This window comes from Mya arenaria, chromosome 10, assembly GCF_026914265.1.
Source record: "Mya arenaria isolate MELC-2E11 chromosome 10, ASM2691426v1".
In the NCBI taxonomy this organism is placed as follows: domain Eukaryota; kingdom Metazoa; phylum Mollusca; class Bivalvia; order Myida; family Myidae; genus Mya; species Mya arenaria.
The window spans coordinates 41,078,385-41,150,473 of NC_069131.1; the positions used below are offsets into that span (position 1 = coordinate 41,078,385).

The following is a 72,089-nucleotide window of genomic DNA, read 5'->3' on the forward strand; positions in this document are numbered from 1 at the left end:
CTTTTTTAGATAATTAAATATTTTCATACTTTCTGCATACATTGTTATATTCAATGATGAAATGGTGCTAACAACGTCAGCTACAGGGAATTTATATTCATTTCAAACTGCTGAGAGGGTCAAACCATTTTTTCGGGGTTATTTGCAGAACCTTGACATCTAAAATATTCACAATGCTGTTTGACATATTAAAATAGTAAAGTACAGGTTGATTGTCAGGTAACTGTGATCATTAATTTTTAAGTTAAGGTTTGTTTACCTTGTTATGTTTAAAGTTGGAATCATTATTTTGTTCTGTAACTGCTTGTATGATATTCAGTATTTAAGGTAAATAAGTATATTTATTGTGTTTGTAATTATGTGTTTTCTCAAACATCAAAATATTAAATTTGCATTGCATTGCCTTAAGCTTACTTGTGATGCACCTTAATGATCTAATTGATCGTAGTCATAGTAATTCATATAGAATCAATGTTGCCTTTTACACTTGTTTATTTAAGAACCAAGAGGGCCCTGAAGGCCCTGTATCCAATTCAAGATTTTCTCTGATTTGACCTTGTCCCCTGGTTTTTGACCTCTAATTACCCAGTTTCAAACTCTACCTAAAGATCATCAAGAATAACATTCTGATTAAGTTCCATGATCATATGGTCATAAATCGTCCAAGATTTTATTGAGAGTAACATTCTGACAAGGTTTCATTAAAATTATGACCAAGTTGTGACCTCTAGAGTGTTAACAGTCAAATTATGGACGACGGACGACGACGGACACAGGGCGATCACAATAGCTCACCTTGAGCACTTCGTGCTCAGTTGAGCTAAAAATGTACTGCATTAGCTGTTTCTGTAGTTGATAACATACTTAGAGCCCGTTTAAGGCAGTGCCTTATTTCATATTATCATACTGTGTGAAAACTTGCCCCCTTAACGATTTTTGTATCAAGCTGTGGGGCAGCTGTTTCAGCTGAACTAATTCTACTGAATTATGAGCGAATATTCAACTACTTCACGTTAAAAAGTTAGCAACGAAGTAGTTTATCATATTAAAAAACTCAAACCAAGTCCTGAACAATCGACCCATTGTTCAATCATTTCTTTCATATACAAAGCTAACCTTAATTATCCACCATTGTGCCACCAATGATGTGTTTCTGGTTGCGTCTCTTCAGCCAACTCTATTGGAAAGGTTTCACTTTCGGTTGATGGAGCGACACTTCCGGTACCGTTTGCGCTGAAACATTGAACCTATATGTATATTATGTATATTACCTTGAGCACTTCGTGCTCTGGTGAGCTAAACATAGAGAAGAAATAGAAAATAAGACTTCTTCTCATCTCCCCCATTGGCGAAAGAGATTGTTTGCGCACACACACACAAAAACTCTTGATCTTATGATAAAGGTAACACACTTGTGGACATTTTGCTTTTTGCCGTTTGACAACAATTGAAAGCAAAAAATAGCATAAAACCAGTAGAAACAGTTCGGGATATTCGTACAAATCATTAAAATTACCAGCAAGCGAAGTGCAAGGAAAACACACAACATACCTGCAATCCTGAATACAACCATTACGAAACGTCCATCTTGTCCCGGTTCCCACCTTCACCTGACCAATTTAAATGCAAGGCTGAATTTATCGCTCCATGCATTCACACCTATTCGACACATGTCCAGGAGCTAGAATGCATATAATTATTACCTAGTGTCTATTTTGCTTCAAAACTTCCACTAAGAGTGTGGACGCGCTGGTCATGCACGGATTTCATGAATTATATATAGGGCCCGTGACCCCCCCCCCCCCCAGCGGGCCGGCTAGTAATGGTTTTTTGGGGCACATCTTTATTGATTTAACTGTACAAATACGTTGTTTTGTCACAATTTAAATTGTATGTAATCATTTGAGCAAATAAACAACCTGGTTATCAAGAATAATATAGTATACGAAACGAAAAAGTATTTTGAAAAATGGCATCGGGCCCCAAACATTCGATAAAAAAAGAACCGGCGCCATATTTTACACAGACAGCTGATCAAAAGTAGACAAATACGGCTGGAGTTAAACGCGTCAGTTTAATGTTTTCAGAATATCTCAAATACCCCAGAAACTTTCCATTTCGGCCTTTATTATCGTGTATAGTTCTCTGAATTATGCTAGAGCCTTTGTAAATTAATACATAATAATTTATTTGAAACCCTTTTGGGGATTTGTTGTCAAGTTGTTTTTATTTCAGTTAACTTATGCTACGTTTACACTATGTTCCCGGTGGCCACGGCAGCCCCGTTTCAGACCACCGTGGAGAAAACGGGATAAACTGTCAAAACATTTGCCACGGCAGCCACGGTGAGGATGATACACGTAGTAGGTCGTAGTAAAACGGGGTAAACGTAATGACACGTGGCAGTACGTGACAGTACGTAATAGGCCGTTACACAACTTATAAATCGTCCGTAGGGGGGCGGGAATCATATGTAACCCCCGGCATCTGAAGTTCCTTTCCAGTTTTGTCACGTTGTGCTTCGTTTTGTCACGGTTTTCACGGCAAGCTAGGGTGAACGATAGCCGTTTCGCTACGTTTCATTTGCGGTGAAAACACAAAATCTTCTTCATCTTGGGAATTCATGTTTACTTGTCGAAGTATTCTTATACAGTGATACAGTGATTGCTGTTGTTTGCGGGATTTTATTTATACCGTGGACACAAACGTAATCCAAAGTTCTGCGGTGTTCGCGTTCGATAGGAAGCCTTGACAAAACGTGGAAAACGCATCAGACCTGGATGAAGACGTGAACAACGTGAGGGATCCCATCAGAACGTATCGGCCCGGGACGCAACGTACATGCATCCCTGGTAGACCGCGCCCGGACCTTAGTGCGCCTTGGACGAACCACTTTTTCGCCCCTACGGCTTGTCACGGTTACCTTGATAAAACGTGAGGAAACATAGCACAACCTGGGCAAACGGGGCTGCCGTGGCCACCGGGAACATAGTGTAAACGTTTAATTTATAACAATGCCATCCGAAGTATCTACAGTATCGTTGAGTGCAATCAATATGCTGTAGTGTAGGTTTATATAGCACTAATTTTTAAGCTTAACTACGTGTGTCTCAGGTGGACCAGTGATAAACGACTTAACCTGTTAATCCGTCGATCCTGGTTCGATTCCCCAAAACGGCTAGATATCTTTATTGTATTTTGAAAGGTTTATCTCAGTTAATGATATCTTTTAAATTCAGTTTATCTGCCTAAAAATTATTGACAGTGAAGACAAATGTTAAATTACATGTCATTATATGATTAAGATAATGCATTCTAAAAAGTTCGATATGTTTATAATTAGTTGTGCCCCCCCCCCCATTTAGAAAGTCCTGGATCCGCCGCTGGCCTGTTTCATATTTTAATACACCATACCCTTTTTGTGTGCAATAACTTCATATTAATTAGTTGAATCCGTTTAGTTGCAGCGTGTAATGTGGACCATTGGCAGAATGTAATGTGGACCATTGGCAGAAACATGTATAGTCTCGGTACCGCATCAATTGTAACTTTCTCGATACCAAATTTAGATAGTTCTCAAGTTACCGCTACCAGAGTCTTGTATACCCGACCTCCTCCAGGGGGATTGACTTCGAAGCAAGAGATTAAGATTGCGTTTAAACATATCTGTTCTACTTCTTTGGAGACCAAATGTCCCTCCTCCAAGTCACTTAAAGGGGCTGTACTCCGTATGATAAAATTGCGAAAAAAAAAGAAAATTGTCTAAAACTGTCATAAACTTGGAATTAATGTGTACAATGCATTGAAACTTACTAACTGAAGTACCACAAAGTTACAATTTATTTTACGTTTAGCAGTTATTCAGGAGAACCGATATTTAGGCTGGAGGATAATTTGGTTTTGTTTACAAACAGTGTATTATTATCTTTTATTACTCATCTGAAATGATTCTGGTCATGTATTTTTAATAGAAATTGAGATCATCCTATAGAAATAAAGCGTTTTCGCAAATAGAATCATTCTAAAAACATTTAACACCAATCATAGTGAGATTTTATGAAATTTCCGATTTACAACACTGACTTATATCATTATTTTTACCTTGTCAAGAGCATCCGAATGTTGTTTTTGAAATTATTGCAGAAAAAATAAGCCATTTTGACTACATATACTTTAATTTTTCATTAATTGTACAATTAATTAGCCCTTTGCTAAACAAAAAAAAGGAATTATATAAAAGATCTGGCACCAATATCATGAATATACTTAAGTCAAATCTCAGTCTAAACTCATTTTCCAAATTACAGTATGGCATTATAAAAAAATACTAAAGTTTTACTACTTTTAAAAGCACATATGCACATGCATTGTGTCTATTAACATTATTGTTCAATATTAAAAAAAATATTTCTACAGCACAAAATGTACTTGAGTAAAACTCAAAAATAATAAATTTGACTCAAGTACAATTTTTTCTCTCAAATACTTTTTTTCATTTAAAATATTGACCAAATTCTTTTATAAACATAATAAATGAGAGAATGCAAATTTTAAAAGAGTAAAACATTTGCAATTTTGAATCGTATGATGCTGTAATTTGATAAAAAAAGAGTTGAGACTGAGATAGATTAACTGGAGTTTTTTCGTGATATTGGGGCCTGAATCGTACAAAATATGTTATCTTTACTTTTCGCCCATTATTACGTCGACCGACTTAAAAGAAGACTGGCAAGCCAACTTAATGACACTATTCATCGAATTGCGGTAGCATAACAACGCATAAAAAACAGGCCGGTGATGGTGTTGTTGTTGTTGTTGTTACTGCTGTTGTTGTTGTTGTTACTTTCCAGTAGTATGACCCTCCCGCCTCTTTACGAGGACATCAGGTGTGGACATACCAGCTTTACATGGTGAAGGAAGACCTCAGGTGCCTCTCCGGGCAATATTCAGGCTCGAGCTGCTCCTTGGTAGAACCACCGACGTTCCGCAAGCTAGCTGGTTAGCTTCCTCACATGAAAGGTCTTGACCGTGAGCCTCGTTGGCGCAATGAAACTCAATGCTTAATAAAACGGATAAGTCTCACCAAAGGGATATTGTTTCGCCGTATCAAACCTTTGCCAATAGAAACAGATGACCGAATGGAATCGGGATACATAGAGAAATCCTTTTGCAATTTTCAAGGTACACGGTAGAACATACTTCACATACATTACATCATTATTCAATCTCACCAGTTGGACAGTCTACATATGAATTATATCATACAAAATAGTGCAACTTACCATACATTGCTGCAACTAATTCACTATATATCCACGGTTGGAATGTCATTCACAAATGTATAATACTTTTCATTCATAGAAAGGTGGTTGTAGTACCAAATAGCACGTGGGTGTCAAGTCATTGAGTACATACAAAAACACGAGTTAGCTCATGATATTCACGACTGGATAAATTTCACTTCATCTAACTTCCGTTATACAAACACTCGGACTGTTGCGAACTACTTGTTAAATTTTATAACAAAATGTTTTATATAAACCTTCTAGATTGACCATTAATTGCAAAATAGTTCACTACTACTGACTAACAATCATTTATTTTTTGTTCACATTTTATTTTGATGCTTCTCGTTAAATTTTACCTGTTTGCTAGAAAACTGTTTGTATGCTTTAGGCATTATTGCCTGAATGCATTAAAAGTTGTTGATGTTGTTGTTGTTGTTGTTGTTGTTGTTGTTGTTATAATTTTATGATTCGTCGTTGATAAAAACGGAACCTCAAAACTAAATTAAAGTCGATTTTGACTTTTTGCATCGCAGCCGACCCTTAAGTCTTATTCACTTAAAATCACAGATGGCAGGTTGAACATTTTGAATAGACAATTTGCTACAAACAAGAGTTTGTATAATGTGTTGAAGGTTCCATTAAGCTGACCTTATTCGATCAGTGTTTGATAGTGTTTAATTTCCAAAGAAGGGTGAACTTGACGCTTATGTAATAAAAACGAATTTCGATCTCGTGTTGGTTGAAAGTGATCTGATGTTTCATCAAAATTAAAAGGGTTTTTTATAGTACGATACATATGGTACATATATGTCGGTACCATTCATGTGTCTACCTTTCACATTTCTTTCAAAATTCTTATTTGTTCATAAGGGGTTATAACTCTGTTTATTTAATTAAGGTCCACTTAACCACAGTTAAAGATGCACTCTTACTCCCAAATAAGATTTACCACAATTAATACAATTGTTTTAATCGACCAAAAAGAATGAATAAATTAAATAAAAATGCTTATGAAAAATAAGATTGATTGATTTGAAAGAACGGTACAGAGAACAAGGTATTTCTACCTTATGAAACAATAGTAGATCACAGTAAATCTTTTACCACTCACCAGTCATTTAATATTCTTCGCGTTTTCTGCTATTGAATACACGTTTACAATCTTGTTATCAGTAATTGATAGTTTCCATTAATGCAATATTAAGCATGTAGTTAAAGGTATATCGCTCAAAATTAATGTTTGTTAAACATGTATATGTAGTGATTTTGAATAAGAGTGTCACTTTAAATATGTATGTTCGTTGTTTTACAATAATAGAGGGTTTTTATGATTCACTTGTACATTCGTTGAAGTTCACATACATTCAAAGAAAACGCTACACAGATTGGTCCCACGCCATTTCGTGGTAATTTTGTTTTGAAGTTGCATAACCAATTAATTTTGATAGCGCACCATACATAAATTGTTTTTACTCAACACCTTATGTCTTACACTTTAGTGAAGGTTTAAATTGTAAGAACCCGGATACCTTAAGGAAAACAGCAATTTTTGTTAAAATCTTAGTTAATTACTGTAAACGAATTTGATCATGTATTTCATAGTTTTTCATTTGATATCTCATAACTCTATCGATTATATTGTATCCTAAGTAAAATAAATGAATTTGTTTTGTCATAAAAAATAAATAATACTATTTAAACTCAACACATTCCCCTTACTAATTACATTTGTTTTGTTTGAAGATAAACTCTAAACCTGTTGTGAAGCCGCCATTAACCCACATCTTTATACCTGTGTTAACATATATATATATGGCGTTTTCACATGCTTTTACTTAAATGTAAACTGTGATATAATAAAAGAATATTGAATTGAATTGAATTGAATTACAACACACGTTCAGGGACACGTGTGCATTATGGTGACCACGTCACGTCCACTAATTCAGACTATAAACAATATACTTAACGTCATCAAGACATCAGCCTTACAAATTTGCCTTCGTATAGAGACTAACATTTACAATGTGATAGTATGAAAACTAAGGGCGTTTCGGTTTTAAACTGGTTTCGGTTTTATATCGGTTTCACGAACTGCGTATTTGTTGTAACAGTTTCAAATAAAACCAAAACCAGTTTCAATCGTTTTTTAACGAAAACCGAAACCGGTTTTTGAAACTATCGAAAAACCTGCCGGGGGCGGTTTCATCGGTTCGTTCCATCTGAAAACTAGTTTAATTCGAAAACAACATGGCGGATAGTGATCAACTTCGTTTGTTGAAACTCAATATTTTTTTTAAAACAATGCCTTACAATGGGCAAATGAGCTAACTGAAAAGGGTTACATTAGTAATTGTGTAGCTCAGTAGCTACAGTGGCTCAGCCATATTGTTGAAAATGTACACAAAACCATGCATATCAAAACCGGTTTCGAAACTGCTGAAACCATTGAAACCAAAACTGAAACTGGTTTGGTGTCAACAAAAACACCTTAAATGTTTTGATTATTCCCGACACGGAAGGATACATGTTGGCGGAGCAAGCAGTGCATTTTATCAACGCTAGCCACGTGTTTGGGAGACTTATTGTTCGACTGTGTTTGATTTTAAGGCTCTCAATACTTTTTTACGACATAATTATTTTTTGATAAGTGATACATTTTCGATGACTGTCGGTATATATGAAAACATCGAAGTTGCTCGCTCGAGAATCTTTCAAACAACACGCACATTATTTCTACAGTCGACGCAAAATACTTATAAACATAGCTTTAATAATGTAAGTGCCTCTTGCGCACATAATGTGTTACTTTTAAGCTTTACGGTGATTGTTGTTAGAACTGGGTTATTTAACTAAATAGTTTGATTAACAAAGGCCGGAAAGTCAATGAACACTTTTTTTAAAAATCCAAGCATTAACTTAAACAATTTTTTACTTTTTTACTTACACTATTCTGTCGCATTTTTGAAGTAATGATTAACAATAAAACACTTGTATAGATTTTGATGGTGTTTTATCATTCTTACAAACATTTTTTTTTTATATTTCTGACCCTACATACGATGTAAAAGTCCCTTTAATATCTGATTGACTTTTAAAGCTGCACTCTCACAGATATACCATTTTTACAACTTTTTATTTTTTTGTTTTGGACAGAACAAATTTTTGCGTAAATATCTGCAAACCAATTATATAAGACTGCTGACAAAAAATAAGATCGTAGATTTTTATATTTCCGTTCGAAAATTAATGTTTTATGGCTTAAACCGTTACTAACGGTTTAAGAAAAATGCATAAAACATCAATTTTTGAACTTAAATATAAAAATCTGCGATCTATTTTTTGTCAGCAGTCTTATATAACTGGTTTCCATGGATTTTCGCAAATATTGGCTCCTTCCAAGACAAAAAATAAAAAAAAGTTGTCAAAACGTTCAATCTATGAGAGTGCAGCTTTAAACTACATCGTTTGCCGTTGGCTAATATCTTTTTCACATAGATAAGACTATAGGGAATGCAATATTGATAATCGTGTTTATGTAAAAGTGCATCGATTTTAAAGGCGCACAATGTAGTTTGATGCCAAAAAATGATTTAATGCATTATCGTGTTTAACTCACTTCATTGTAATAATCAAAACAAAAGCATACGTTCAGATACAAAAATATCAGCGATATTTTCGCGCGTGTTTTATATTTATTTATGGCTTCTGAGCTATTAATCATTCATTTAAGTAAGAATATATTTTATATGTACCTTAATTGTGTTGTTTTTTGTGTGTTTGTTTTTTTAACATCATTATTTCTATTATTTCTATGAACTTTTATTTGTAAGACGTGTGAATGTAGAATAATGACAATCAGAAATTTAAATTTCTAACTTGCAAACTGTCAGATCTTTTTGTGGAAGACATTTCGACTGATAACGTTTACGCATTTGATGTCGGCAGAAAGTGAATACTGTCACGCAAATGCATTGAAACAAATAATTCTGATATAAAACCGGATCGTGATAATCAAGTCCAAATCAAGTCAAGAAGTAATGCCATGGTTTATGGGAAATGTCAAATTTTGACATGTATTTTCATGTGCTAATACTATTCCAATAAAAGTACACACAATGTATACATCATGGAATAGTGCATGAATGAATATGTTTCTTCGCGTAAATCATCTGCAAACAAAAACGGATGTTAAAGATTGTTTAGACTTTATATCGTTCATGCCTAGAAAAACATTTGGCGGTCGAATTTTCCATATGTGACCTTTAAAACCATATAAATAGACATAATCTGAATCCCCAACTACTGACTGGTTAGCAGTTGAATATTTCCGAATAATGGACTGGAAATGGTCGAATATCCGACTGGCGAATATACGAATAAAAGTGATTAAAACAGCGTTTGTCGCAAAGATACATATGTGTACATGGATAAACAAACATTTGGCGGTCGAATATTCCACATGTGACCTTTAAACCCGTATATATAGACATAATCTGAATCCCCAACTACTGACTCGTAAGTAGTTGAATATTCACGAATAATCGACTGGAAATGGTCGAATATCCGACTGGCGACTTTACGAATAAAAGTGATTTAAAACAGTGTTTATCGCAAAGAAAAATAGGTGTACATGCATTAACAAACATTTGGCGGTCGAATATTCCACATGTGACCTTTAAACCCGTATATATAGACATAATCTGAATCCCCAACTACTGACTCGTAAGTAGTTGAATATTCACGAATAATCGACTGGAAATGGTCGAATATCCGACTGGCGACTTTACGAATAAAAGTGATTTAAAACAGTGTTTATCGCAAAGAAAAATAGGTGTACATGCATTAACAAACATTTGGCGGTCGAATTTTCCATATATGGACATAATCTGAATCCCCAACTACTGACTATTTAGTAGTAGAATATTCGCGAATAATCGACTGGAAATGGTCGAATATCCGACTGGCGAATATACGAATAAAAGTGTTTTAAAACAGCGTTTGTCGCAAAGATACATATGTGTAGATGCATAAACAAAGTGCCGGGTGAATGCGGTGGTTTTGTCTTCGCTTTAAATATAGCGCTGAATGTGCATTACCTAGGGTCCCTGGGGTGCGGGGGCATTTTGCGGAGATTTTACCAGCTGTTCGTCCCCGCAGGGCAGGGATTTTAGCCGGGGTTGGCTGGACCGAAAGTCAAAGTCCCCGCTCTTCCCCGGACCTGGGGGGGGGGTTACAATTGACTGGTGCATAAAGTGCAACTAATAAAATACAGGTAACCGATGTAAATACATGAATACCAAACAGTAACAGCAACAATTATCTTAAAGATATATTTATATTACTTGTAAACCAAAATATTATATTAAATACCTGATACATGTGTATATATAAGCACGTTCTACAACCTCAATCTAATTTTTTATGCAGTTAAATGCAATTATAAAATGTATCAGTTTTTATTAAATTTTACTAAAGCTCAGCTTTCAAAAGCATGAATAATATCGTTGATTATGTGCGTGAATGCTTATTTCGACCGTGCAAGGCATTTGATCTGATGATAAATTCAACTTAGCTACAATCTATGTGAAACAGCACTCAACACTTGACATGTAGATCAACTCTGCAAGCTTACAATTTATGAAATACTAGTGTTTTAAGTCATTAAAATATATTAAGTTAGTAAAGTTGGTCCGTAATTAATAAACTAGTATTTGTAAAGATGGTCGCACTATTAACTATTACTAATTAGCAATTTAAATAATAGGTTTTCTACCTGTTACTTATTACTAATGCAATTTTTATAATGAATTCATGGTCACGTTCTTGTACCAAGTTTGAATAATGTTATAAATGAATTATTAGATTATACATTAGCATTAAACGGTGTATACTTCAATATAACAACATGAAACCAGGACACAGCGCAGTGCCATACAAGGAATTAGATACTAAGGAAATCGAAAATGGCGACAAAAAATCGTGAGTATCCCTTTATATAATATAACGTGATTGGGATGATAATGATTAACACACAGTGTTACACACAATCCATGGTACGGTTAACACTTCGTATTGATTGTTTGTAGATTGCATACGCTCGAAGAGATTGTTATTATGCTTAGGCCTAAAAAACATATGTCAGTTTCGGGTAACCCGACACTACCTATAAAAATGCGCCGACCCCTCACTATTTTTTTCCGTTTCTGAGCAAAAAAATAATCGTTAGCGAATAGAGAGTTACAAAGGGCGGATAAATGCGAAATGGGCGATCAGAATTATTGTTTATATAATAAAACAAAGTCAGGCAATGACAGTAATGTAGGAAAGACTGCCATGTGCAAGGAAACACTCTGAACTTACGACAGATTTTGAAGAAAAAAAAATCCCTACCTACCCTACCTAAAAAATTTAGGAAGGTTACCCTAAACAAACAAATAATTTTGTTTGGCCTTATACATAACATTACAACAGTGGTTATTCGTTCTAAACATCCGCCATACAGCAACAAGCAGAAGGCAGAGAAGGAATGATCCGATTTTAACATTGAACGCATGAAGGCTTGTCTGTCCTCGCACATTTTAAGGCAAAAAATAAAATCGCATTTTGACATCAAAAATGCCTTTTATTCAAATCGCTTACAAATGTTAAGCTGTTCTATGCCACAAAACATAAATAAACTTATACCATAATAGGTCATCAGATTTTTTATCTTTAGCTAGGTTTTCTTAGAAATTTTATCTGAACGTGCATTCCTATTTCAATTCCGTTTAACAATCGTAAAACCTCGGCCATTTTCCATAGAAAACATACTCGGGTGTATATGGACGATTTACAATGTTAGACTTTTTTACAGTTAACTTTGCTGCAAGTAGATCGCGTAGTAATTTCAAATTAGCAGTAAGCCCATGGATGTTACTGTTAGGAATCATAAATTTATATGCAATGTTACACGAATTATTTACTAAAGAAAACAATGAACTTTGTTTACAAATCACACGGTAAATCAATTCATTATTTATACTATCATCATGAGCTTCACAGATGACAAAATTTGCGTTAAATTTATGTTCAAATATGATACCAGTATTTTTAACGCAAATACATAAAATCATTACGATAATATGATCTGACTTAAATTGATACTATCTTAACGACTTATATATAATCAAACCACTTCTTGGTTGAAACATTACCAAAAAGGTATAGAAACTGAATCAAAACATTGTTCATCTTGTAGTTTGACTGTCTAGTTTACGGCGTCTTTTTCTAGACATGGTTGAATTAAGAGAACACTCTTGTCGAATGTCTTATAAAAAATATCTCCAACGCCTTACCTTATATTTTTCAGCCTACATGACCCGCCTATTGTCAACACACAGCAGTTAAAAGACCCAACTTTGCGTATTTTTCATAGACTTGAATTTGGTGTCTGTATCATAGAATTTCTTACTATAAACTTTTCTTAAATGTTTTGAATATTTAACAAGAATATTTAAAACACACACACACACCTTCTCTTGCCCTTTTGATTGTTTTGGTGACATATGATTTGAGTTTTCTTCAAGAAAGATTGGAAAGAAAATTGCTCTACAAAGATGCTTTATGAAAACCGACCAATGCCTTATTTCCGCGGTCATTGTCGATTGCATGGCGCTGCAGTTTATTGCTGCTTGTTAAAGATACGGCCTGCGTGTTACGTACAAGGAGACTATACGAGAGGACGTTTGTAATAATGATTTTAATAATGTATTCAGCCTGCAGGCCTCATTTGTACGGCGATCCGCAATCATGGTCGCCTGCCTTGCGCTGCAGTTTATCGCGGTCGGATATGGATACGGGCTGAGTGTCATGTACGTGGAGATTATCCGGGTGTTTGACGCTCCAAGATCGGAGGCAGCCTTAACACAGAGTCTGTACTTTGGGATTATGACGGGCGGAGGTAAGACTAGCTTCTGTTCAGTGTTAATATGTGAAAGAGCATTCAGATTATGACTGGAGGAGGTAAGACTCGCTTCTGTTCAGTGTTATAAAGTGAAAAAGCATTCATACATGTAAATGTTTCGCCAATTTTTTTATATATACATGTAGTGTAATTGATAACACAACAGATTGCTTATGATTTTGGTGACAAAATATTAGTCAATAGAACCAATAACCGCCCGAAATCTACTTCGACTTGTGTAACCCTTTTCATGCTATGGTTAAACAGGCTCCACATACTACAAACATGTATGCCTATCACATGAGTTCCAATGGCTAATATGTATGTGTTTTATATCGAACTTTTTCCTAAATTGAGTTTGTTTATTATTTGGTTTATCAATAACTTGTTTTGGGGTATGATGTATCCGGAAGCTTTATACAAATTCACAGTTTGGGATTAGTGCATTTCACATTACCATAACATTCCCGTACATTGTATAAGTGCGAGAAAAAACCGGGAAACTGTATGAATGCGACTCAGCATGCAGATATAACTGCTATTGCAAATATATCTACTTTTTGTTCAAAGTGAGAAAATTTTGTATCTTCAGGCTGGTCTTGAGTGTGATCAATAATGATGATAGATCCAGGACCTTGCGTGATTGAAGCATTTTGCGGGTGTTAGGTTATTTTGTCTGCGAATTTGAAAGTGTGTTCTTAAACATTGCAGGCGTATTTTGGGCGTGGCTTGTTAACATGATAGGCCCGGGACCTTGTATTATTGGTGGTGCAGTGTGTGGATGTATCGGCTTTATTATCAGCGGGCTGGCTGTCAACGTTCCCATGGTGGTTTTGTTCACTGGTGGTCTTGCAAGTATTCGTTCACTTTTTTGTTATTAATTAGAGAATAAAGATAGCTGAAACATATTTTATTGAATTGGGGACTTTTCCTTTCTTGTTTGAAACATTATTTTGTTAGATAACTTGCGGCAAATACAAATGTTTAATGCGCTGAGTAATGTTAATACATGAATACAACTACTGCTATCTGCTACTGCTATTACAACTGCGACAACTGCTGCTGCTACTGCTTCTGCTACTGCTACCGCTTTTCCACCTGCTACTACTACTGCTAATACTACTGTGGCTGCTGTTGGCTGCTGCTACCGCTTCTGCTGCTTCTATTGCTACCGTTACTGCTGTTGCTACTGCTGTAGCTACTGCTGCTTCTACTACTGCGGCGGCGGCTGCAGTTGCTTTTGCTACCGCTAATGCTATCGCTTCCGCTACTGCTGCTGCTTCCGCTACCGCTAATGAAACGCGCGAATTCTTGATTTGTGTGACAAAATAAAAATTCAGCACTACCTTTGTAGCGTATAATCCGTTAATATAAACTACTTATTTTCTTTAAACACTAGTGTTTGCAAACACTTTCTCCCACCTCAGTTAAGCTAGAAATTCTTATCTTGCCCACGGGCGAGGATAAAATGCCCGTATGGAACTTCTTTTAATGGTCACCACATTGTAATTACCTCCCTTGTTGAAGACTGTCGTCTGTAGCGCATCATGGAAACCTTGTCTGGTGGCAATATTAAGAACGCGTGTTAATTATTTATCGCTTCAAATGTCACCAGAAAACAGTTTTCACGCACCTTTTAAGAAATAATGCTTCACTCTTCTTAGAACTATTTAAAGACCGATCAGACCATTTACATACTCTGAATCACTGCGCGAATATCCATGACAACCACGAATTATTGCATATCCGTACGCAATTATTTTCACTAAGCCCAAAAGAGTCCCGGCAAAAAAATACATTTTTACTTAATTTTGTTTAACTGAGGTGGGAGAAAAAGCATCTACCATAGCCGCTCGTGTAAGATAGGTTCATCCCGACCCTCGCGCAGGGTGTTTTGCGGAAACTCGGTAAACCTCGTTTCCGCAAAACACCCTACGCTCGGGTCGGAATGAACCTATCTTACACTCTCGGCCATGGAAGATACTTATAATCTTGTCTTGGCTGGACTGAATGACATAAGTATAATCGTTAGTAGAAAATATTTATTCATTATAATACAGTTAAATAAACGTAAATACTTTTGTATCATCTATATGAATACCAAGTGTTTATTCAACTGTTTTACTGACATAGTATTATTCCTCATGTTCCACGTATATGTTTCACGTTTTGTAATTATTTTTCTTCCTAGGTGCAGGTATGAGTCTGTGTTACCTGTGTTCGTTCATCACCATCAGCTGGATATTCCATGAAAACCCTGGTGTATCTCTTGTCCTTCTTACCACTGGGTCAAGCCTTGGCCAAATTGTAATGCCCTATCTAAATGAGGTAGGCCAAGTCATTCAGATGTTATAGAGGTACAGACTTAGAACGTAGTTATGCATTATATGAAAACATGTTTATACTTGTAATATATCTTTTAAAATAATGTATCAACGTTTGGTTTTATTGAAACAATCAAAATGCGATAATGAATGATATTTAGGCATCCAAACCATGAGACAACAACTTATAATTAAGAATAAATATGATTTACAACATTTCTTCAGATTGTTATCACGGAATATGGATGGCGGGGAGCATATTACATCCTGGGAGCTCTGGCCTTAAATTGCTGTGCCTGCGGACTCTTTATCTATTTTAACAGACCCTATTTCCACAAAGGCGTAACGTCAAATATAAAAGGAAACGTTTGTGACAGACTGTTTGAAAGATCACTTCTGACAGACCCTTTGTTGCTCATGACATTACTGAACGTCCTACTCTTGGCAACAACAGGTATGCAGTGGGGTGGGGGTACCAGACAGTACATCAATACTTGCTCATATGAATCACCCTTGAGACGGTGTCCTCAGCAGTAACCAGTACTGGTTTTAAAGGTCGGTCACCATAACAGAGCCTGCCCCCGGATTTTTCTCATGACCTCAAGGTTATAGAATTGTGATTAAATCAATCAGAAACCAACACATGTTATTTGTTCTTATAATTTGCCTGCAGGATAAAATACTGTTACTTTTTGTGTTTTTGTATCAAATATAACATAAAGTCATGTATTTTTAAAGGTCCTATCGAGGCCTGGTTTCTTGTCGATCTGATGGTGATTCGAGGATTTGAAAGAGAGCAAGGTTCCTTGTTCGTATCCATAAACGGGTTCGCAAACTTCTTAGGACGTGGCTTGGGTGGTATTCTGCGAATGTTTTGTCAGTACGTAAGCCAGCTTATAGTTTATTTATAAGAAGATCAAAAAGTGGCAAGATTCAGTTTGCCATCTGCATAGATATTCGTATATACAATGGACTTTTGACCACTTACTACGCATTTCAATTTTCAAAGACGCAATTTATCTCACGAACTCAATCGACACTTTCAATGCACTGATATGATCCCTCACAGTTTCTATTTAATGTATATAAGTGTATGTAATTATGAATCATGTATATTTCATGCGCTGGAACAAAGTAGGTTTCTTTATTAGCTTGTCGGTCTGATTATTCAGATATTCATGTAAAACTTTGTGTACCAAAGGCAAGAACCACATTTATGTCAAGGCCCGTTACTTTTTGTTCAATAAATGTTAAATTATTCCGCTTGTTCGCTCCGCGGCGCTCTTGATTCCATTTATTTCATATGAAATATTGTGTAGCGTTGAACTCCATGTTTAATAGTGTTACTTGTCATATATATTTATAACTCAGATAGTGAGATTGTTACAATCTTTAAACAAATTATTAGGATGCACGAACGTGTACGCAATGGACTCATATTCATGAGCTTGAAGGCCGTATTCCTCAATGCATTTTATAAGACCTTTAAATACTCCATAATAAAAAAATACCCATTTAGGAGAAATGTTGAACAGCGCATGTTTATAAACAGATGAAAAGAAACCCCTTTTCTTCTCTTTTTTTCTTTTCAGAATAATTTATTCCTAATCGGATATAAAGATACCTGTTTAATACACAATAATTATAAGTCATTAATGTTGTAATTTTGCAGTGTACCAACAATATACCATTGGGTATATCTAGCACCAGTAGTTGCTGTAGGACATCTGCTGATTGTAAACTTCTACGATTACTGGCCTTTATTTTGGGCCAACATGCTTTATGGAACCTTCTTCGGGGTGACAGTTGCGCAAGAACCAGCTATTATGTTTGAGGCTTCGGGATTGGAACGATATCCGAAAGGAATCGCTCTGATGAACTTAATGTATGGTATCGGGAATTTTGTTGGAGGTTTAATAGGAGGTTTGTGAAAAATAGCTCATCTCATTTAAAGAAGGCAAAAAAGTGTTGACAGAAATACAGATTAAGTTTAATATATTCTTAGAGCGAGTGCAACACTTACATGTTTGTTGAAAAGCAATGCGTACAAAACAGAGCGCTTAAAACTGAACTCATTGGTCCTAATAGAATTCTGTCAACATTTTATATGGTAACTGATGTTAAGACGTTTCTTTCTTGTTTTTTAGTGACACTATTTATAAGTAATCAGTCAACATACGGGGTTTTTAAACGCATTTAGACATACACCTTATAAGTTGATACATTGTAATAATAGACTAGTTCAGTCTTTTAACTTGTTTGAACCTGGTTGTAATGTGACACACCCTGCTTCTGTAGTAAATGAACGATGATTTGATTAACCTTTTCAGGTATAATTAAAGATGAACTTGGCACATACAACTTATTATTCTACATCGCTGTTGGGGCCAGTCTGTATGTTTCCTTAGCCACCGTTGGGATTATTTTCTGTATGAGACATAGAAACAAACATTCAAAGCCAAATGAGCCATTACTCGAACAAGATGTATTCTTCCAAGGCGATGACATTTTCGAACGACAACCACTGCTGCGACGTCATTCTGCGTACTGATAGTAATACTGACGACGATGATGTCTTACCTGTTACTTGCATATACATAATTTATTGACTGTTCTTTTGTTTAAGGCATTTCACTAAATAATTAAGCATGTACAAAAAGTTGGTCTTATACATTTCTGTCTGAAAAGCCCATGTAAATGTATGTTTATTCTCTCTTGTAATATGCAAATTAATCGATATTTAAATACTTGAACTCCATTACATAAGATACTGTCCATTGAATGTACCGCACTTGTGGTCCACTCGTTTTGTATGTGTTTTATTGCTGTTGTGTATTTATTTCTCCATGTGTTTGTCCATGCTTCATAAGATAACATCGATTTGACCACAACCGAATACGCTTGCATATATTTAACATGTTTTATATCACTATCATACTACAAATAACCGGTGGCCTTCCATATCTTTATGGTGTGTTTAACAATATGCTCGCACTAAAATACACTTGTAATGGCTACATTAGTGTATATCGATGCTTCTTGATAACTTCGGTTGAAGGAAAAAAACACAAATATTTTCTGTGAAACACTAACGCTTTATTAATAAAAAAAAACGTAAGAAAACACTACAAGATATTAAGTTGAAAGCAAATAACAAAACACTATCACAGTACAATTTCTGTCAACGGCAGAAACAAAATCAACAACTACACAAGAAGACTAAGCGTGAAAAGTAGGATTTATCTAAAAGATAAAGAATATTGCGGAAATAGTCAAATGTTTTATTTCAGTTATTTGTGTATGTAAAGAACAACTTAAGAATAGTTTTATTAACGTCAATAACAAGCATTATCGAAAAAATATATCCATAAGAACTTGGACAAACTATACCTCGATCAACACTCTGACACTCTTATTTAAAATCAATACATACACATGTTTAACAAACATATATTTTGAGTGATAAACCTTTAACTATTCACTGAATAATGCATTTATAGAAAATATTAATTACTGAAAGCAAGATTGTAACCATGCATTTTATATCTGTCTGAAAAAGAATAATTATTAAATAGCTGGTGAGTGCTAAAATATTTACAGTGATCAACTATCGTCTCATTAGGTAGAAATACCGTGTTTGTTGTACCTTTTTTACAAATAAAACTCAGTATCCTTCATAAGAACCATTGTTTTCGACATTTATTCATACTTTTGGGTAAATTGAAACAAATGAGTTAATTGTGGTAAATCTTATTTGGGAGTAAGAGTGCATCTTCAAAAACTACATCACAGTAGCGTAGCGTTTAATTTAAAGATAAAATTAGTTCGAACATATTATGTCTATATTATAGTCAACATTTGATTGATAAGGTTTGCTTTAGTTTGTAGTTCCTTTAAATGTAAATCGATTTAAAGGACATTGTTGTATGATCTCCAGACTTGTTGAACTGAAAGTGAAAATGAATACAATAATCATAAATTAGTTGTTACTGTTTGACTTCACATTGACAAATGTTCATAAAAGTAATCAATATTGATAGTAATTGCATTACTAAGTACACCGAATAAATAAATGATTTTTTTACAAAATCAAACATAAATTTCAAACGTACCTTTAGGTGGAGGAGGCTTTCTTACAGAAACTGAAACGAAATGCTCACTGTTATTTAAAAGAATATTTTTGCAGTTGATTTTATCAAAAGCACATGTTTCAGGTTTTATTCTAAACTTTGAAGACACATTTAAAGTTCTATGAACAATAAACCCATATTGGTCAAACAATAGAACTTCAAAAGATAGATAGGTCAAGATGCAAGTAGAATGTCAGTAGAAAACTGCCAAAACAATTAAAAAATAAAACAGTATTACACCATCTTCCTTACTGTAGGTATTTCAAATGAAAAACACTTCAAAATGTGGTAATGTTAAAGCTACACTCTCACAGATTGAACGTTTTGACAACTTTTTATCTTTTATTATGGAACGAGCCAATTTATGCAAAAACGCATGGAAACCAGTGATATAAGACTGCTGACAAAACATCAGATCGCAGATTATTTTCATATTTAAGTTAAAAAAGTTATGTTTGATGCATTTTTCTTTAACCGTAAGTAACGCTTTAAGCCATAAAACATTTATTGTCGAACGGAATATGAAGATCTACGATCTAAACTTTTGTCAGCAGTCTGGTTTGCAGATATTTGCGCTTATTCAAAAAAAAAAAACGTTGTGAAAACGGTGAATCTGTGAGAGTGCAGCTTTAACGGTCTACGGTTGATTACACTTACGATTGATTACTCCTACGATTGAATACTTACACGATTGATTCATATTGACCGCTCTTGGGTTCTGACGCCTATCACGTGGTACTTCATAACTGTGACGCCGGTAGTGTTTCAGATTCATGCGTTTTGTTCTGTTGCAGCTAGAGACGTCATGGAACCACGATCAAGAGATAAAGAACTTTAATACGCATGAATTACACACTTTCGTGTGATGAATTGGTTATTAATATGCTTGTTAATACAAAAATGTATTTATAATTATTTGAATGTTTAACAAAGTTACAGCGATACACCTGCATGGCTCCGGATTTTGCTATTCACATACATTCATGTAATGGTATACAGTCGAACTCCGTTGGCTCGAACCATAAGGGACCGGCGAAAATACCTCGAGCCTCAGGAAGCTCGAGCCAAGCAGGAATTCTTATATTCAGCTTAAAGAAATCGGTCCTTTATATCCAGTTTGAGCCAAAGAGAAAATCGAGCCAAGCGAGTTCGAGCCAACGGGGTTCGACTGTACTAAAAACTGCGTTTAATATGTTCGATTTGGAATTTTTACTGCATTTCAGGCTGTCTGGCCTTTGTAAATACCTTTTGTCAATGTGTTACCTATTTAAATCTATGCTTTTATTTTCAAGTATTGTTGTGTTATGTATGTGTGTTATTGATGTCGGGAAAATAGCTCATGGAGCTAATGTTTTATACCCGACTTTCGATAAAGATTATTGTATCTTGTATTTACTTCAAAATATGAACTCCATCGTATCGAAAATAAAACTTTTTTTTACAATATATACGTTATAAACTGTATTAGTTTTAACAGTTAAGATAAATATACCTTAAGTATCTTAACTATCCACTTTCCGAAAACATTACTAAGCATAAAGTTTATTAAGGTGACTTCATAAAAGAAAACTTATTTCTAATCGATAAATCATCGAAACGTGCGCACACACTCTTACCATGTTCGCAGGAATTGCGAGCAGCCGTTCTCTCCCCGGCACGTGAAAAGCACATAGCCCGTCGCTATTAGACAAACGAGTGAAAGCACTCCCGCGACAACCAGCCATGCCACGTTCTTACTGTCTTCCAAGAACGTTCTGTAGCGGTCTGTAGTCGTTGTCGTGCTGGTGGTAGTGGTGTCTTATGGGGGAAAAATGACGTTATTTATGGAATGAGGATGCATGAAAAAATAACGATTTGGTGGAAGGACGATGTGTTTGGTTTGGTATATATAGTTGTAATAATAGTTCGTAAATAACGATACTTGCCAACATTTTAACGCTTATGTTATCTTTATTCAATTTAATATTTTTCTCTCCTCATTTTAAGTACATTCAGTCTAGATTTTTTTTAGCTTATTTTCAAAATATTAAATCTTTACATTATAATTATATTCTAAAAGCCTACGAAAAAGTTCTGATGTATTTGTAAATTGTAAATTTGGCTTTTGCTCCCCCAGAATATAGTATTATTTAAAGTGACACTAAGTGAATTCTGAATCCAGTGCTAGATCGAAAGTTTGTCAATCGACTACATACACAAAGAAAACCTACTCCAAGATTCCATATATTTACAGTTTGCAGTTTAAATCAACAGGTCAAATAAATCGTAGCCTTATATTAGACTATATAGTTAAAACATTAGTTTAAACATTATAGTTTCATAGTTTATTTCAAATGCATAAAGGCCATAGGCCCATTATATATTTTACAACGAATGTGAAGAAAGCTGTGATAGCTTATACTTTATATTTCGCGAGAGTGTGGTCTTGTGTTGTGGGGGAAACCGGAGTACCCGGAGATAACCCACTTGTCCGGCTTGGCGACCACTAACAGAAACTCACAAATTAGAGTGTTTAAAGTGCAGAAAATTCACTGTTCAAAATCGCGTTGGATTCGGTACGGACTGAATATCTCTGTGTTGCAAAAAAGTTTTCATTGTTTTTTATAAGCTGATCGACGTCTACGTTTTGCTCAGATTATTTGGAAACAGTAGAAGTTGTAATGAAATACAACTACTGAAACTATTTGAATTAATGAAGTTGCTGTAAGTAAATAAGTATCACGAAAATAACACTTTTTCTAAGGATTCTAAGCAATAAAAGCATACTATCAAATTTACAAAATAGAGTTTTTCTAAGGATTCTAAGCAATAAAAGCATACTATCAAATTTACAAAATAGAGTTTCTCTAAGGATTTTAAGCAATAATAGCATACTATCAAATTTACAAAATAGAGTTTTTCTAAGGATTCTAAGCAATAAAAGCATACTATCAAATTTACAAAATAGAGTTTCTCTAAGGATTTTAAGCAATAATAGCATACTATCAAATTTACAAAATAGAGTTTTTCTAAGGATTTTAAGCAATAGAAGCATACTATCAAATTTACAAAATAGAGTTTTTCTAAGGATTTTAAGCAATAATAGCATACTATCAAATTTACAAAATAGAGTTTTTCTAAGGATTTTAAGCAATAGAAGCATACTATCAAATTTACAAAATAGAGTTTTTCTAAGGATTTTAAGCAATAGAAGCATACTATCAAATTTACAAAATAGAGTTTTTCTAAGGATTTTAAGCAATAGAAGCATACTATCAAATTTACAAAATAGACTTAGATACCTGACCACAACCCTAATAGATTTAATGTTTATGTACCTGATACGATAATAACAACAGTCGCAGTATCTTCATTTCCACCTACATCGGACGCCATTGCAGTAATTGTTACGGATGTACCGTAGCCTAACGAGCCAGAAGAGGGCTGAATTTTAGTCGTTATCATCCCCGAAGAATCGATAGCGAAATACTCCTCGCTGAGACTCGATTGGTCAAGGGTGTACGTTATTACACCGTAAGCTCCCGCGTCGTTGTCTGTTGCCGTTACCGTACCGACGCTTGTTCCGGCGCTAGCATAATAACTGATGTAATACGTGTAAGATAGCGGGGAAAAGATTGGAACGTTGTCATTAACATCGTCTGTAATACAAATGGAAGCTCGTGATTTAGTATAAAAGTTCTGATAAATACATCGTTAATACTGAATAATAGTATTAATATAATCGTTATACAAGTAAGTCATTAGACAGAAATAATAATACGGTGCGACCGAATGCCCGTAATACATTTAACAAGGCATTTTATGATATATGTAAATTGCAAACTAACACAAACAAAATAATAATTGTAATAATAAGTATAAGGGAGGGTGGGATGCTTTTTGTTTTTATTTAAGTCAAATACTGGACGGGATGAAATTAAACTGAACAATGACCAGATCGGAGTAACACATAAGCGACTATGGGTGACTGCGCATAAAAGTATTTGCCATAATTATAACATTTTCCGCTAAAATGATGTAAATTGTAATCCAAAAAAGTAATGTTGAGATTACATTCTATTGCCCTTAATCAAATGCAGTATTATTTTTATGGTTCAAAAGTATGTAGACAATTTATTATAATATGTAATACGTAAACACTCATTGAAATACTATATATATAATTTACTGAATTATGAGAATTCTAACAAATATACTTATCAACTGCAAGAGCATTGAATCAGATGTAAGAAAGAAAAATTATATTTTCAAGGTTTTGAAGGTCATATTAAAATTGTCACATTTTACATTACGGAACACGAAGTAATGATTATATGAACCCTTTCACAGGCAAAGTCATTTGAGGAATACTAAAATGGTTTTATCACATGAGACATGTGGAAGTTAAATATATTAAGAACCAGATATTATTCTATCAATTATCATTATGGTACCCAGCACAGAGCATTCAAGGCAAAGGCTAACAGAAATACAAAATATGTTTACATATTAGAACAAGTAGTAAATACTAATTCTTAACTTTTGATGTAAAGGTAATGCACCAGTCAGTTGTTACCACAGCTCCAAGGTCCGGGGAATAGCGGGGACTTTGACTTTCGGTCCAGCCAACCGAGGGTAAAATCCGCGCCCTGCGGAGATGAACTGATGATGAAATCCCCGCCAAATGCCCCCGCACCCCAGGGACCCTAGGCCCATTCCCCGCTATATTTATAAAACAAAACCAACACATTCACTCGGCACTGCGTGAAAGGTAAAAACACGGCCTATTTCCCTGGCTGTCTCCGGTTAACCCCCGGCCCTGCGGGGGGGGGGGCATGGTTACAATTGACTGGTGCATAATGGTCAATATGACTACATGCTTGTTTCACTAACAAACACTACGTAAAATGCTTACTGATGGTTATAGTTAGGGTGGCAGTGTCGGTTAACCCCCCGTTATCCGTTACGGTCACTGTGCAGGGAACTGTTGTTGGAAGAGCATTGGCGTCAAGGTCGTAGTTAGACTGGAATTTTATCTACAAGAAAGACTGTCACATCATTTAAATATTCCCAATGTGGTCATTTTTTTATTTGTCAAGTTCGGATTTAGTTGGATAAAAATCATAATTTGTTTACTTTTGTGAAGAAGTTAGAAATAAGACCAGTATAAGAAATTATTACACTGCTATTTTCTTAATAATCTAATAAATATATATTACCATGATCCAATATAAAGAGTTACAGAAACATACAATATTGATCATTTTGATATTTGTTATACCAAATGTATAGGGCGCGCTTTAACACTAGTCAATGACCGAATGTTCACAAACCTCCCAGGTTGTTGGATGCATGTAGAAATAGCCCGTCTGCGCACCGCAATCCAATAACAATGTCTTTGAATCTCCATTGTCAGGGTCTGTCAAGCCAAATGAGGGTGTACCAATCACTGTGCCAGCCTTCATAGGGAATAACAAATAAGAATTACAAATGGTCTGTTAGCATCTGAACCCTTATCTTTATTTATCCAGCCCACAGCTTAAAGGAGGAGAAAACATATTGATTTGCCATGATTTTCCAAGGACTTGTTTATTAACAGAAAATAACAATCGTTTAACATATGTAATCAGTGTGTGTATACCATTATAAATTACTATTATTATATTATATGTATAAATAACGTCATATATGCTACGTCGGAAGGCAACATCTTGCTTAAAATGAAGACTTAAATCAAAGATAACTTTTCTTTTACAACACTATTTTAAATGAAACAAAGGGCAGTTTAAAAAGCTTAAAGAGCCCCGCATTTGTTTTATTACCGAAGTTTGATAAGGTGATTAATTTCATCAAACACTTCGACAAACCTGTTTCCAAAATAATGTTTTGACAGTGCTCCGTCAGACGGCCGTATTGTGAAAAGGTTTGTCGAAGTGTTTTAAGAAACTAAACTCTCAATCAAACTCTGGTAAAAGACCGAAGGCGGGGCTCCGTAAGCGGCGTCGACTGCGCCATGTTTCATTTAAAATGGTAAACAAGTAGTGAAGTTATCTTTGTTTAAGTCTTTTTTTCAAATCAAAATATTTCCTTCCGTCGTAGCATTTATGACGCAATTTATCACGTGGTATTCTCACACTGGTAATGCTCTTTTCCGAACAAAGAACACAATAATCATGATGTTAGTAAATGTCGTGTCACCCTAACTTCTTCGTGCTATTATTTGATTACAGCTTTTGTGCATGCTGTTCAGGTTTTTATAAAGATAACTATACCAGTGTGTTTATACCACGTGGAAAATTACGTCAGAAATGCTACGTCGGAAGGCAATATTATGCTTCAAATGAAGACTTTAAACAAAGATAACTTTACTATTTATTTACCATTTTAAAGGAAACATGGCGCAGTCTACGCCTCTTTAATAGCCCCGCCTTGTGAGTTTGATAGAGAGTTTAATCTCAAAAACACTTCGAAAACCCTTCTCACAAAACGGCCCTCTGACGGAGCACTGTCAAAACATTCTTTTGGAAACAGGTTTGTCGAAGTGTTTGAGAAAACTAATCACCTAATCAAACCCCAGTAATAAAACGAAGACGGAGCTCTTTAAGCGGCATAGACTGCCCTTTATTTCATTTAAAATAATGAAGAAAAAAAGAAGTCATCATTCGAAGAAAACTGTTGCCCTCCTAAGTAACATTTATGACGTAACTTATCACGTGGTATACACACACTGTTTACATAAAAGGTGAGTAATCATACACACGTTGCCCTCGTCCGCAGAGAGACTGTAACTAGCCTGACCGAACGACGGAGCCTCGTTTTCGTTTGCAATGATAACGGTCAATGCCGCCGCATCTGACGTCACAGGGTCTGCTACTGTGACACTTAAGTCAAACGATGTTGCTGCAATGGTCTCGTAGTCAATTAGTGCTGAAGTTGTTATTCTCCCGGCTGAAGGCAATACATTATAGTTGTGCATTCACTGATCAGAAAAGGGAAAATGTGACTTCAATTGTAACCTCATAACAAAGTTATAATACAAAACATATCATGAATTAGGTACGGTAGCTCTTAGTGTCAAAAAGCATAAAGTTATGCACCAGCCAATTGTAACCACGGCCCCTCCAGGTCCGAGGAATAGCGGGGACTTTGACTTTCGGTCCAGCCAAGCCCGGGAAAAAACCCCGCCCTGCGGGAACGAACTGATGGTAAAATCCCCGCTATGCCCGCACCCAGGGACCCTAAGTAAGGCACATTCCCCGCTATATTTGGCGCGAATACAAAACCAACGCATTCACCCGACACTGCGGGGCCACCGGGAAGGTAAAAACACGGCCCATTTCCCCGGCTATCCCCTGTATATCCCCGGACCTTGGGGCCTTGGTTACAATTGACAGGTGCATTTAAAGTAAGAATCCTTTCATAGCTAAGTGTATTCACCATAACAATTTTCAGTGAACAGAAACATTCAAATGTGAGTTTAACTGCCTGACTCCGACCTTGATTAAAGACTTTCATTACACGGTCGAAAAGAAATTCAGTGTACATGGCAATATTAACATTGTGAGAAATGCTAATGAACAAAATAAGTTTGATTTTGAGATTGGAAAAAAAATAATAGTAGGATGTTTTTGTTCTTTAACTTGGGCGAATCGAACCATGAACATTTCGTATACAGGTGTATTATGTTAGTGTGTTCCAATCATACTTTTTGACATTTGGTCCCCATTGGTAAATTAACTTAAGGCGTTGTTAAGCCACTGAGCTATTTATCTTCATCATTTCGGAGTTCTAAACAAATGATTCATCAGTATATATTCAAAGGTTCCTAAAATAAACTTCATACTATTGAAACATTACTTTCTGAATAGTCCAGTGACATGATGTCCTAAGTTTTATATTTGTATTCTATGCGATTACTATAAGGGTTTATTTTGCATTAACGGCTATTCTTATGGTACGATTTTATTAATTAAATACTATGAGTATTGATGTGGTCCAGGATGTACTCTCTATGTTTAAGATTTAGAGAGCTACCTCATGTTAATATTTTGTTCAAGTTTACCCTTTTAATTGCTTCAATCAATTGGGTTTGAATAGAATTGTAAGGAAATTAATGGTTGTCGCATACATAAAACGCTAAAAATGCCATTTTATCCAGTCTGAAGTTTCCCTTTTTGCATTGATTTTATAAATTTCATTTTATTTTATTAAAAAAACAACCTACTGTCACGGTCGATCGTGAAATATCCGGTGCCACTGGTGGGCGACGAACTTGTTATAGCAAACGTGCGTGTTTGTGAAGCATCGGAATCAGAATAGGAGACGTCAAAAACTGAGGTTCCTACAGCAACGTTTTCTGTGATCGTTACAGTGGATGGCAGGTTGGTCAAAATAACGGGGTCGTTAATATCTGTAAATAAAATAACTAATGAAAATCACCACCGTCTAAATGCATGCATTTATTTATTATATATAAGACGTTATTTTGAGTATATTCGGGAAGGGGGATCGTCGAAAGCATTAACATAGCATCGAGAGAACATGTCAACTCCCGCATTGCACAGACATAAATGGTATTTAATTTTGGAGAGAATTAGTAATAATCCCGAACTACAAGAACATGATTAACTACACTTTCAAGGGTCGGCTTACCTCTATCACCCACTTAGACAGTTTTGAGAGTTAAAGCTGCAGCCTCGCAGATTGGACGTTTTAACAACTTCTTCTTTCTTTATTGTTTGTCTTGGAACGAGACATTTTATGCGAAAATGCATGGAAACCAGTGACATAAGACTGCTGACAAAAAGTTTTTTTTTTTCATATTTAAGTTCAAAAGATGTTTTATGCACTTTTCTTAAACCGTTAGTAACGCTTTTAGCTATAAAATATTTATTTTCGAACGGAAATACGAAAATCTGCGATCTGATCTTATGTCGGCAGTCTTATATCACTGGTTGCAGATAGTTACGCAAAATTTGCTCATTCCAAGACAAAAAATTGTCAAAACGGTAAACTGTGAGAGTGCAGCTTTAAAGACGGCGATGTTTTTATCTTCCATTATAACCTTCTCGATAGTAATATATAACCATTTTTCACACAAATTTTAAATGTAAACTGCCATCTTACCCGCTAATGTTATAGTAAGAAGCCTCGGCCCAACCGTGTTCTTTGAATCAGACACGGTGATTTCTAGGTCATATCCAACCGTCGTGTGTCCGGTTAAGTCAGTGTTGATTTGAATTTGACCCGCTATGAAGGTGTAACATTTGTTTAAAATTCAAAACTTTATTGCATTTCATATACAGGTTTTGTAAAACGTAATTTGAAAAAAAAATCCAATATTTTTCAATTTAGTTTTCATTTTTATCAATTTATTATTTCATCCTCAATACATTTTGTACGTGGAAATGTTGCCACATATAAATGCATTCGAAACTCCTCAGCCATTTTTATCGAAAACAACATCGGATGTATTTGGACGGTTTACATACTCAAAAAGCTGTACGTTTAAGTCCGCTGCAAGTAGATCGCGTAGTAATTTTATTTAGCAGTTAAACTTCATGACATTACTCTTGGGAATCTTAATTATGTTTGCTATAATACACTTCACTGATAATTAATGTAAACTTAAATCAATAAAATACGACTCAAAAACACTACAAGTAATTAATGATATAATTCAGAAATGTTTGAAGTACTTCAACTAATGTACAGGCATATTCCGAGGTTGTTTTCGATAAAAATGAGCGCGAAGTTCCGAACGCTATACTAGGTGGAAATTATGCGGTTTACAAACATGATTAAAATTACAATGCTATAAAGTTTTATGTATAATACAACACTTTACTTCGTAAAAGTTTATTAAAACATAATTTATCTACAAGTATCAGTGAAAGAAAGTCAATCTTACAGTTAAAGATTTCGAAAGGACCGCAGGACGGGCTACATGACATGGTGAAAGTCAAATCGTCCCCTTCAGCATCGGTCACTAGAACGGTAAACGCAGTCGTACCAACTGGATCGGTCGTAGATATGGACGTAGAGTCTAAAATGAGTATGCATGCATTAAGTTAATAAAAAGTTAATTATATAAGGAATTACTATGAAGTGGGTTTTTTCTTAAACATTACCGCTGTTTATAGAAGTTAATATAAAGTGATTATTAGTACATTTATTAACAACAAAATAAAACTTGTAACCGTATTAGACCTTCAGATGCCTATTGACAAGCCCCCCCCCCCCCCCCAATTAATTTTGAAAGTTATGATTTTCTCAAAGTTTAAGCAAAACGCCACAAAATAAGCTATGTTAACGCCCCGATGGATATAACCGACATTTAAACTTCACTTACATAAAACCATTGTCTACAAAATCTCTCTCCTCCCTCTGCCCCCTCTGCGGAAGCAAATATGTTTTTCCCCTCCTCATAGCCTACATGTTCTTTATTCAACATAGTGTTTGAAATATATTTGCTATCGATAATCGAACTGAATCAAGTATTTCGATTTACTAAAGTTCATAATATCAGAAAGAAACACATTCTTTATACATAGTATCATCATGATTTTAAATGGTTAAACCTGGAATCAGTACGTGTGATGCTATAGTCATGCTTTTGCAATTTCCAAAATCTTTTTCGGTCTTTAATAACATAACGAAAAAACATAACAACACACCACATACGTAATAATTGCACATCAATTGCAAAATTATGCACAACGCATCCTGTAAGTTATCTTAGCATTTTATCCATGGAAAGCATATTAAATATCAGAACCAGCTTAACATTCAATAACCTGTCATATTGAACATTTCATTAGAACATCTTAATTTCATAAAACTTTCACAAAAGAAACAAGTAAATTAGTTAATCAAGGACAGTAATGTCAGGTGCTTCCAGGTTCCCTGGTTCATTGTTAGTTAATCAAGGGCAGTAATGTCAGGTGCTTCCAGGTTCCCTGGTTCATTGTTAGTTAATCAAGGGCAGTAATGTCAGGTGCGTCCAGGTTCCCTGGTTCATTGTTAGTTAATCAAGGGCAGTAATGTCAGGTGCTTCCAGGTTCCCTGGTTCATTGTTAGTTAATCAAGGGCAGTAATGTCAGGTGCTTCCAGGTTCCCTGGTTCATTGTTAGTTAATCAAGGGCAGTAATGTCAGGTGCGTCCAGGTTCCCTGGTTCATTGTTAGTTAATCAAGGACAGTAATGTCAGGTGCTTCCAGGTTCCCTGGTTCATTGTTTGGGGTTATTACCATTGTTATCAATATGTTATAAACGATATTATTTGAAACGACTTGTTTTGGTCAGCCAGTTTTTGATATAGATCTCCACATTTAAGAAAATGCTTACTGGTTCATTCTGTACGTTTTTAGCACCTATGTTCATCCCAAATCTTGTATAAAAACCTCAAAACACTCTGCTAAAAGAATAATTGTCATAACATGTTGGCGGTTATATAGTAAGGGAGACACGGTTAATGAGTTATGTGTGTAAAGCACGTATGAAATAAATGTTCTACCTGTATTTAATTGAACTTATTTGATTGAAGTAAAATTGTTTTATATATTTATATAGAACAAAAGAAAAAGAGGGGAAACAGTCTTTGAGGGGAAGAAAGATGAGGGGGAAGAGAAGGGGGAGATAGAGAGGAAAAGAGGGTAGAAAATAGGAGGGGAAGAAAGATTAGGAGAAAGAGGTAAGTAGAGGGGGAAGAAAGAGAGGAGAGAAAAGGGGGAGAAAAGAGGAGGGGAAGGAAAGGAGGAGGAGATAATGGGAAGGACAGAATGAGGGGAAATGAGGAGGGAAAGATTGAGAGGAGAGAAAGGGGAGGGAAGAAAGAATGGGAATGAGAGAGTGGAGAAAATGGGGATTGAAAAGAAGAGGGGAAGAAAGAGAGGAGAGGAAGGGGATAAGAAAGAGAGGAGAGAAAGAGGGGAAAAAGAGACGTGGACGAAAGAGAGGAGAGAAAGAAGAGGTTGAGAAGGAGGGAGAAAGAGGAGGGGAGGGAAAAGAGGAGTTAAAGGGAAGGACAGAATGAGGAGAAAAGAGGATGGACATATTGAGAGGAGAGAAGGGGAGGGAAGAAAGAAGGGGAATGAGAGCGAGAGGAGAGAATGGGGATTAAAAAGAAGAGAGGAAGAAAGAGAGGAGAGAAAGGGGAGGGAAAGAAAAAGAGGAGAGGAAAGGGAAGGGGAAGAAGGGGAAAAGGGGGAGGTAAAGAGGGGAAGAGAGAGGGGAGAAGAGGGAAGAAAGAAAGATAAAAGAGTTGGACGGAAATTAGGAGAGAGGAGAAATAGAATGTGGTAAAGATATTGTTGGAGGTATGGGAGAGGTACAGGCAAAATTATAAAGTGACAGGGGAAGAAGATTGAGGAAGGAGATAAGATGCAGGAGTTGAGAGGTTGAAAGCACATAAGAAAGTTATTGAGATTTAAGGAGTAAAGAGGGGAGGGGGTGTAATGGAAAAAAATAAGTTTGGGGGTAGGCAAAGATAAGAAAGTAATCAATAATTAAATAGTAATTTGATAGATCTCGAAATATGTGCGACCACATACACATGTACGATGGTGGCTCATAGAGCCTGAAAGAAAGACAGAAGACAGATCTTGTCCATGCACGACCACACGTACGAGCGGTGTCTCTCAGAGCCAGTTTCGAGAACCAGCACCGCTAGTTTCCGTACAAATTCATCCAAGATTTGATACCCTGGGGTTTTATCATAATACAAAACTTGAAGGTTTAAATGGCAGATTTATATTACATTTCCGTGGAAATGATATTTGTATAAATTCATGCAGTGGTGCGAAATAAAACCTGCATGTTATAATATTATATTTTAAGAGCTTTATGCTGGAATGACAATACTTCAAAAATGAGTTAATTGCCTTATTTTGACTATTTCATATTATTTTCTGCCTTCCATTTATTGCATTTTCAGTCTATTTATATTATTATTAAATATTCTATAAATAGGTGTATTATTATAATAACAATGATATACAAAAAGCCTTTGGTCATTGCAATAAAAGGTGCGAAAATATGGCCATGAATGAAAATATTACTGTACGTTGTATACCGACAGAAAATGTTAGATTAACTCTTGAAATGTGAAGAGTTCTGAAACATTTTCGTATATAGTGCGACATAGAGGCACCACGCTGCCGCATAATGTCGCCGGCGCATACATTATGCGGCAAATATATCACTGCATTTAGGTTGCCCCGCATAAAGCACCATTTGAAATACGTAAACATCGCATGAAGATGTTCGTTTATTTATTATTGACAGTTTTGTGCAAACAGTTGATACAGTTTTGGGCAAACAAATGACTAACATGAAGGAAATGAAAATGAAATATTGTGGCCGAGAACATTAACAATAATTTTGCTTAACCTAATGCAGAAAACGCATCATTACAGAAAAAAGTAATTTATATTTGTATAGAAATGTCCTAAGTTTTGATTCGAAATTTGAAGCCAAAAATGTGGGTGGGTGGGGGGGGGTCACCTTATATCTAGCAGGCTTGATTACATAAACTAGTTGTGTAAAACTCCGGCCATTCCTGTATCCTACCATGCAAAAGGTTACCATGCTCGCTGAGCCTGAATTTCGTGATGATCTAGCCTTGCAAGACTTCGGTGGCAACCCTGGAGAAGCACGACTTCCTCGTTACCGCAGATGAATCATGGCTACCTCATTATCGTAGGTGAATCACGGCTTCTGCGTTATCATAGGTGTATCACGGCTTCCTCGGCTTTCTCGTTATTGAATCACGTCTGGAGAAGCACGTCTACCGCGTTATCTAGGTGATTCACGGCTTCAGCGTTATCATAGGTGTATCACGGCTTCCTCGGCTTTCTCGTTATTGAATCACGTCTGGAGAAGCACGTCTATCGCGCTATCTAGGTGATTCACGGCTTCAGCGTTATCGTACGTGAAACATGGCCTCCTCATTTTCGTAGGTGAATCACGTCTTCTGCAATCCGTAGGTGAATCACGGCTACCTCGTTACAGTAGATGAATCACGGCTACCTCGTTATAGGAGGTGAATCATGGCTTCCTCGCTATCGTAGGTGAATCACGGCTTTAACGTTGTCTAAGGTGAATCACGGCTTCAACGTTATCAAAGGTGAATCATGGCTTCCTCGCTTTCGTAGGTGAATCACGGCTTTAACGTTGTCTAAGGTGAATCACGGCTTCATCGTTATCTAAGGTGAATCATGGCTTCCTTGCTATCGTACGTGAATCACGGCTTCAACGTTATATAAGGTGAATCACGGCTTCATCGTTATCTAAGGTGAATCACCACTCTTTCGTTGTCGTTGGTGAATCACGGCTTCCGCGTTATCGTAGGTGAAGAGCGGCTTACGCGTTATTATGGGTGAATCATGGCTTCCTCGCTAAAGATGGACCCTTCTTCCGCGCGTTATAGTACAAATACATGTATAGGGAAAAACAATCGACGCCTTTTCATCGTTATCAAAGTGTGCCATAGATTTACTAAATTTGGGACGAACCTGGGTTCTCAAAATTACCAGAATGAACCAGTAAGCATTTTCTTAAATGTGCTGATCTATCTGCAAACACATGCGTTCTGTTACCGGAAAACAATAACAATACCTTTGATTGACCATATCACGGTATCAGAGGAGAATTACACGAAAGAGAATGGTATAAAATTGTTGTTTTGAAGAATACAGTGCATTGAGTGTCTTATAACAGGATTAATCTAAACCCACTGTTTTGTCTTTCAATTTTTTTTGCGTTTTATATACCCCTTTTAAATGGTTTAATACTTAAGATAGGAATTATCGCTACGACTATCACAAAAAAAACATTTCTCATTTATAAAAAATACTATAAATATGTATTTTGGCTAATTGAAATAAGCGACTTAAGCCTGTTAAGCTTAAGAAGTGTCGAGAAATTGGGGCCGGGGATTATCATGCCAAAAATTCCTTAAACTAGGCCTTTAAATACTGAGTCATGGAAGGCTTGGTTCCGATATAGCATTAATTGCTCTCTATGTGTAAATTTCGGGCAAGGTGAAACTAATAAAACAATTAGATAAATACACACTTTGCAGGTTGACAAAAACAGGAGCAGCGTTTTTCAAAAGATAGACGGTGAAATCTTCTGAATCCGAGCTATATCCATCCGAACAGTCGATGTTAAAAGTGTAAGAGTTTGTTGCTTCATAATCAAAGCCAGGATTAGACTTGCTGTAAATGCCATAATCTGAAAATATAATAAAATAAAAGTTTTGAGAATTTGAAATTTCTTTTTAAATTTGTCGATCGAAATTAGGAACTTCTTCTTGACCACTACTTTAGAATTAATTCAGATACATAAGTAAACTTTTCTCTGATTTAAAATGACGTGTTTTCAATAGCAAAGCACGCAGGAACATGTTCATAATATCAAAAGGAAACAATCTGGTTTCCTCAATGACGTTTTCAAAATACTGCTACGTTCAATGTCAAGGTTTCCATGTTAAAATACATTTTCACACACCAGTTGATGACGGTATCTGCTTAACCAGGAAGGGTAACGTGGTTGGTACTCCTGCCGCAAGCGAGCATGTAACGTCATTAGCTGAGTCAGTGGCGGTGACGGTGAATATAAGCGTCTCTGCTGTAACATCCTCGCTCAGTGATTCGGATGCTGGGAGGTTCTGGATTACTGGCGGCTGAGGAGTGAAACGTTGCTTTATGTTTTTCGATGTACAGAAATGTAATACGAATACGTGTGTATTTCAGAGAGCATTCATAATTATGCAGTTCTGAGATTATTTTGAAAAAATCCATTACGTCGTTTGGTCATAAATATTTTATTATTGTGTGATAATGATAATATTTTGTTATTGTGTGATAATGATAATATTTTGTTATTGTGTGATAATGATAATATTTTGTTATTTACGCCATACAATTATTTAATCTATCCGGGTACATAATACATTTTCACTCTGCTATGAATTATATAATAGCAATCTTTTACATCTAAGTAGTGAAGACAAGTCTGGATCCCATTATAAATAAGCATTTACACTGGTGCAAAAGTTTTACCAACTATTTTTGCAAATGTCGACCTAATTTTGCTACTAGATTATACAAATATTTGAGTTTGGTTTGTGGTCACCAAGCCGGACAAGTGGGTTTTCTCCGGGTACTCCAGTTTCCACCACAACACAAGACCACACTCTCGCGTAATATCGTGCCAACGAAAGTTATTGATAATACGCTGTGATTTCTTGTTTATTAATCGTTGTAAAATAAATGAGTTTAAAATAGATTAAAAAGATATTATCATCAAATTAAATATTCTAACAGTATTGTTTAAATCCTAGCAAATGTTATGTGATTCAATGGGACAAATAGTACGTAATTGTAGTTATTGATTCTATAAATTGATAAAACATGTACTGAATAAATGTAATATCTTAGACAAGCACGAATGAACTTAATATAAAATGTTCAATTAGATAAATAGTGGGTGAATTTTTACCCCATTCTATTTCGTAGAGAGTAGAGAGAGAGAGAGGAAACATGTGCAAAATAAACCGACACAAACATTACAAACTCACAATGCTTTTGGACATTGTAATGCAGAACTATTCACTCCTTTACAATCTCGCAAATATGACACGCATTTGTACAATGAACTCCGGGGAATAAGTACAAATGTTCTTAGATTTGATCCTTTTTGGCATTGACGGATATGAATTAAATTTGATTACCAATTGGCAAACGCATTTGTATATCGAATACCTTAAAGCTGCACTCTCACAGATTGAACGTTTTGACAACTTTTTTTATTTTTTGTCTTGGAACAAGCCATTTTTGCAAAATTGCATGGAAACCAGTTATATAAGACTGCTGATAAAACAATTGACCGATATTTATATAATTTAAGTTAAAAAAATTGATGTTTTATGCATTTTTCTTAAACCGTTGATTTTAGCCATAAAACATTAATTATCGAAAGGAAATATGAAAATCTGCGATCTGACCATTTGTCAGCAATCTTATATCATTGGTTTGTAGATATTTACATAAAAATTTGCTCTTTCCAAGACAAAAAAAAATTAAAAAAACGTTTTAAAAACGGTAAATCTGTGAGAGTGCAGCTTTAAGATGTCCATTCATCCAAATACCAAATCATCAAAGCAAACGATCAACCAAGCATGTGTACATAGTTCAAACTTCAAACACACTCCGGCATTGTATTTAAAAAAAATTAACTGGTAGTTTATATATTAAATAATGATTTGCCAATTCTTTTATCACAGTATTACCACAATCAAGTTTACGAATACTAAGCGAACCATGTATTGGCCAATGTTTAACTTTGTTTTGAAAGCAGACGCATTATTTTCAGCTATTACATGGTCTGGTTAATATTACTTATGAATCAGATTTTAAGAGATCGTACGGAAAAGTTATTTTGATTAAAACATTCTCCTGATATTCATTTTGATTAAGAACATTTATGAAACCAGACCCCATGAGATTCATTATGATTAAGAACATTCATGAAACCAGACCCCTGTGATTCATTTTGATTAAGAACATTCATGAAACCAGTCCCCTGTGATTCATTATGATTAAGAACATTCATGAAACCAGACCCCTGATATTCATTTTGATTAAGAACATTCATGAAACCAGTCCCCTGTGATTCATTATGATTCAGAACATTCATGAAACCAGACCCCATGAGATTCATTATGATTCAGAACATTCATGAAACCAGTCCCCTGTGATTCATTTTGATTCAGAACATTCATGAAACCAGACCCCATGAGATTCATTATGATTAAGAACATTCATGAAACCAGACCCCTGATATTCATTTTGATTAAGAACATTCATGAAACCAGTCCCCTGTGATTCATTATGATTCAGAACATTCATGAAACCAGACCCCATGAGATTCATTATGATTAAGAACATTCATGAAACCAGACCCCTGATAATCATTTTGATTAAGAACATTCATGAAACCAGTCCCCTGTGATTCATTATGATTCAGAACATTCATGAAACCAGACCCCATGAGATTCATTATGATTCAGAACATTCATGAAACCAGTCCCCTGTGATTCATTTTGATTCAGAACATTCATGAAACCAGTCCCCTGTGATTCATTATGATTAAGAACATTCATGAAACCAGACCCCTGATATTCATTTTGATTAAGAACATTCATGAAACCAGACCCCATGAGATTCATTTTGATTCAGAACATTCATGAAACCAGTCCCCTGTGATTCATTTTGATTCAGAACATTCATGAAACCAGTCCCCTGTGATTCATTATGATTAAGAACATTCATGAAACCAGACCCCTGATATTCATTTTGATTAAGAACATTCATGAAACCAGACCCCATGAGATTCATTTTGATTAAGAACATTCATGAAACCAGTCCCCTGTGATTCATTTTGATTAAGAACATTTATGAAACCAGTCCCCCTGAGATTCATTTTGATTAAGAACATTCATGAAACCAGTCCCCTGTGATTCATTTTGATTAAGAACATTTATGAAACCAGACCCCATGAGATTCATTTTGATTAAGAACATTCATGAAACCAGACCCCTGATATTCATTTTGATTAAGAACATTCATGAAACCAGTCCCCTGTGATTCATTTTGATTAAGAACATTTATGAAACCAGTCCCCCTGAGATTCATTTTGATTAAGAACATTCATGAAACCAGTCCCCTGTGATTCATTATGATTAAGAACATTCATGAAACCAGACCCCATGAGATTCATTTTGATTAAGAACATTCATGAAACCAGTCCCCTGTGATTCATTTTGATTAAGAACATTTATGAAACCAGTCCCCCTGAGATTCATTTTGATTAAGAACATTCATGAAACCAGTCCCCTGTGATTCATTTTGATTAAGAACATTTATGAAACCAGACCCCATGAGATTCATTTTGATTAAGAACATTCATGAAACCAGCCCCCTGAGATTCATTTTGATTAAGAACATTCATGAAACCAGTCCCCTGTGATTCATTTTGATTAAGAACATTCATGAAACCAGTTCCCCTGAGATTCATTTTGATTAAGAACATTCATGAAACCAGTCCCCTGTGATTCATTATGATTAAGAACATTCATGAAACCAGACCCCTGATATTCATTTTGATTAAGAACATTCATGAAACCAGACCCCATGAGATTCATTTTGATTAAGAACATTCATGAAACCAGACCCCTGATATTCATTTTGATTAAGAACATTCATGAAACCAGACCCCATTAGATTCATTTTGATTAAGAACATTCATGAAACCAGCCCCCCCCCCCCTGAGATTCATTATGATTCAGAACATTCATGAAACCAGTCCCCCCCCCCCCCCTTGAGAATCATTTTGATTGAGAACATTCATGAAACCAGTCCCCTGAGGTTTATTTTGATTAAGAACATTCATGAAACCAGTCCCTCTGAGATTCATTTTGATTAAAAGCATTCATGAAACCAGTCCCTTCGAGATTCATTTTGATTAAAAGCATTCATGAAACCAGTCCCTCCGAGATTCATTTTGATTAAAAGCATTCATGAAACCAGTCCCTCCGAGATTCATTTTGATTAAAAGCATTCATGAATCAGTCCCTCCGAGATACATTTTGATTAGTAACTTTCATGAAACCAGTCCCCCTGATATTCATTTTGATTAAAAGCATTCATGAAACCAGTCCTTCTGAGATTCATTTTTATTAAGAACATTCATGAAACCAGTCCCCTGATATTCATTTCGATTAAGTACATTCATGAAAGCAGTCTCCTGATATTCACTCACATCATTGGTAATTGTGACAGTAAATGTAGCTGATGCTGTGTTATCACACTGGTCAACAACTTGGAACACAAGCCGGTCTACTGTAGATCCAACGTCAGTTAGGCTGCTAGCTGTTGTCAAAATCTCTAAGAGAAAATTATGAATAAATTTGATACATGTGTCCTTTGAAGAAAAACACTGTTGGGGCACGCTGTCTCTATTGACACAACATGAAAGTAGGATTACTGAAGATTAATTAATAGCTTGCCGTATGATCTTTTACCTAATTTGTCTGGTGTATTTTAAAACCAATCATTCATTATTGAACTGCAGTCATAATAAAATAACCCACCATTTTTGTAACAACATAGCTAGTAAACGATTATAATAATAAACCAAGTGGCATATGTAAGTTCAATATTTTAAACAATCGAAATGATATAAAACGATCTACTTGTTGTCGTATCGAAAGCATATCTGGCGTTTGTTGTCATTGTGACGTCAAGTGTGTCAACGTCATATGAGTCTGTGTCTGTGACGGTAATGGTGACCAGGCTTGTGGCGGCGGCAGCGGCATTGGTTATGGACGTCGATCCGGGGAGATTTGTGAATGAGGGGTCATTATCTGAAAACGATTCATATGTAAAATGCAATATTCTTATTACACTTTTGTCAACTAACACGAGGAAAACTTAAAAACACATTCAAACATATCGAAACATTCAACCATTGCTGTGCTAAGGCTGGTATTTATTCTCATATATGGTCAGTTTAAGCGCAACATTTTCCAAGTAAAAACCAATACCTTCAAAATTATAAAGCTATAATGCACCAGTCAATTGTAACTACGGCCCCTCCGGGTCCGGGGAATAGCGGGGACTTTGACTTTCGGTATAACCAAGCGCCGGTAAAAAACTCGCCAAATGCACCCCATGGACCCTAAGTAAGGCACATTCCCCGCTATACTTGGTGCGAATACAAAACCACCGCATTCACCCGGCACTGCAGGGCCACCGGGATGGTAAAAATACGGCCCATTTCCCCGGCTATCCCCGGTACACCCCGGACCTTGGGGGCCGTGGTTACAATTGACTGGTGCATTAACACCATACCATACCCGTATTTTAACATAAAACATGTGTTGCTAGTAATAACGAGAACACAGACTTGGAAACGATATTTTAACAATGCTGACCAAAAAAAACGTTTCTTAATACAATTTATATTCCATTTGGCGTTTAATTCCTAAATCGTCATGCAAAGGTCATTCCACTGTGAGTCCGTCAAGAAATCAAGCTGAAGCGTCACTTCACAAAGAATTAATATACAATTAATCCAGTTTGCATTCAGTTCTATGTTTTGTCTAAATTGGGAAATTTAAAGGCGAACACTTAAGGTTATTGCAAAAACATTTGTTTAATTATGATGCATTATCATGTTTAACTCATTTGACTTTATAAACATTTGATAAAGGTACTGATGACGAATAAACATTAGGCTTTATCAATGTTTTCTTTTTAATAGCTACCTACGTGGCCAGACATTCTCATGTTTAAAATGCTTCAACCTCTACTTTACCGCTTTAAATCAGTAATAAAGTTTGACAAATGCAACAACACCGCCATTTATCCAAAACTTGTCACGTGACTGAAATCTGTTAACTCAAGAAAAGATGTATAATATTTTACAATAATATTCAGGTTGTTATCAAACCTTTTCAAAACTTTTTGAATTCACACTTCACTATCCAATGTAATCAACTTACTCGGATGGAGATCCACTCACATGTAATCAACTTACTCGGATGGAGGTCAACTCCTATGTAATCAATTTACTTGGATGGAGGTCAACTCCTATGTAATCAACTTAATTGGATGGAGGTCAACTCCTATGTAATCAATTAACTTGGATGGAGATCCGCTCCCATGTAATCAACTTACTCGGATGGAGGTCAACTCCTATGTAATCAATTTACTTGGATGGAGGTCAACTCCTATGTAATCAACTTAATCGGATGGAGGTCAACTCCTATGTAATCAATTTACTTGGATGGAGATTCGCTCCGATGTAATCAACTTACTCGGATGGAGGTCAACTCCTATGTAATCAGTTTACTTGGATGGAGGTCCACTCCCATGTAATCAACTTACTCGGATGGAAGTCAACTCATATGTAATCAATTTACTTGGATGGAGATCCGCTCCCATTCAATCAACTTACTCGGGGGGGGATCCGCTCCAATGTTATCAACTTACTCGGATGGAGATCCACTCCTATGTAATCAACTTACTCGGGTGGAGACCCGCTGCCAGGTAATCAACTTACTCGGATGGAGATCAACTCCTATGTAATCAACTTACTCGGGTGGAGACCCGCTGCCATGTAATCAACTTACTCGGATGGAGATCTGCCCCCATGTAATCAACTTACTGGGGTGGAGATCCGCTCCCATGTAATTAACTTACTCGGATTGAGATCCGCTCCCAAGTAATCAACTTACTCGGGGGGGGGGGGATCCACTGCCATGTAATCAACTTACTTGGATGGAGATCTGCTCCCATGTAATCAACTTACTTAGATGGAGATCCGCTACAATGTAATCAACTTACTTGGATGGAGATCCGCTCTGATGTAATAACTTACTCGGATGGAGATCCGCTCCCATGTAATCAACTTACTCGGATGGAGATCCGCTCCGATGTAATCTACTTACTTGGATGGAGATCCGCTCCGATGTAATCTACTTACTTGAATGGACATCCGCTCCGATGTAATCTACTTACTTGAATGGACATCCGCTCCCATGTAATCTACTTACTTGGATGGAGATCCGCTCCGATGTAATCTACTTTCTTGGATGGAGATCCGCTCCGATGTAATCTACTTACTTGGATGGAGATCCGCTCCGATGTAATCTACTTACTCGGATGGAGATCCGCTCCCATGTAATCTACTTACTCGAATGGAGATCCGCTCCCATGTAATCTACTTACTTGGATGGAGATCCGCTCCCATGTAATCTACTTACTTGGATGGAGATCCGCTCCCATGTAATCTACTTACTCGGATGGAGATCCGCTCCGATGTAATCAACTTACTCGGATGGAGATTCACTCCCATGTAATCAACTTACCCGGATGGAGATTCGCTCCCATGTAATCAACTTACCCGGATGGAGATTCGCTCCCATGTAATCAACTTACCCGGATGGAGATTCGCTCCCATGAAATCAACTTACCCGGATGGAGATTCGCTCCGATGTAATCAACTTACTCGGATGGAGATTCGCTCCCATGTAATCAACTTACCCGGATGGAGATTCGCTCCCATGTAATCAACTTACCCGGATGGAGATTCGCTCCGATGCAATCAACTTACTCGGATGGAGATCCGCTCCGATGTAATCCACTTACTCGGATGGAGATCCGCTCCGATGTAATCCACTTACTCGGATGGAGATCCGCTCCGATGTAATCCACTTACTCGGATGGAGATTCGCTCCCATGTAATCAACTTACTCGGATGGAGATTCGCTCCCATGTAATCTACTTACTCGGATGGAGATCCGCTCCGATGTAATCTACTTACTCGGATGGAGATCCGCTCCGATGTAATCTACTTACTCGGATGGAGATCCGCTCCGATGTAATCTACTTACTCGGATGGAGATCCGCTCCGATGTAATCTACTTACTCGGATGGAGATCCGCTCCGATGTAATCAACTTACTCGGATGGAGATCCGCTCCGATGTAATCAACTTACTCGGATGGAGATTCGCTCCCATGTAATCAACTTACCCGGATGGAGATTCGCTCCCATGTAATCAACTTACTCGGATGGAGATTCGCTCCCATGTAATCAACTTACTCGGATGGAGATTCGCTCCGATGTAATCTACTTACTCGGATGGAGATTCGCTCCCATGTAATCAACTTACTCGGATGGAGATCCGCTCCGATGTAATCAACTTACTCGGATGAAGATCCGCTCCCATGCAATCTACTTACTCGGATGGAGATCCGCTCCCATGTAATCAACTTACTCGGATGGAGATTCGCTCCCATGTAATCAACTTACTCGGATGGAGATTCGCTCCGATGTAATCAACTTACTCGGATGGAGATTCGCTCCCATGTAATCAACTTACCCGGATGGAGATTCGCTCCCATGTAATCAACTTACCCGGATGGAGATTCGCTCCCATGTAATCAACTTACTCGGATGGAGATCCGCTCCGATGTAATCAACTTACTCGGATGGAGATCCGCTCCCATGTAATCTACTTACTCGGATGGAGATCCGCTCCCATGTAATCTACTTACTCGGATGGAGATCCGCTCCGATGTAATCTACTTACTCGGATGGAGATTCGCTCCCATGTAATCTACTTACTCGGATGGAGATTCGCTCCCATGTAATCTACTTACTCGGATGGAGATTCGCTCCCATGTAATCAACTTACTCGGATGGAGATTCGCTCCCATGTAATCAACTTACTCGGATGGAGATTCGCTCCCATGTAATCAACTTACTCGGATGGAGATTCGCTCCCATGTAATCAACTTACTCGGATGGAGATTCGCTCCCATGTAATCAACTTACTCGGATGGAGATCCGCTCCCATGTAATGAACTTACTCGGATGGAGATCCGCTCCCATGTAATCAACTTACTCGGATGGAGATCCGCTCCCATGTAATCAACTTACTCGGATGGAGATCCGCTCCCATGTAATCAACTTACTCGGATGGAGATCCGCTCCCATGTAATCAACTTACTCGGATGGAGATCCGCTCCCATGTAATCAACTTACTCGGATGGAGATCCGCTCCCATGTAATCAACTTACTCGGATGGAGATCCGCTCCCATGTAATCAACTTACTCGGATGGAGATCCGCTCCCATGTAATCAACTTACTCGGATGGAGATCCGCTCCCATGTAATCAACTTACTCGGATGGAGATCCGCTCCCATGTAATCAACTTACTCGGATGGAGATCCGCTCCGATGTAATCAACTTACTCGGGTGGAGATCCGCTCCGATGTAATCTACTTACTCGGATGGAGATCCGCTCCGATGTAATCTACTTACTCGGATGGAGATCCGCTCCCATGTAATCAACTTACTCGGATGGAGATTCGCTCCGATGTAATCTACTTACTCGGATGGAGATTCGCTCCGATGTAATCTACTTACTCGGATGGAGATTCGCTCCCATGTAATCTACTTACTCGGGTTGAGATCAGCTCTTATCCCGTATGAGCGGTCATTAGTTACAGTGGCACCACTCCAGTCGACTTCGTCCCCAACAATTTTCGTGGCTAAGGCCATATAATTGTTTTGATCAGCCTCACCGTTGCCGCCGTCCTTGTGGGTGATGATATCCGCCCCGTCAGTCCACCTGCGGATTTGATTTAAGAAGCGAGTGTGGTACGGCTGAATAAGAGCAATGGATACTCATCATAATCAAGACTTCAAACCTCGGCGTAGTTGATTAAAGCGGAAAGTCAAAGCGAGTAACCTTGGCGTTTAAAAACTGTCACTGCAATGCTAAGAAGAATAGTATTTCGCTTTAAACAGCATGTGTTGCTTTTACTTTAAAGACTTCTTTATAATTAATAAAGAATCTGCGTAACCAGTATAGTTACATGCTAGAAAGGACCCGATCTTCAGTGCTGCATTACAAAGATGTTCGTTCAACTGTATCGTTGAAACGTCCATCGGACGTCAACGTGATCGAGACGTTGCATGTGTATTTATACCTAATACACATTATCACCATACATGTAAAGAATACAGGAATACATTATAAACAATATCATTAAATAGAACCTACAGGGGCAAGCCTAGTTGAGTTTAAATAATTAACAACGTTCTTGTTTATAAGTGCAACTGACATTTAACAGTGTGTGTATATCACGTGATAAATTACGTCATATATGCTACCTAGGAAGGCAACATTTTGCTTTAAAAGAAAACTTAAAAATATGATAATCTTTCTTTTTCTTCACTATTTTAATCAAAACAAAGGGCAGTCAACGCCAGATAAAACGCTTCCTCTTTGTGTTTATTCCGGGATTTGATTAGGCGATTAGTTTTTTTCAAACACCTCGGCATACCTGTTTCCAAACACAGGTTTTTACTGTGCTTCATCACGCGGCGGTTTTGTGAAAAAGTTTGTCGAAGTGTTTTCAAAAGCGTATAATCAAACTGTGGTTAAAGACCGAAGGTGGGGCTCTTTCAGCGGTGTAGACTGCGTTATGTTTTATTTAAAAGAGAGACGAAATAATAAAGTTATTTTTGTTGAAAGTCTTTATTCAAAGAAATATATTGCTTTCCGACGTAGCAATTATGACGAAATCACGTGGTATTCACGCACTGTTAAATTTACTTTCACATTGGAACGGTCAGCGTTCACTTTGGGTGGGGGGGGGGGGGGGGCGGTGAAGGGGGGTTGGTTAACTAATGTAAGGTACCAACCATAAGAAAAATATGCTAAGTCTTCTACTTTTCGCGACTGAGTCTTACATAAATATATTTCGAAAACTTATTTTACTTAACTGCTCGTTTTATATCGCCACCTTTCTGCAGTAATACAACACATTCGTTTAAGGATGTTTATAAAAGAAGCCGTTGTTTAGACTCTGCATTAAGGTGATGACTTGCGTTTTTCAAGCATTATGCTGTTTTATAGAAGAGGTATTCAGCAAAATCGCCAAGGAGTAAACTATAAGCATACCATCCGATACGGTCCTGATCTTTCACAGTTATTCTTTTACCCGTCGTTATCGGAAATGTAACCTCAGCGTCGGCAGCTGAAAAGGGGATACAGCAAAACTATCGTTTTCCAAACAAAATTACATTACAAAGCAAAATGTAATCAATTATTAATTCTGTGGTCTGCTTCTTGTTCACGAAGAAATCACTGAATACACTTTAATTTATACTTAAAGTATATTCTAGTGATTATCTTAGATAGAATGTGCCGTATATGTCTGAGATGTTCCGCGAAAGCAAAATAATAAAGTGTCGTCAATTCAATTACATAAACTTATACATTGTGAAAGACTAGTAACATAGAAGGATTATTTATATATTAACATCGATCAGTCTTGATTGTGTATATCATGTATGTAAACAAATAATCTAACTAATTTTGAGAAAATTTAATAATTATCAAGGGAGGGAACTCTTTCTTAGCGCCGAATGTTTAATTGTCCGCCCTTCTTTATTTTGGCGCCTTTCTCACTTGTTCTCTAGTTTTAATCCGGTTCGGACGTGTGTTTTCATTATTTCGGCCAAATTAAATTTATATTTTACATTTGTCTTTGTTTTTCCTGAGCGCAATAATTATCCCCGGCCGATACACTCGTAGGTCAACGTAAGTCAGGAATTGGTCGGAGAAAAAACATGCAGCAGACATAGAGATTTGAGGATTGCTTCAATAAAGAGTCTCAACCTGTATTAATTCAAATCTGTATAAACGTTACAAAATGAAGCATATTTCCCTCAACTTTCTTCTCATTCTCAATACTGCATACGGTAAAATTCGCTCAAATATGACGCAAAATATTGTAACTACGACACAAAGATAATTTCAATGTACGACTAAAATCGATTAAGATCTTTACTGGAACGGCCCCATTCCCGTCTTGATATTTGCATAACTTATATCTGAGATAAGTCCGAGAGGATAATATAAAAGTTGAGACGGCATGTGCCCGACGAGACGATAGATAAACTACCTATTTCTGAGATAAATCGAGGCGGATGACATACAAACAGTTGACAGATTTTAACCTAGACGATAGATTAAACGTCCTATTTCTGAGATAAATCAGAGAGGGCGATATACAGATACAGAATCTTCCCTTGACGATAGATTGACGACCTATTTCTGAGATAAATCAGAGAGGGCGATATACAGATACAGAATCTTCCCTTGACGATAGATCGACGACCTATTTCTGAGATAAATCAGAGAGGGCGATATACAGATACAGAATCTTCCCTTGACGATAGATTGACGACATATTTCTGAGATAAATTAGAGAGGGCGATATACAGATACAGAATATTCCCTTGACGATAGATTGACGACCTATTTCAGAGATAATTCAGAGAGGGTGATATACAGATCCAGATTTCCCTAGACGACAGATTGACGACCTATTTCAGAGATAAATCAGGCAGGATAACATACAAACAGTGACGGAATTCTGCCCAACGAGTCGATAAGTTGACCCTGTAATCGGTCGCCAGACTTGAAAAACCAGAGTCCGTGTGTCTGGTTCAACGTTATCGAACATGGCCTGCCATTTCTCGATAACCCCACAGCAGCCGAACGTATAATCAGGGTCTGCCATCATATACCCGAAAGCTGAAAAGAAGACGTGAAGATACATTATGTTTAATCGGTTTGCCTTTGGTTTTTCGTTCGGTCATTCAGTGGGGTCAAGTAATTCGAGGGTTGAAAGCGAAAAGGTTCTATCTTCTACTTTAATATCACTTGGAACCTGTTCGCATTCTCCCTCGAATTAACATACGCATATTGCTAATATACAAGTAGGTTACTTTTAAATGTTTTGAATAAAGCAATGAAAATAACAGAATTGTATCAAATTCATTCCATTAATTAAATGATCAATTTTGAGTTTTCGATAAAATCTCGACCTATCTCTGCATGGTATTAATGTAAAGTTCTGTTGTTACCACAGGAGATACTGTTTACGAAATTTAACTAGAAAACAAGTGCGGTTTTATATTTGCTCGTAAACGGCGTGTCTAAAGAAGAATAAAACGGTGTGTTTTTTTCGTTTAAAATTGAAATACATTCATCACTGAAAGAAAAATGTTTCCTCGTGGTGCTTATCATGTGTAATATATTGCCATCTTACACCGAAACATTCATTTATGTTCCTAATTATTTCTGACCCAAATATTTTTAAACAATTTTCAAATATTCGCAACTGTTTGGCATTTCTTTACCGTATTTCAATCGATCATACAGCATATTGTAAGAAGTTGTGGGCGTGGACAATCTCGTGGACAATCGTAAAAGAGTCGTAAGATACTTTTGAGTGTGCTTTGATATAATATCAAAACAATATGGAACTTTAATGTAATAATTTGTCGATTCTTGTAATGTATGTATTAATGTTTAATACAGTCGAAACCCGTTGCATCGACATCACTTGGCTCGACTTTCTCGTTGGCTCGAACATAATTTTAAGAACCGATTTGTTTTTATTCTATATAAGTATTCCCGCTTGGCTCGATATTTGCGAGGCTCGAAGTATTTTGGCCGGTCCCTGGGATATCGAGCCAACGGGTTTCAACTGTATAACTTTCGGCATATGAAGGGATTTATCCTGAAGAGTTCAATGTCATATCAATTCACTTTAATGTATAATCAAATTATTGAGAATTCCTTTGCTTCCGATATAATAACAATGACTGATCGGATAATGAAAGAACTACCGTTGGACATAACATGAGTATTTGTTGGTGCACCGTTTATGACCTGTCGACTAGAAATTACATGAAAGCACTCAATGAACAACAGAAGTGTGCGAATATCACGTGATAAATAATTCATACATGCTACGCCGGAAGGCAACATTTTGAATAAAAGTATTACTTAAAACAAAGATTACCTTTAGCAGCGGTTTTGTGAAATGGTTTGTCGAAGTGTTTAAGGAACTTCAATCAATCAGACACAGCTAAAATACCGAAGACGAGGCTCTGTAAGCGGCGTAGACTGCGCTAAGTTTCATTTAAAATGGTAAAAAAGTATAGTTATTTTTCTTTATTCAAAGCATTGTCCTCAGACGTAGCATTTATGACGCAATTAATCACGTGGTATACACATACTGAATAGGCGAGGCCTTAGACCTGAACTTAGATAACAAAACCCTTCGTAAAATAACTATATTGCAAAATACCGTTCCTTCTCTTGTTAAAGTTAAGTACCAATATGGGCTCATACACTATTTGTATGAACATTACGGTGCCTTTGAGATGAATGATGGAACATTCATTACAGTTAATGCTTATTAAAGGCATTTATATTCTTTGATTATTCGCACATACAAATGTAAAGACATGTTTTGTTCATTCTATTCAGTCAAAAAATGACATTAAATAGCATTGTCATGATAATAGTAATATTGACTAGATATGTCATTAAACCCGTTTGACCAAATTTTATTCTACAATTTATATTAATAACAAGCAAATTGTATGCCTTAATAGTGACATTAATGTACTTTACTAATCAATTCCCCATTTTTGAAAAGATCTCCTATTCCAAAGATTTAACGGAAATGTATTTTTTTTTCTTCAAAGAAAAAACTAATAATGGTTTTTATCGTGTTTGTAATTGTCGTTTTGAAGTACATCCAACCTTTCCAATAACGTACGCTTTGCAAAATGTCATGGTTTGAAATATTTAAAATACAAGTTATAATATAAACATAATTTACTGTAAATGTAACAATTAACTTTTCATTTAATTTGACAATTAAAAAAATAATATTCATGACTCATAGTTCTTGCACATTTCATTTGCGGCCCAAATTTTGAGTTTCGCGCATGAATTAAGTCACTTCTTTCCTAATCTGCATGGTTGTTCATTCAACTGAATAGCTATCGGGGCGACGGTCATTGCTCATGAACAAACGTTGTTTTATACATTTAGGAGGTCATCATTCATATTCTAAAGCATTAAACAATTAGGTTGCCTTTAAACCTTGTGTAATTATTTAGGTCCATTTCTTGTATTAAGATTTATTTCAAGGTGATGAAAACAATAAACACTTCTTTGCTATATGATTGGAGTATAATCATAACTTTCTAATTAGAGCGGGACAATATTTTTCTTAGCATGATCGTAAAATCGGTCTGTAGTCAATTTGTCCGAATATAGTTTATACAGAAATACATGTAGACATACTGTCCATGTGTATACATTTCAGAACATAATATATATATTTAAGTTGTCAAGTGATCAATGCCATATTCATAATATACAGAGCATATATGACATCGCGTAAAATACAAAACTATTAACTATTGCATACATGTAGAGTAAAATCAATACATGACAATATATGACAGCGAGAGATCAGTGTGAAATAACGTTTATATAGGCTATCACTAGTCACAATAATAATGATACTTGTTTCTTAGACTAAATGCATAATTAACATACATGGCTAAATTTCTATTCACTTTAACGTTTTCGGATTATTCGGATAATTCAACAAATTTTGACACGTTTGGTCGTTTCGATAATACTTTTTGATATATGAACTTCGTAATTCGTTATACAGATGGCATTCAAGAATTAAATGAAATTCATCTTCCAAAACATCACACACATATAATATAAATGTACCTGTATTTCCACCGATGTCGTTGTCTTTGCTTTTGGGGTCGTCTTCGCCCTTTCTGTCATTGTTGTTACATACTCCAGTTGCTGAAACAGTTCAAAAATAACATCTTAAAAGCATGTTTATCATTGAGGATAAAATAGTATCATTGCGGGCCGCTGCAGTTATAATTAATACGTGGTGAGTAAAAGGTTTATGGAGACTTAACGTTTCTGGGCACGTACTAAAGTGCTGACGAGTTAGCTGACGATATAGAAATAAATTAGAGTTGTTGACCAATTGCTCACCATATAGACAAAGGAGGAAAAAATGTTTTGAAATTAAAGATTTTTTAAGACTTATTTTGTTTAATTTATTTTATATACTCCTTAAAGTGTACGTAAAGACGGATGTTTGTGTATTTTTATTGAAAATGGCAGTTCATTGAAATGAATTGAGTATTTTTTTTTTTGCTGGTTTGGTGAAAAGATGAGAAGATATCACGGATTAAATTACTTTCATCAATATCTAAGTTGTTGTTCTTTTGCTTTCAATGGTTTATTCAAATGAACTAGTTCATGTAAATGGAAAGGAATTATTTTAAACCCATTGGCAACTGTGCTTGTGCAAGAACTGTAACTTTGGTTTGCCTTATTTATGTCTTTTCCCGAGTAAGCAAGAGACATATTGATTTAATGCTGTCTGTCTGTCACAAGACTTTGTCCCCCTTGAAGAAGTGTTTAATATAATCTGTAGTTGTGTATAGACTAATGTTTTACCAAAATAGGTCTCTTTGAATTCCTTCATAGCCTTGGCCAACTTCAAAATATTTACATGGTAGATCTGTTTGTGGGCCCGCTGTGATACTTTATATCACAGTTTTTCTTGCTCTTTATAAGGACAGGTGAATACCAATATCATAATAATTTGTAAGGACAAATTACATTGAAAGAGTATCATAACTGTGTAAGGCACCAGTCAGTTGTAACCTCGGTCCCCAAGGTCCGGGGAATATGTATATTTTTTCGCTCCACTCTTGTAGTGTCATTTACTGCTTAACATGACTCCTCAGTCACATTTAGGAACAAACACTGATGAACCATACAATTATAGAGTGTAGAGTCCTGTTGTCTGTTTAAACATCGTTGTCTGGTAACCCATATCATACTCAGTGCGTGTATACCACGTGATCAATTGCGTCATCAATATTTTGCTTTGAATGAAGACTTTAAACAAAGATAACTTCACCTTTTTACCATTTTAAATGAAACATAGCGCAATCTACGTTGCTTACAGAGCCCCGCCTTCGGTCTTTTACCAGAGTTTGATTGAGAGTTTAGTTTCTTAAAACTCTTCGTTGACAAACATTTTCGCAATGAAGCAGTGTCAAAACATTATTTTGGAAACAGGTTTATCGAAGTGTTAGAAGAATCTAAACGCCTAATCAAACTCGTGTAATAAGACGAAGGCGTGGCTCTTTAAGCGACATAGACTGCCTTTTGTTTCATTTAAAATGGTAAAGAAAAAGAAAAGTTATTTTTAGTCTTCATTTTATTGGTTTCCGACGCGACATATTTGACGTAATTTATCACGTAGTTTACACACACTGATACTGGTATGGAAAAAAACAAACATGCATTTCAATAAAACATTATACGAAACTTTTAAGGTGCATACATGTATCTTTGCACTGTTTAAATGTGAGATACCGGTGGCTAACATTGCCATGGTCAAAAGCCAAACCATGCATTTTGTGCTTTTATCTAAGTTAATTAAAGTTCACATTAGACATTGGGTCGATCGTTCAATTTCGATGTGAATTTTTACATCGTAGTAAACGTCGTCGTTGTTAACTTTCTTATATTTTCTCTACTGGAACTAAAATGGTCTCACTTGTGATTTGCCGTATTTTTTTTATCGAGATCTGAGACACCGGCTACAAATGTAAGTGTTTTATCTAAATATATGAGCATATTACAGCAAAAACATATCTTTTAATGTTAACAATGAAGCCATTAACAACGTTGCCATCTTTAACGAAGATTTCAACAGTTGGCCCATTAATTCTTTAAAAAAAGCCATACTTGTTTTAAAAATTGATATTTTAGAAGACAGATGACACCGCGTTTACAAAAGTAATTATAGGATTTGATAGGCGTTCGATTCTGCAGTGCAAATAATTTGATAACTAAATAAGTTCGTATGTAAATATATAATTGTAAAGATATTAAACTGCTTTTTGAAGTTAACGTTACGGATCAATTTATACCCTTTCAGTAAGGTGATTTCTGGTATAAATCAAAACTTGAATATGTGTTTTGAACTTATTTGTGACATCTACTTAACATTAATTGAAAAGCGGGATATTTGTCGATATGCAATATCTTTTTCGGTAAATAAGGACTCAATAAACCTCAGTTCTCAAAATAATACAAAGAATCTTTTTTATGTTAAACGTTCTATTTTGAAAGCTTCGGCTGTTCATCATTTTCCTACCAATTATACTGATTGATTAAATGTTTACCAATCATTTTAACGCATGTCGATCCTAATAAATAATGAAATATTCGAGCATAACGTGTTGTTTTGCAGATGAGCCAGAAAATCGAATGAAAGATATTTGGAAAGCAATCCCTATTGTTGTTTTATTATTTTGTTGCCTACGACATCTGAAACATATTAAGCATACACGCATACGAAGACATTCCAAATAACTTTAATTTTAAAATAAAATGAAAATGCACTAGAAAAGACATTGACCATGTGATCTAATGCCTCGTAGCCAAAGAACTTTCAGATGGGGTTTAGTGTTATCAATTATGCAATTTAACATGCTCTTTGTACAATTCTAGCTTCCAGGCTTATCCCTGTCCATTCCATTGTTTTATAAGTAACATAACGCTAAAATGACTGGCACCAAATTAAAAAACGCATTACAAGCACAACTAGACAACTCACATCGCTTACACACAAATAAGATTAATGGTGCTGTGTTTTCATGAAGATGTTGTGCGAGGGCGGCTCCAGGATTCGACATAAGAGGGGGCGTTTCTCAGGGGCGTACCTTTTTTACTTGCGCCCTTCCCTCAGAAACGAAATTTATATGGTTTAAATTGTTGGCAGGGGGTTTGCCCCACCCCCCCTCTCCCCTTGAACATTGTAACAATTTTTATTCCGAAAAAATGCATTTGGGGTGGATTGTATTACTTTCTTCACCTATATTGAAATAAAAAGTGAATTTGGACGATTTTAGATGGAAGGGGGGGGGGGAGGGGTTCGCCGGTTGCGAATCCGCTACGTTGACCTTAGTGAAATTAGGCTTTCGTACCGTGCGTCCCGGTGGTTACTTGAAATCGGAGATAAATTATGACTGCTGCCCAAAATACCCTCATGTTCCCGAAAGAACTTAAACGTGAAGCCTCGTTCTGAAAAGTAATGAATTGTTATATTAAAGTCACATCAACATTAATAACACCCACAACTACTACATAATGTTCCATTAAAATTAGTCGACTAAGGTTGTTTAAAACAATGGAAAAATGGAATGAATCAGAAAATTTGAATGTGTGTATTATACAGGTTTCATTGGTTGATTCGATAGGTAGGGAGATAACGTGTTTATATGTTTCGTTGTCATAAAGGAAACATAAGGGTTGGATGTTGATCGAATAGAACTCGCGATAAGCAATCAGAATCCTGATAAAAATCAATGTGGCGCGAAACACATCAATTATTAAAAAAAAAATGAGAATACTGGGTGCAAATTTAAAGTTACTTATTATTTATAATATTTTGACATGCGATTGATTATTCAAGTTAAATTTCAATTTCGTATTGATCACCTGCAAACGAGTAAGTCCAGAAAAACATCGCCAACTCTTGAAACGTCCGACGCTATTATTCAACGACAGCCATCGGACATAGCTCGTGAAAGTAAATTCAACGTTAATTTAGAAATATCTGTTTATCAAGTCATATAATAAGTGCATCATTGTATTGAATAGATCCTTTGGTCCTTTATATTGTAATTTAAACGTTATACATTTTATAACGATTGTGAAGAATGTTATGGTAACTAATTCACTCCCGTTGGCACGATTTTGTGCGAGAGTGTGGTCTTGTGTTGTGGGGGAAAACCGGAATGCCCGGAGAAAACCCACTTATCCGGTTTGGTGACCACTAACCAAACTCACACGCGCCGAGGCCGAGAATCGGACCCGGGTCGCCTTGATAATAAGCACGTGCGCTTACCACTGCGCTTACCGGACAACCAATATATTATAAAGATGTTTAAATTCCGAATGAAACGTTTCCTACGTTTTCCATCTAATTTCTGAAGCATTTTTAACTATTTTCCAAATGTTGTTGGCAGCTGAGTGCCATAATTGTGCATTTGAATTGTCGTCATTTTTCAAAGCTGCACGTGCAAATGTACGTGAAGTAAGCGGCCTAGCGGCCTAGCGGCGTGAAGTTAGCGGCCTAACGATCTAGCGGTCTAGCGGCCTAGCGGCTAGAAGTTAGCGGCCTAGCGGCCTAGCGGCCTAGCGGCGTGAAGTTAGCGGCCTAACGGTCTAGGGGCCTAGCGGCTAGAAGTTAGCGGCCTAGCGGCCTAGCGGCGTGAATTAAGCGGCCTAGCGGCCTAGCGGCCTAGCGGCGTGAAGTTAGCGGCCTAACGGTCTAGCGGCCTAGCGGCCTAGCGGCGTGAAGTTAGCGGCCTAGCGGCCTAGCGGCCTAGCGGCCTGGCGGCCTAGCGGCCTGGCGGCCTAGCGGCGTGAAGTTGGCGGCCTTGCCGCCTAGCGGCATTTTTTCTCAATTTCAAAGCAATTGCTTATGCGTTTTTTGGACAACAATGATAAATCAAAGTGTTTTTATTCATACATTAAAATAGCGGCCTTAAATTGTGTTCTATTCAGAGAATTTTTCTATACGTTTTCTACTAAAACAATGATAAATTAACTGTTTTAATGCACAAATTATCAATCTGAAGCGATTATAAACATTTTTTTTTCAAAAAAAGTCGATCAAGCAGTTCAGCCGCCTAGCGGCCTAGCGACGTAAAGTTAGCGGCCTGGTGGCCTAGCGACCTAAAATGATATTCTATTTCAAAGCATGTATACATGCCTTTTCTTCTAAAACAATGGTATATTAACCGTTTTTATGCGCAAAATATAATTATCACTCTGAAGCAATTATCAACATTTTATTTCAAAAAAGTCGATTAAGCAGTCAGCTATTTCAAAGCATGTAAACATCCATTTTCTTCTAAAAATGATATATTTACTGTTTTTATGCACAAAATACCACTCTGAAGCGTTTTCAACTTATTTTCAAAAAAAGTCGATTAAGCACTTCAGCGGCCTCACGGCCTAGCGGCGTGAAGTTAGCGGCCTGGCGGCCTAGCGGCCTAAAATGGTTTCTTATTTCAAGGTATGTATACATGCCTTTTTTTCTTAAACAATGATATATTTACTGTTTTTATGCCCAAATGATCACTCTTAAGCAATTATCTGGGTTTTTTTTTCAAAATAGTCGATCAAGCAGTTCAGTGGCCTAGCGGCCCAGCGGCGTGAAGTTAGCGGCCTGGCGGCCTAGCGGCCTAAAATAGTATCCTATTTCAAAGCATGTATACATGCCTATTCTTCTAAAACAATGATATATTAACTGTTTGTATGCACAAATTATCACTCTGAAGCAATTATCAACATTTTTTACCAAAATTTCGATTAAGTAGTCAGCTATTTCAAAGCATGTAAACATCCAATTTCTTCTAAAAATGATATATTTACTGTTTTTCAACTTAAAAAGCAAAACAAAAAAACGATCAAGCACTTCAGCGGCCTAGCGGCCTAGCGGCCTAGCGACGTGAAGTAAGTGGCCTAGCGGCCTAAAATGGTATCCTATTTCAAAGCATGTATACATGCCTTTTCTTCTTAAAAATGCTCTGAATATCAAACAATTTAAGGACGCATGTTAATGTATGAATAAAAAACGCATTAGCAATTGCTTTGAAATAGAGAAAAAAATAGGCCGCTAGGCCGCTAGGCGGCTAACTTCACGCCGCTAGGACGCCAGGCCGCTAGGCCGCTAACTTCATGCCTCTAGGCCGCTAGGCCACTAACTTCACGCCGCTAGTCCGCTAGGCCGCTAACTTCACGTACATCACGTGCAATTACAATTTAGTGTGATATTTCCTATTCCATTTACAGATATGTTTACAGAGAGGTGCGTCAATAAATGGGGTTTAGTCTGAATTTCAATTAAATCTGTATAAACGTCAGAAATAACGATATATCTTATTTTTTTATTGCTTCAATCAAATGTTTATTTTAAATGTCGGCGAAAATTCAATTCACTCATATACGTAGCACAATAATAAAGAAACTATCGCACTTAGACTGTTTCAATTTACGACTAAAATCGACTAACATCTTTATTGAAACGGACCCACGTAGGTAATATTTGTCTACTATGTCGAATTAATTATGTAAAATTCTTCCCACGAGTTCATATAATAAACAAATGGTTCACCTATTCAGCTTTCTGTAATATAACTTTTATCCACATGCTGCAGGTCCATTTCGAAGAACATTTCTAACGGATTTTGCAAAATCCATTATGAAATGTCACTAACAGGTACGCAGTCAAAACAAAAACGCGGAGTACGCGTTACTTGCGGATTATGCTATCGCAAGAAAGATCCTCACGGATGTCTGTGTACGCAACAAAAGCGGAAACATGTCACACATTTGATTTCATTATAAATTCAGCCAAACACGATGTTTTTTTTTAAAATTCAAAAACAAAATATTTCGGTATTAAAACTTAATTATCTAAAGCACTCAATAATAAATTTTATTTCACTGAGAGGTAATCCTGCGATTCACATTTATATTAATACCTGTCTTAACATATTCTTATATTATGCCGCTTTTCCATTACAAGGACTTAACAAATTATTATTATTATTATTATTATTATTATTATTATTATTATTATTATTATTATTATTATTATTTTATTTTTTTATAATGATTTTATTATTATTAATTATTATTATTATTATTATTAGTATCATTAGTATTATTACAACTACTACTACCAAATGAGACTGAATATTATAAATTAAACCCTGTCAAACCTTTTTGCCATCATTTTATACTGATTATAAGTTAAAATGATAAAAAGATTATAACTTACCACGTCACAGGCAAATTTATATTTTTTTTATTTATCCTTTAATTATCTTAACACTTTGGAGGACAAAATCAGATTTTAGAAATCGTTTCGATTCGCGTTGCCAATGAAATTCATCGTAGACTGGATAATTTCGAAATTGGTTCTTTACATATCAATATCAAATATAATTCTCGGTTCACCTTTAAAAAGCAGGCTTGCAATAAAGTGTTCGAATATGTTAATTAAATAGCACCACGAAGCGTCAAATGAACTTTATATACAATTATGACTCTTACCACAAATACAAATTGCGGATGAGAGCTGCAATCTTATACCGATGGTGCGATTTATTTACACAGAGTCGATTTACATAAACAAACGTATTCTTCTTTCACGCCTTAATTGAATGACATCTTGTCTACTGAATAGGAACATCAATAAAACATTATTGACATTATTATTATTGTATTATTTGAACTCAATGAATGGTAATTATATATTTGGCTTACAATTATGACAGGCAGAACTATTCAATATCTTCTATCATCATATGAGAAGTAGACATTACGTTAATTTCAATTGAAATGTAAACTGACTCTAGACACCATGCTTTAATATTTGAAATGGGAGCCCTCATCATAGTGATGTCATTTACCTTCTGGCCCTAACACCTGAATATGTCTAAAATAGTTGGTTTAAACGATATTTATTTCGATATAATATTTACAATTAGTTAAGTTCAACAAATTTATGCATAATCAACAATAACAAAGGCCAAAAATGTAATGCATTGAAACAAAGAACATGTAAATTATGCACAAAACAATAGAGCAAACAGAATTGAGAAGAAAGCCTTACGGCGTATACTTTGTCTCTCTTCTGTAAGTCATTCGCGCTGCTTAGGCTGGTGCGCAAGTTGCCGTGACTCGAGAAGTACTGGCAGTAATAGTTGTAATCCAACAGTCCACAGATTCTTTTCTTTTTTTCTCTTTATTGTCTTTTTAGTTTAAGTTGATACTATACTAAATAATATTGTTTGTAAATTATTGTTAAAGTGTCACTGAATATTGTTGGGAAATAGTGAGAATGGCATTTATTGTAAATAGTAAAATAGTCTAAAATATTCCTTTCTTTTTCGCAATCTTGTCTTTATGGTTGATACTGCAATAATTAATGTTGTAAACATTTTTTTCTGAAAAATATTTTTTGCCCAAATTATTTTCATTGATAAAAGTTCGCGAAATGAAATAAAAAATAATGAAAGATTTTATAATTTATAAAAGAACATACGCAAATGCAGCAGTAAAGAGTGGTTTAACGTATACAAAGAATTGCAAACACGCTACATATACGTCACTGTGTGATCGAAATTTTGAAATATAGAAAATCCAGGCATGTTATCTTTGAAGAGATACACACCGTGCAGGACATATGTACACATATGATTCTCGTGCAAGGTGAACGGCAACGACATCTTCATAATCAGGTGGAATGCTTTTTTGTGAGGGTCGATCTGTCTACCCGTTCACTCGAAAAGTAGAAAGAAAGGTTTCTCAAACGTTAATACACGTTAAAGTAGTGCGGGTGTAAGAAGATGTTGTCAAATATGACACATAAAGCTAACCACCCATACAACATACACATGCGGGTGTAAGAAGATGTTGTCAAATATGACACATAAAGCTAACCAGCCATGCAACATACACATGCGGGTGTTAGAAGATGTTGTCAAATATGACACATAAAGCTAACCACCCATGCAACATACACATGCGGGTGTAAGAAGATGTGATCAAATATGACACATAAAGCTAACCACCCATGCAACATACACCTGCGGGTGTAAGAAGATGTTGTCAAATATGACACATAAAGCTAACCACCAATGCAACATACACCTGCTAGTGTAAGAAGATGTTGTCAAATATGACACATAAAGCTAACCACCCATGCAACATACACCTGCTAGTGTAAGAAGATGTTGTCAAATATGACACATAAAGCTAACCAGCCATGCAACATACACATGCGGGTGTAAGAAGATGTTGTCAAATATGACACATAAAGCTAACCACCCATGCAACATACACATGCGGGTGTAAAAAGATGTTGTCAAATATGACACATAAAGCTAACCAGCCATGCAACATACACCTGCTAGTGTAAGAAGATGTGGTCAAATATGACACATAAAGCTAACCACCCATGCAACATACACCTGCTAGTGTAAGAAGATGTGATCAAATATGACACATAAAGCTAACCACCCATACAACATACACATGCGGGTGTAAGAAGATGTGGTCAAATATGACACATAAAGCTAACCAGCCATGCAACATACACATGCGGGTGTAAGAAGATGTGGTCAAATATGACACATAAAGCTAACCAGCCATGCAACATACACATGCGGGTGTAAGAAGATGTTGTCAAATATGACACATAAAGCTAACCACCCATGCAACATACACCTGCTAGTGTAAGAAGATTTGTCAAGTGTGAAACCAAAGCGAATCACCTTTGCAACCGATACAGGCTTTTTAAATCATTTCCTAACTTAAGTCACATTCCTAATTTACTTTTCTCCTCAGTCATATGAAATAAAAAATAAAGAATTTCCAAATTACAATATTTCTTTTGACCTGATTGAAAAAACAACAACATTATTTAATGTTAAAATTACTTTTAAAATACATTTCCTTTTATATGACTTTGAAATTATTTAGAAATCGGTTTAAGTTAGGAAAGGACTTAAAAAGTTTTCTGAATACCACCCTGATAACTTTTTGTTTATTGATAGGGGGTCGATTCTCCTTTGAAAACGATATAAATAAATAGAATAAAGTTATATGTAAATATATAGTTGTAAGGATATAAAACAGTTATTTTGTACAAATAAACGAAACGGATCAAACGAATTGAATTTCTTTTGCTTCAATTTGTGGCACAAATTAAACATTAAATATTTTTATGATCTTGTCTTTTGTCATAACGTTTACACTAACTTCAAAGATATGAATATTTGTTGACAATTGCGGTATCTATTGTCGGTAAATAAGTTCTCAATACACTTCAGTACTCAAATTAATACAAAGAACCTATATTACGTGTAAAAGTCCAATTTGAAAGCTGGTATTATTTTTCATGCTCCTTCCATTTAAACTTATTGATCAAATATTTACCAATCGCAGATAGCGCACGTTAATCATGATAACGCATTGATGGAATGAAAGGGGTTAACGAAGTCATGTTAAATAACTTTGATAATAAAATGAAAATGCAAATGAAACGAAACGGACCACATGAATACCCATCAGATGTCGGCTAGTTGTCTTAAACTATGTACAATTAAACTGAATCCCCGTACAATCCAGCCTACCGGGCGTATCCCTCTGTATTCCATTGTTTATAAGTAGCATAACCATAAAATGACAAACACCCAAGACCACATTACGATCACAACTTTCATTTCACCCCACTCTTTTTTATTTTAAATTTCCCTACCGATCCATTATTTTAAAAAAAAATATAAAAATCATTGACCTTAGGCCAAAATAAAATGCTTTGGTTATGTTTACATCGAGGTAGCGTAAGTAGGCTTTTTATTTTTTATCAGGCTTTATGTAATAACGATATTGTCATCATTGGGAAATGGCATTGATTAATATTTTGGAAAACGGTTTTTAAGTTTCATTTCAAATCACACACGTAAAAACAGTAAACAGATATCTTTAATTTTTTTTAATAATTATTACAAACTGACGGTATGGTTCGCTCCAATTTCGTATGTAGGATTCCGGTAGCCCGAACTAAACAAATGTTTTTCATCATCCTTAGTGAAACTAGGCTCACGTACCATACTTGCCGTTGGTAAGTTGATAACAAATCAATAATAAATAAATGATAAAATCATTATAATGAATTCACAAAAATTATATATAAAAGTATCAACATCTGTTTCATGATACACATGGAATCGGTGGATACAATTTGAATGGAGATAACACGTTTATTATTTTGTTGTATCAACGAAAGTAAGAGGTGGGGCTTGAATCAACATCAGGAGAAGCAATCACAGGCGAGATAAAAATCCATCTTTGTGGTGGGAAGACTAAATGCACATGAAACAAGCTTTATTTGTAATATGAAACACAAATTCACTTGGGATTTGAATTATAAATTTACGTATAGCCAAAAACTTGTCGAAACATTTGGTAATATTTTTAATATTAGAAATATCAGTTAAATCGGAGCCAGCCAAATCAGAAAAAAGGAAGCAAATTATATAAACTGATAAATCAACTTCTCGATGAACCCATGCAAATGAGTGAACCCATAGCAACGACGCCAACTCTTCCAAGGTACGATGTCCATTGTATTCGGAAAAAAATCATTGTAGCCGTAAAGCAGCACGTACCTTCACAAGTATTATTTGATCTTCACATTACCATACGTTTGGTTGGATACATTTCCATGTACCTAATACTTTTCGACTTTTCAGATTAATTTATCTGTACACTGAAGCATAAAATAACTTCAATAGGTCTATGATTAGTACTGTTTACACGGGGGAAATTGAAGATTTGAATTTGCTGTACTCTTTCCGACTAAAGAAAAACACGAGAATTGGACATTGAATTATGCTTGTTTGTCTAAAGACAATATAGTTATACCAACATATCGTACACCATTTTAAAGGTAATTGACTCTTCCTTCCATGTCACTTATTTAAAAATGGACTGTTTATATGTTGGTTGAGAAATCTGCATAAAACTGGATTCTACTGTGAAATCGGGTAAGTTTTAGTTACATACCTTGTTTCTTTTTTGTATATCAAAGACACTAAATATCTTCAGATGTGTTGATTATCTCATTGTATGTACCCAAAATGGCTTTAAGCAACATTTTAGTGACAAACAATGATTCAGATGCCTGTGATCATATGCCCACCTACCTAGTTTGTATTAGCATATCCATGTTTTCCTTGAAACTTTAACCGTTCTCGAGAACACTTCGGCAATGTTTCCAAAATGTACGAAATCCGACTGGTAGGTTACAGTTCCATTTATCATTTTGGCTCGGATTTAGCGGAAAATGAGGTTATAATTTGGGAAAATCGCATACAACACTTAAAGTTTTGTTTAAACATAACAGGCACATGCATTTGGGAACGAATATTTTAATGATTTTAAAAGATATGAGAACGAAAAGAAAATGATAGGTTGCAGCTCCGATTTTTGAGAGATAGGTTGTTAAAAAATGTTAAAAAATAAAGAAATTTTTATAATTATTTGTATTGCCTTGATTTTCGGCTCGAGTCGAGCGTTTTGGTGACGCCATCTTGCACTGAAACCTACCATTTGGTCACGTGGATTCCCCGCCGTGGTATGGTAGCTATCTAAATGTATGAAAAGCGTATCATTTTTTTTTAAATTATTGATTTTCATTCATGCGCAAATAAGAAATAAACGAGTATAGCTTAAATTTTTTAACAGAATTAGGGTGGATACGCAGCGAAAAGAAACTTGTGTGAACTACGCAAACTCACCCATGGAAATATCCCTAAACTTGACGCAGTGAAAAAACAGGTTGCGGAGTACGTAAATGGTGCGGATTATGCAGTCTAAGGAATGTAATGCAGCAAAAGCGAAAAAGGATCACGCATTTTATTTGATGAAACTTTAAAGCAAACATTATATGTTCTCTAAACTTTAAAATCGAAACGTTTCGGTATTACGACGTATTACGATCAATAGATAAAACATATTTTTATAATTATTATCTATGTATTAGTATCTATGTATTATTATCTATGTATTATTATTATTATTATCTATGTATTATTATTATTATCATTAGTAGTAGTAGTAGTAGTAGTAGTAGTAGTAGTAGTAGTGGTAGTGGTGGTAGTAGTAGTAGTAGTAGTAGTAGTAGTAGTAGTAGTAGTAGTAGTAGTACTATCATCATTGTTGTTTTTATTATTATGACTACCCTCATTATTATTATTTCTAATATCTAACATTGTTTACATTATTTTTTTCGTGAGTATTTGTTAAAATAAAGAAAAACAAACATAACTCACCACGACTTAGTTAAATTCAAATTATTATTTATCCTTTAATTATCTGAGCACTTGGAGCATCGTATATTGCATTACTCCAATTTTGTTATCAACCTACCAATAATCAAATGTTATTCGTAATGCACTTTAAGAAAGCAAATATAATAGTATTACTTATATAACACGACAGATGGTCCAGCAACCTTACTATACAACTTTATTTATGTAATACAACATTAATCGATGAACATGCAAGGCCTTAAATAAATTGTAGGAGTATGGTAACGTTTACAAATAGTATGGTCGATGTGGAATTTCAATACACTCTTACCATACATCGTGGTCTACTGTACCCATTTATTTGACTGATGCAAATCAGGATAAAACTTACATTTTTTAAAGCTAAAATATTACAAATCTTGTTGCCACCATCGATGCACGAGTTTCATGGCTTTTTCTTAATCACACTCCACCAATGAACTTTAAAACATGGATGCGAGCTGGGGACTTGTACGGATGACGTAGGTTTTTACGTAGGTTCATTTTCTTGAGACGAACAAATTCTTCTATAACGCCCAAATTGAAGGACCTCTTGTCTATTGAATATAAATATTAATTAAACAGTATTGAAAAGCAACGAACGCGTCGATCATATTATTTGAATTGAATAAATAAATTATTATTTGCCTAACAGTTTTTAGTAATAAAAAAACGAGGCGAAGGAATGAAAGGTAGACAAACTCAAGTTGTTAAAAATATTTTGGATATGAACTTCGTCGAAGATGAAAACTACATTTTTAAAGGTAAATTAACTCATGATACCATTAATAATCTTAAAAAGAATCCATGTCACTGTAACGTAGGTATAGGAATAATTTACCTTCTGTGATCAGATAACCCAAACCGTTCATAATCATGTAAACTAAGACCTGTATGTAGTTTTTTTTCTATTCATTTCTTTGTTGTATTTAACTTAAGATGTTTATACTACAATACTGAATGAGGTTTTTAATATATATCGATATCAAGGGATGTATTATGCATGATTCGTTGTTCAAAGGCTTATTACTTTCAAGTTGTTTGAAATCATGTAGTTGTAAATAATTGAGAGTGTGAACATTGTTGAACAAATGTTTTTTTTTGCAAAATTAAGAGGGCGTAAATTGGAAATAAAAATGTTCGACAGAATTATTTTCGTTGATTAAATAAAGTTAGCGAAACAAAAATGATTTGAAAAAGGTCTGGCAATAATTTCATAAAAATGGGCATGGGAACGTGTGTTAGAATTGACATTACATCAAGGCATGGGAATGTGTGTTAGAACTGACATTACATCAAGGCATGGAAACGTGTGTTAGAACTGACATTACAATATGGCATGTGAACGTGTGTTAGAACTGACATTACAATATGGCATGGGAACGTGTGTTAGAACTGACATTACAATATGGCATGGGAACGTGTGTTAAAACTGACATTACAATATGGCATGGGAACGTGTGTTAGAACTGACATTACAATATGGCATGGCAACGTGTGTTAGAACTGACATTGCATCATGGCATGGGAACGTGTGTTAGAACTGACATTACATCATGGTATGGCAACGTGTGTTAGAACTGACATTACGTCGGGGCATGGGAACGTGTGTTAAAACTGACATTACATCAAGGCACGGGAACGTGTGTTAGAACTGAAATAACATCGGGGCATGGGAACGTGTTTTAGAACTGACATTACATCGGGGCATGCGAACGTGTGTAAGAACTGACATTACATCGGGGAATGGGAACGTGTGTAAGAACTGAAATAAAATCGGGGAATGCGAACGTATGTAAGAACTGACATTACATCGGGGCATGGGCACGTGTGTTAGAACTGACATTACATCGGGGCATGGGCACGTGTGTAAGAACTGACATTACATCGGGGCATGGGCACGTGTGTAAGAACTGAAATTAAATCGGAACATGAGAACGTGTGTAAGAACTGACATTAAATCGGGGCATGGGCACGTGTGTTAGAACTGACATTACAATATGGCATGCGAACGTGTGTAAGAACTGACATTATATCGGGGCATGCGAACGTGTGTAAGAACTGACATTACATCGGGGCATGCGAACGTGTGTAAGAACTGAAATTAAATCGTGGCATGGGCACGTGTGTTGGAACTGAAATTAAATCGGGGCATGGGCACGTGTGTTAGAACTGACATAACATCGGGGCATGGGAACGTGTGTTAGAACTGACATTACATCAAGGCATGAGAACGTATGTTAGAACTTACATTGCATCGGGGCATAGGAACGTGTGTTAGAACTGACATTACATCAAGGCATGGGAACGTGTGTTAGAACTTACATTGCATCGGGGCATAGGAACGTGTGTTAGAATTGACATTACATCAAGGCATGGGAACGTATGTTAGAACTGACATTGCATCAAGGCATGGGAACGTGTGTTAGAATTGACATTACATCAAGGCATGGGAACGTATGATAGAACTTACATTGCATCATGGCATGAGAACGTGTGTAAGAATTGACATTACATCAAGGCATGGGAACGTGTGTTAGAACTTACATTGCATCGGGGCATGGGAACGTGTGTTAGAATTGACATTACATCAAGGCATGGGAACGTGTGTTAGAACTGACATTGCATCATGGCATGGGAACGTGTGTTAGAACTGAAATTACATCAAGGCATGGGAACGTGTGTTAGAACTGAAATTACATCGGGGCATGGGAACGTATGTTAGAACTGACATAACATCAAGGCATGGGAACGTGTGTTAGAACTGACATTACATCAGAGCATGAGAACGTGTGTTAGAACTGACATTGCATCATGGCATGGGAACGTGTGTTAGACCTGACATTGCATCATGGCATGGGAACGTGTGTTAGAACTTACATTAAATCGGAGTATCGGAACGTGTGTTAAACTGACACAATCTCATTAAAATCATATCGTGACGTTTACTTCATTTCATTACGTTATGTACGTAGCGTAACGTCGTGACGCGTGTATTGGTGATCTTATTTTAATGAGATTGAAATTGACATTACATCAAGGCATGAGAACGTATGTTAGAACTTACATTGCATCGGGGCATGGGAACGTGTGTTAGAATTGACATTACATCAAGGCATGGGAACGTGTGTTAGAACTGACATTGCATCATGGCATGGGAACGTGTGTTAGAATTGACATTAAATCGGGGCATGGGAACGTATGATAGAACTTACATTGCATCATGGCATGGGAACGTGTGTTAGAATTGACATTACATCAAGGCATGGGAACGTATGTTAGAACTGACATTGCATCGGGGCATGGGAACGTGTGTTAGAATTGACATTACATCAAGGCATGGGAACGTGTGTTAGAACTGACATTGCATCATGGCATGGGAACGTGTGTTAGAACTGAAATTACATCAAGGCATGGGCACGTGTGTTAAAACTGAAATTACATCGGGGCATGGGAACGTATGTTAGAACTGACATAACATCAAGGCATGGGAACGTGTGTTAGAACTGAAACTACATCAGAGCATGAGAACGTGTGTTAGAACTGACATTGCATCATGGCATGGGAACGTGTGTTAGAACTGACATTGCATCATGGCATGGGAACGTGTGTTAGAACTGACATTAAATCGGAGTATCGGAACGTGTGTTAGAACTGACATTTCATCAAGGCATGGGAACGTGTGTTAGAACTGACATTACATCGGAGCATGAGAACGTGTGTTAGAACTGACATTACATCAGGGCATGAGCACGTGTGTTAGAACTGACATTACATCAGGGAATGGGAACGTGTGTTGGAAGTGACATTACATCAAGGCATGGGAATGTGTGTTAGAACTGACATTACATCAGGGCATGAGAACGTGTGTTAGAACTGAAATTACATCAAGGCATGGGCACGTGTGTTAAAACTGAAATTACATCGGGGCATGGGAACGTATGTTAGAACTGACATAACATCTAGGCATGGGAACGTGTGTTAGAACTGACATTACATCAGGAACTGACATTACATCGGAGCATGAGAACGTGTGTTAGAACTGACATTACATCAGGGCATGGGAACGTGTGTTAGAACTGACATTACATCAGGGAATGGGAACGTGTGTTGGAAGTGACATTACATCAAGGCATGGGAATGTGTGTTAAAACTGACATTACATCGGGGCATGAGAACGTGTGTTAGAACTGACATTGCATCAAGGCATGGGCACGTGTGTTAAAACTGAAATTACATCGGGGCATGGGAACGTGTGTTAGAACTGACATAACATCTAGGCATGGGAACGTGTGTTAGAACTGACATTACATCAGGAACTGACATTAAATCGGAGCATGAGAACGTGTGTTAGAACTGAAACTACATCAGAGCATGAGCACGTGTGTTAGAACTGACATTGCATCATGGCATGGGAACGTGTGTTAGAACTGACATTACATCATGGCATGGGAACGTGTGTTAGAACTGACATTGCATCGGGGCATGGGAACGTGTGTTAGAACTGACATTAAATCGGGGCATGGGAACGTGTGTTAGAACTGAAACTACATCGGGGCATGGGAACGTGTGTTAGAACTGACATTACATCAAGGCATGGGAACGTGTGTTAGAACTGACATTGCATCATGGCATGGGAACGTGTGTTAGAACTGACATTACATCGGGGCATGGGAACGTGTGTTAGAACTGACATTAAATCGGAGTATCGGAACGTGTGTTAGAACTGACATTTCATCAGGGCAGGAGAACGTGTGTTATAACTGACATTACATCGGAGCATGAGAACGTGTGTTAGAACTGACATTACATCAGGGCATGAGCACGTGTGTTAGAACTGACATTACATCAGGGAATGGGAACGTGTGTTGGAAGTGACATTACATCAAAGCATGGGAATGTGTGTTAGAACTGACATAACATCAGGGCATAAGAACGTGTGTTAGAACTGACATTAACTCGGAGCATGAGAACGTGTGTTAGAACTGACATAACATCGGAGCATGAGAACGTGTGTTAGAACTTACATTACATCGGACCATGTGAACGTGTGTTAGAACTGACTTAGCATCGGAGCATGAGAACGTATGTTAGAACCGACCATGATTACACCAGGGCATCATCAGCCTCTTATATGAGTAGGCTTCTATCTCACATATGTACATTTTATATGAAACATTCTAATAACTTACCTTAAGTTATAATTGAAGCTTATATCCCTTTTCATTTATGGATTCCGCTTTTCAAGACTGGACTTTGCTGATTTTGACATGCATCGTTTATAGTGACATTGCACAGACTTTTGAATAAAGCCGAATGAATTTACCTCACCAAATTAATAACTTGTTCATCAGATTTCCCGCACCTATTTCTTCAGAAAGACAAAATAAATAAATGTTTTATCACTTGCGCCCGCAGCATCTAAAAAATCGGAGTAAAATTTTTAACGAGCGCGCATCTGTTAAGTGGAATGGAGCCTTCTCCCTTAACAGTACGGTGTAGGTTTTGAAATTCTGTACCGGAACTAATGTTGCCGTTCAGACCATATCTACTGACACATTTTTGGACATTTGGCGTGAGACCACAGTTATTTTTACTATATGTTTCATATAGACACTAACCTGGCTTTTGACTTTATACACATCCCAATTGAAAAACAAGGACGTGGCATCTCTAGAACAATTCAAGACACAAAATATAATCACAATAAAACACCATGTTGACCATTGACCCTACTTTCAAAATTGAGTTCAAATACATAACCCTTCCGCCAAGGAGTCAATCGGCTACAAACAACTAATTTTCAGACTTCCACAAGCTATGATTTTTCCAATATTTACACTGAAAACTATCAATTTCTGCAATAGAGTGTCAAATTCAGTCAAGTTCTCTGCAAAAAGAACATATTTTGCTTCTTTTTCATTCAATTTTAATAAAAATTGATACTTGAACACAAGCACTCTTTTGTCTGTATTCACATCCGGATCTTGGTCAACGGGGGGGGGGGCAGATAACTGTGGTCTTGAGCCATTTTCAACCGAACAAAACACGTAACAAATGTGGTCTGCAACGAAAACGGTATTAATTATTCAAATATTCGAAAGACAACAAAAGAGGGAGAAAGGTATGATCGCCCAAAACAGCATGTCATGCTCAATTATGACAGAATTAGATTGCCGATGCGTGGATTTTATGATTTCGGATTCCAACAACAACATTATTCTTCCGAATGCTGCCTTCGCCATGTTGATGGAAAAGACGATTGGCATCCGGAAAAACCAAAATGATGGAAATGAAAAAATAACGGGCATTAATCGTAATAATAAATTAAATTGTTGAACATAATTAGACTTTAATATTTTTTTATAAATCATTATTAAATATACTCCTTATTTTGATTATGAAGGCCTTAAAACACACAATTTATTTTTTGCATAAAGATTTGATATTGAATAAAACTGACGGCAAGCCACGATGGTTCCTGCTGGCGATCGCCATTGTAACCAAATTGGCTCTCATATCTATCAACATATATATATAGATATGTTTAAATGCAATCTCAGGCTCAGGCTCCGGTTCCTGCTGGCGATCGCCATTGTAACCAAATTGGCTCATATCCATCAACATGTATATATAGATATGTTCAAATGCAATCTCTGGCTCTTTGAATGATTAAACACCAACAGCTTGAACCCCAACCAGGGCTCTGCCCGTGACCCGCAAGGGGGCCCCATATACCCCGGCTTAACTTGGCGACAACTGTTAAATACCCCGAGCAAACCATGGTCACGATATGTAGTATACACTAGCTGTCCGAATCAGGACTTATTTCATACAGTTTATAGTCATCCGGTTTCGGCTGGCAAGCCGCTGCCATCTGTAATACTTGACATAATCGCACTATCATACAGATTTACCATTCGGAACTCCTCGGCCATTTTTATCGAAAAAAAACCTCGGATGTATGCCGGTATATCAGTAGAAGTAATTGGTATTTTTTAATTATATCATTAATTAAATGTAGTCTTTTAGCTTGTATTTATTGATCTAAGTTAAACATGATTACCAGTGAAGTATTTTATTGCGAGCATTATTAAGATTCCCAAGAGTTAAGTCATTAAGTTTTACTGCTAAATTAAATTACTACGGGATCTACTTGCAGCGGACTTAAACATACCAATTTTTGAGTATGTAAACCGCCATATACATCCGAGGTTGTTTTCGATAAAAATGGCCGAGGAGCTCAGAATGACAGATTTACATGTCGTTGATTTTGATAGATGGTCATGTCTGTAACTCTGGTTCTCGTTATTCTGACAGTACCGGCTGCTGGCTTTACATCAAATTATGTTGACCTACAGCCTACAGTATATCAATATTTAACAGTTATTATTAACCAATCATAACATTTTAATTTGTAAACTGGCCGAAAGATAACCGGTGGATAACATAGCCAAGTTCTATACAGTACCGGCAATTGGCCGCAGCAAGGTTTCTCTTTGGGCTATCAGAACTGATCCAGCTACATTTGTCGTATTCAATAAAAAATCCTATATTAAAGTTATGGAATAAGTCCTTAGTGGTTTTGAATTATTTCATTTATTAATTTATTAAACAGTTTTAAGCAATTACATTTGTTTAATCTCAAATAGCATTTGTTTGATCTCAAAACTAATTTGTACACCATTATCGTGTAGTGTTATCATTCTTTCACTCGGATTCTATTCTTGTACTGTCTACAATATCATTTTTAGTTAAGTGAATAAAATGTGAGTAAATGAGTCTATATCAATTTGTTCGCTCTTCTCTCGCTCCTCTTTTTCTGCTCAATGCAAAACAAATGTTTTTTATTATTATTTCGCTCGCTCGCCCCATTATTCTTTTAAAAAATCTGATGAACAAGTTATTACTTTGGTTGAGGCCTTAAGGTAGGCGTGCTAGGAGAACGGCATTGCCATCTACATAATC

General features: G+C 36.2%; 2 protein-coding genes and 1 long non-coding RNA gene across 3 annotated transcripts; 1 reads left to right on the top strand and 2 right to left on the bottom strand.

Moving 5' to 3' along the window:
* Positions 1–15,910: 15,910 nt before the first annotated feature.
* LOC128205446 (uncharacterized) lies at positions 15,911–19,476 on the top strand. Its single transcript, XM_052907082.1, has 4 exons — positions 15,911–16,011; positions 16,296–16,437; positions 17,230–17,480; positions 17,888–19,476. The coding sequence occupies exons 1-4, from the start codon at positions 15,975–15,977 to the stop codon at positions 18,106–18,108; spliced, it is 651 nt and encodes a 216-aa protein (XP_052763042.1). The 5' UTR covers positions 15,911–15,974; the 3' UTR covers positions 18,109–19,476.
* Positions 19,477–19,618: 142 nt separating this feature from the next.
* LOC128205451 (uncharacterized) lies at positions 19,619–21,380 on the bottom strand. The gene is made up of 3 exons (XR_008256251.1): positions 21,304–21,380; positions 20,375–20,481; positions 19,619–19,699 (listed from the first exon to the last, which is right to left on the bottom strand). It is a non-coding gene; the product is annotated as an uncharacterized LOC128205451 (long non-coding RNA).
* Positions 21,381–22,996: 1,616 nt separating this feature from the next.
* LOC128204709 (cadherin EGF LAG seven-pass G-type receptor 2-like) lies at positions 22,997–55,184 on the bottom strand. Its single transcript, XM_052906111.1, has 17 exons — positions 55,160–55,184; positions 54,229–54,267; positions 50,869–50,949; positions 47,674–47,850; positions 46,210–46,285; positions 44,702–44,871; positions 39,923–40,093; positions 39,490–39,614; positions 35,176–35,350; positions 34,741–34,899; positions 29,577–29,711; positions 28,793–28,915; positions 27,891–28,076; positions 26,427–26,614; positions 25,000–25,125; positions 24,582–24,702; positions 22,997–23,325 (listed from the first exon to the last, which is right to left on the bottom strand). Exons 1-17 carry the CDS (start codon positions 55,182–55,184, stop codon positions 22,997–22,999), a joined length of 2,406 nt encoding a protein of 801 aa, XP_052762071.1.
* Between the last annotated feature and the right edge of the window lie 16,905 nt (positions 55,185–72,089).

What these genes read in the sequence shown, in the direction of transcription:
- LOC128204709 (XM_052906111.1), bottom strand. Translation starts at nt 55,184, where the DNA reads ATGCTTCAGAAATTAGATGGAAAAC. An exon ending in GCAGAATTCCGTCACTGTTT is followed by an intron (nt 46,286 to 47,673) that starts GTATGTTATCCT and finishes TCCCCTTTTCAG; the next exon opens with CTGCCGACGCTGAGGTTACA. An exon ending in CTGTCACAATTACCAATGAT is followed by an intron (nt 35,351 to 39,489) that starts GTGAGTGAATAT and finishes TTCACTCCTCAG; the next exon opens with CCGCCAGTAATCCAGAACCT.
- LOC128205446 (XM_052907082.1), top strand. Translation starts at nt 15,975, where the DNA reads ATGACATTACTGAACGTCCTACTCTTGGCAACAACAG. An exon ending in CCTACTCTTGGCAACAACAG is followed by an intron (nt 16,012 to 16,295) that starts GTATGCAGTGGG and finishes GTATTTTTAAAG; the next exon opens with GTCCTATCGAGGCCTGGTTT. An exon ending in ATTCTGCGAATGTTTTGTCA is followed by an intron (nt 16,438 to 17,229) that starts GTACGTAAGCCA and finishes GTAATTTTGCAG; the next exon opens with TGTACCAACAATATACCATT.